The sequence below is a fragment of the Bufo gargarizans genome, chromosome 3 (assembly GCF_014858855.1).
Source record: "Bufo gargarizans isolate SCDJY-AF-19 chromosome 3, ASM1485885v1, whole genome shotgun sequence".
Taxonomy (NCBI): domain Eukaryota; kingdom Metazoa; phylum Chordata; class Amphibia; order Anura; family Bufonidae; genus Bufo; species Bufo gargarizans.
In genome coordinates, this window is record NC_058082.1 from 448,750,320 (window position 1) to 448,809,537 (window position 59,218).

At 46.8% G+C, this 59,218-nt stretch overlaps 2 protein-coding genes across 2 annotated transcripts; one reads left to right on the forward strand and one right to left on the reverse strand.

Annotated features, from left to right (window-relative positions):
* Nucleotides 1-25,013: 25,013 nt before the first annotated feature.
* Nucleotides 25,014-40,744, reverse strand: ATP5PB (ATP synthase peripheral stalk-membrane subunit b). The gene is made up of 7 exons (XM_044283528.1): nt 40,592-40,744; nt 40,131-40,167; nt 37,599-37,744; nt 36,324-36,487; nt 34,568-34,693; nt 26,393-26,572; nt 25,014-25,179 (listed from the first exon to the last, which is right to left on the reverse strand). The coding sequence occupies exons 1-7, from the start codon at nt 40,617-40,619 to the stop codon at nt 25,108-25,110; spliced, it is 753 nt and encodes a 250-aa protein (XP_044139463.1). The 5' UTR covers nt 40,620-40,744; the 3' UTR covers nt 25,014-25,107.
* A 288-nt stretch (nt 40,745-41,032) lies between these two features.
* On the forward strand, nt 41,033-58,576 carry WDR77 (WD repeat domain 77). Its single transcript, XM_044283529.1, has 10 exons — nt 41,033-41,200; nt 42,532-42,717; nt 44,249-44,390; nt 44,983-45,032; nt 46,413-46,483; nt 48,528-48,582; nt 49,694-49,765; nt 49,852-49,960; nt 54,723-54,791; nt 57,709-58,576. Exons 1-10 carry the CDS (start codon nt 41,116-41,118, stop codon nt 57,863-57,865), a joined length of 996 nt encoding a protein of 331 aa, XP_044139464.1. The 5' UTR covers nt 41,033-41,115; the 3' UTR covers nt 57,866-58,576.
* The last annotated feature ends 642 nt before the right edge of the window (nt 58,577-59,218 follow it).

Sequence of the window (59,218 nt, forward strand, 5' to 3'; positions counted from 1 at the left end):
ATATTCATGTGATCAAGACACTCATGTATTACAGATCATTCAGGTAAACAACATAAAACCCCTACCCTCCCCCCTTCCCTAACTGCCGGAGCTTGCAGTATACTCTGACATGCAAGCGCGGCAGTACCCAACATAACCCGCCCCAACTCCCCTCCTTCCCAAGAACTTCCCCAACAAACTGTCTCTCTAGACCAGGGGTGGCCAACCCGCGGCTCGCGAGCCGCATGCGGCTCCTCGGACCTTCACTTGCGGCTCTCAGAGGACCGCGGTCTCATCTACATATGCGGCTCGCAGGGGAGCGGGCCAGGGATATCGCCGGTTTTAAAAATATTAGCAGCACGGGAGAAGGAAGAAGAAAGCAGTCCCCTCCACCTCCCTGTGCTGCTGCCGCTGCCACCAATGAGAATTAAGAGGGGAAGAGGAGGGGAGGGGCTGTTTACACTGGGGAACGCAGCATAGAGGCCAGGTGTCGGCTATGAGATTCTGCCGGCACCCGCCCCCTGTATCTGTATTAAAGGTTTTCATTGGTGGCGTAGTGCCCACCCCCCTTAATACCATGCAGGCCCGCGCTCTGACCTGCATGTCAGGTCACTATGGAGAGGTCGCCACAGTCTCCAGAGCAGCGGCAGCAGAGGTAGGATAAGCCACAGTTTTATTTTATTAAAGTACTGATCTGGGGGTCTTATCTGACATGGGGGTAGTATGAGCTCAGATAAGACCACCAAATCCTCATCAGACCCACAAAATAAGCCTCTCCAGTGCTCACATAAGACACCCCATGCTCACATCTCCCCTATGTCAAATCACTCCTGAGCATCTGAGCATGGGGCGTCATCTGAGCATGGGGCGGTCATCTGAGCATGGGGTGGTCATCTGAGCATGGGGCGGTCATCTGAGCATGGGGTGTCATCTGATAATAAGGCGGTCATCTGAGCATGGGGCGGTCATCTGAGCATGGGGCGGTCATCTGAGCATGGGGCGGTCATCTGAGCATGGGGCGGTCATCTGAGCATGGGGCGGTCATCTGAGCATGGGGTGTCATCTGAGCATGGGGTGTCATCTGAGCATGGGGCGGTCATCTGAGCATGGGGTGTCATCTGAGCATGGGGTGTCATCTGAGCATGGGGTGTCATCTGAGCATGGGGTGTCATCTGATAATAAGGCGGTCATCTGAGCATGGGCGGTCATCTGAGCATGGGGCGGTCATCTGAGCATGGGGCAGTCATCTGAGCATGGGGCGGTCATCTGAGCATGGGGCTGTCATCTGAGCATGGGGCTGTCATCTGAGCATGGGGCTGTCATCTGAGCATGGGGCTGTCATCTGAGCATGGGGCTGTCATCTGAGCATGGGGCGTCATCTGAGCATGGGGCGTCATCTGAGCATGGGGCGTCATCTGAGCATGGGGCGTCATCTGAGCATAAGGCGGTCATCTGAGCATAAGGCGGTCATCTGAGCATAAGGCGGTCATCTGAGCATGGGCGGTCATCTGAGCATGAGGGTGTCATCCGAGAAATCTTGAAACACATTGTGAAAAACAAAGATTGCCAGAAGTCTCACTAAAGCTGTCTACATTACAGGTAGGAAAGGTGGTTTAAATGCACTTTTAAATGTTTGATAACTCAATTGCAGTAATACTGTCGTGTGCACGCATATTTGTGTAAACGGATAGCTCGTGGCTCCTGGCAGTCATACGATTTTTTTTTGGGCTCTTTGTGTCTGTAAGGTTGGCCACCCCTGCTCTAGACATACATATTCTAACTAGCTTAAATTCTCCATATTCCAATCCAGGAAAGATAATATGGCTTCCACTAGCCCCTCTTTCCCTTGACTGTCATAGACTTCCATTTTTTCCAACATGGTTGAAATTTTTTGTCTTACTACCCTCCAATCGACTCTGCTATGTACCACTTCTTCCACATTTAAAACCAAAGGGTTCATTTTCATAAGACAACAGAACATTAACAATTCGCCATTCGGCGCTAGGCTTAAAAATCATACGACCTGATCATATGGGTTTTATGCGGTATAAGGTTTCCCCTCACGTGTCCGCTAAATAGTCCTAATCACGCAGGTAAGTCTCTGGTAAAAAGGACACAACAGGAGCGGTATCGTGGGGGATCAAAGTCCTCTTTATCCCGCTGGAATCAGGTAAACGATCAGTCCCCTTCTTGATCCCAGGATGTCTGAGACCTCCCTGGTCTGGATGGTCCTCTTGAGGGTTGCTGCGGGACCTGCAATCCCAAGGTGTCTTTAGCGTCTTGTGCTTTTGTAAAGGTGAGTGTTTGGCCATCCTCCTGGAACACTTTCAAGACGGCTGGGTATAGTAATGCGAATCTTGTGCGATTTTCATACAACGCGGTGCATACCGCCGAGAACTCTCTCCTCTTCCTCTGCACCTCCATGGAGTAATCTCCGAATATTAGCAGTCTCTGACCATCTATTTCCAACGCTGTCTTGAGTCTCTTATAGGCTCTCAAGATCGCCATTTTATCCGTAAAGTCGAGATATTTCACAATCACTGCCCTAGGGCGGCGGTTCAGGGCACCTAACAGCTTGGCGTTATTTTCATCTTTACCAGACCTTAAGTCCGGGCCCAATCTGTGCGCTCTTTCCGCTTTACATTTTGTAGGTATTCCCAGCGCTTCTGGTATCTCTGTTTCACAGATGCGAATAAGATCCTGTGACGGGACGCTTTCTGGCAAGCCCACAATCCTTAAATTGCTTCTGCGTGAGCAATTTTCTAGATCGTCCACTTTGTCTTTTAGGAATCTATGATCCCTTAGAACTGAAACTTTCTTTGCAGCTTTGTGGCATGCGTCATCCATCTCCTGCAGCTTATTTTCAGCCACATCTAGTCTGCTGCCATGTTCTGTGGCTGTATGTTGAAGTTCTTGGAGCGTCACCCCCACCGTGCTAGATAACGACTCTTGCAGGTCTGGAAGGATCCTTTTTGCTACTTCAATAGCTAGCCTGACATAGTCTATGCTTCTGCCTTCCGCTTTTGAGTCCTCACAATCAGCGGTTGCGATCTCAGTCAGGTCTGTGCCTTCTACTTCTTCAGAGTCTTCATCCACCATTTCTGTTTCCCGCGCCGCCAGCTTTTGTGGCTTACTTTGGGTTTTGGTTTTGTTTCTGCTCCCCATGTTCCGTATATAGCACTCCATACAAAGACGCTTCATCGCTGTAAACGGTGGTCCCAAAAATAACTCCGGTATGCAGGGGATTTAAGTTGTGCAGAGCATCTCTTCAGAGATGAGCGATCAGGCGCGTCTCACCATGTTGGCGCCGGAACCGGAAGTCAGCAAAGCCACATTCTTATAATTAAGATAAGAACTGAGCTGTAATGAGTGTTCACAATGTCAGAGAGCAGAGCTAAGGAGACAGTCAGCTCCTGGGGTCTGACGGAAAAGACAGAAAATCGAAAGGGTGCTACTAGAGCATGTCAGCTCTGTACAGAAAAAAAAGGATGCCATATTTTTAATAAAGACCAATTTAAAAAACAAATTTTGGGCTCAAAATGAGTACAATGCTGTTTTATGTCACTAATATCTGCTTGCAGACTTTTAACCCTTCAGATGCTGTGGTCATCTGGGTGTGCTCTGGCTCCCTCTGGTGGGGATCGGGGGAGCCGGAGTGTGTATGCAGCAGCCCCTGTCCTCCTGTGCGATGGTACCAGAGATGGTACACAGCATTTAAGCGGGAAAACCTTCCTCAAAGCAATAAAATTGAGAGATCCACAACAGGGATGACCATAATCCCATGTGGATCCCTCCCTACTATGAATTGAATTGAATGGTATTTCGCTTTTAAAATGATTAGGGTTAAAACCAAAGGCTGAACATGGTGGATGGATCAAATATGGCTGCTGGATTAATGCAACAACACTGTCCCTAGTGCATGAGCGCTTGCCACATCTCTCCCTATGCACAGCTCATAGTAAAATGGCGGAGACTACGCAGGATGAGGGTTTTGTAGGGCTGTGACATTACAGGGGATGGCTATCTGCCGATTAGCTGGCTGCACAGCATTACCGGACTTCTTACTTTCACTTTGTAACACGTGCAGCCGCCATTTTAGGAAAACCTGATTCGTGACCACAGCTTTGTTGCGAATTGACGTTTTCCCGAACTTCGGTCTGAATTCCACTTCGAGTGCTTCGCTTAGCACAACTTAGGATGCACCACCTCCTAGCGATGCTCATTACACACTGAATTCATAACAATAATATGAAACACATTTTTGCATTCAAGCACGTTTCATGGACTTCACATGCATATTCAAGGAGCAGTTTTATGTTTGTCGTGGCCCCCGCCCCGATCAGTTTGAATGATCCAATGTATATTTTTTAACAAATGTGTAGGTGAAGCCTAGAAACCCGTTGCTTCCATGAGTACAGGCTTCTGTAGAATATGTATTACATGTGAATTTTGTGCACATAATTTATAATGCGCAAAAGACTCTGCTTATATAATAGTTTTAGGTGCTACTTAAAAAAATATGGGTGTGAGTCAATTTGTTCTTTGTTTTTTTGTGGGGGGGGGGTCTCTTGATGATTGTGTCCTCATAAGTGCATGCTGACATGCTTAAAGTTCTTGAGTTTGAGAGGCATGTCCCCCATAAATATTACAACCTGTTTTCCACAGTACCCGCTGACAATCTAATGTGAATAGGGAACTACTGACTCCCACAACAGATGATAGCAGGGAAGATAGTGTCCGAGGGCAGTGAATTCATCACTGACCTCAGTGTAATGCCTCATTCACACGTCAGTGTGCTGTACATGTTCTCCACGTCCTCATTCATTTTAATGTGGTTTCAGCACGGATGAATGCTCTATTTTGTCCGTGTTCACGGATCCATCACGCCCATTATAGTCTATGGGCCCGTGAAAACCACATGGCATCCGTGTTTTACGGCTCATTAAGAGATGCTTTGAAAAATATTTTTTAACTGTTCAGTGTCAGTGAATAACGGATGACACACGGACAGCAAAAAACGGACACACGGATCCTTCACGGATGCGTCACTGACCACCATCTCACGGATTTGAGCACGGACATGTGAATGAGGCTTTATGCCTCTTTCACAAGTCAGTGATTTCCATCAGTGATTTTTATCCAAAACCAGGTGCAGATCTTTCCCTTATACTTTATTTCTGTGGCTCCAGTCCTGGTTTTGGCTCACAATCACTGATGGAAATCACTCACGTGTGAATGAGGCTTTAGGACGCTTTCACAAAAGTCAGTGATTTTTATCAGTGAGTGTGAGCAAAAACCTTTTCTCTATGCAGCCTCCACTCCTGGTTTTGACTCCCAAGCGCTGATGGAAATCACTGGTCAAACGACGAGTGTGTGAAAGTGGCCTCATATGACACAAGACCGCTGAGGCCAGTGACTAGCTGCAGCGCTCACGTGCCGTATACCGTGCCATATGCTACAGCCTGTAAACACAGACAAAGGTGCGGACTGAAAGGGGTTCTCCGGCCTAAACCTTTTTTTGGCTCATAACTTCTAACCTGTGAAGTAAAGATTATTGGCGACATACTTACCTTCCACAGCGTAGCCATTCCTGAGATCTGCTTCCTGGTCACGTGGTCCCTCCAGATGGAGGTTTACTGAGATTTACTAAGGATTTGTGTTATCTACATGTGGAGGTGGATGGACAGATAGATAGATAGATGATATATAGATATTAGATGATAAATAGAGATGGAGGTCACTGTTACGGGGAGCACTGTGGAGGTCACTGTTACGGGGAGCACTGTTGATGTTATGGGGCACTGTGGTGCTCAGTGATAGGGCTCATGCACAGAACCGTATCTGTTTTGCGGTCTGCAAGTTGAGGATCCACTAAATATGGTTACTGTCTGTGTGTGATTTTGACATTTTTTTTGCAGTCCCATTGAGTTCTATGGGTTTTACATCTGCATTATGAGGACCAGAATAGAACATTTTCTATCTTTCCCCGAACTGACATACGGATGTGGAAAGCACATGGACGTCATCAGTGTGTTTTTTACATCTGTATGTCAGTTCCAGTAAAGACAGAAGATGTCCTATTCTGGTCTTCAAAATGAGGACCTCAAAACCATAGAACTCAATGGGACTGCAAAAAATGTGGATCGCAAAATGGATACGCTTGTGTGCATAAGGGTTTAGATCAGGCATCCTCAAACTGCGGCCCTCCAGCTGTTGCAAAACTACAACTCCCAGCATGCCTGAACAGCCTACAGGTATCAGCCTACAGCAGGGCATAGTGGGAGTTGTAGTTTTACAACTGGAGGGCCGCAGTTTGAGGGTGCCTGGTTTAGATACACAGCTCAGCAGGCTATATCTGTCACGAACCGGCAGGACAGGTAGTGGATTCTCTGGACCAGAGAGGCGATGGAGCGGGTTGTACTAAAGGACCGGTTCTAAGCAGTTACTGGTCTTGACCAGAGCCCGCCGCAAGGCGGGATGGATTTGCTGCGGCGGTAACTACCAGGTTGTGTCCCCTAGTAACAACTCGACCTCTCTGGCAGCTGATAAGGCGTAGTACACAGGGAGAAGGCAAGAGCGTAGTCGGACGTAGCAGAGGTCAGGGCAGGCGGCAAAGGTTCAAAGCAGGGGCGTACATGCAGGGGTCGCAGTTGCGACCGGGCCCGGCACTCCAGGGGGCCCGGCCGCCTGTGGACCCCTGGCCCCGCCCTGCAGTAGTGCTGTGCCTGCCTGTTTAACCCAGGCAGCCGACCCGGGGCCCGCCGCCCAGTGTTGCGTTTCTGCGCTGCATAGTCAGTGCCAGGCCAGCCCTACCCTCCTTGAGTCTCCACCCCCTGATTCTCCTCCCCGTGCGGCCGCATCGTACATGACGCCGAGACCGAGACGCAGCAGGGAGAAGGCGCTTTCTGGAGAGCGCGAAGAAGCCGATGCCGATCCGGAGGTTAAGATAAGATAAGATAAGAAAAAAGTCTTCCTAATTGCTCACCACATTTATGAGTGAGTGAGTTCAGAGTAGGCTCTGCTGGGGGCTGGCTTTATAACTAACTCTCCTACATTTCTGTAGCCTGCAACCTCTAACTACCCAGTTGGGCTGAAACTACTACACCCAACATGTTTTGGCAGTAATAGTAAATGGATATTGGTGCAATTCTGGGCTACTAGTCTATATAATACATATGTAGGCTACATATGTATTATATAGACTAATAGCTCAGAATTGCACCAATATCCATTTACTATTACTGCCAAAACATGTTGGGTGTAGTAGTTTCAGCCCAACTGGGTAGTTAGAGGTTGCAGGCTACAGAAATATAGCAGAGTTAGGCTACTTTCACACCTGCGTTAGGTGCGGATCTGTCTGGTATCTGCACAGACGGATCCGCACCTATAATGCAAAAGCTTGTATCTGTTCAGAACGGATCCGTTTGGCTGCAAGCAGCATTTTGGTGTCCGCCCTCAGAGCGGAATGGAGGCTGAACGGAGGCAAACTGATGCATTCTGAACGGATCCTTATCCATTCAGAATGCATTGGGGCTGAACTGATCCGTTTTGCACTGTTTGTGAGAGCCCTGAAACAGATCTAACAAGCGGAGAAACTGGCGTTTCTGGGTCTGCTTGTGAGATCTGTTTCAGGGCTCTCACAAACAGTGCAAAACGGATCAGTTCAGCCCCAATGCATTCTGAATGGATAAGGATCCGTTCAGAATGCATCAGTTTGCCTCCGTTCAGCCTCCATTCTGCTCTGGAGGCGGACACCAAAACGCTGCTTGCAGCCAAACGGATCCGTCCTGAACAGATACAAGCATTTGCATTATAGGTGCGGATCCGTCTGTGCAGATTCATTTTGGTGTCCGCCTGGCGATGCAGAGCCAAACGGATCCGTCCTGACTTACAATGTAAGTCAATGGGGACGGATCCGTTTTCACTGACACAATATGGTGCAATTGAAAACGGATCTGCCTCCCATTGACTTTTAGTGTAAGTCAAAACGGATCCGTTTGCATTATCTTTTTTTTTTTTTCCGTGGTAATGCAAACGGATCCGTTCAGAACGGATACAAGCGTTTGTATTATAGGTGCAGATCCGTCTGTGCAGATGCCAGATGGATCCGCACCTAACGCAGGTGTGAAAGAAGCCTAACTCTGCTGCTGGTGGAGGGAGGTTGGGGGGGCGGCGACGGGGAGGGGGGCCCCATGATTCAGTTTTGCACCGGGGCCCCATGGATTGTGTGTACGCCACTGGTTCAAAGGCGAGTAGACGGTAGCAACGGGTTCGGCAACAGGCTAGGCAAACTAACACAGTAGGGAACGCTTTCTCTGAGGCACAAGGCATAACGATCCGGCAGAAAGCTGTGGGAGGAGAAGGTATATATGGGCAGTGCACAGGTGCAGCCTAATTAAGTCAGCAATGCCTCTCACAAACCTTAACCCTTAATAACCCCTTTGGACCAGGCACCAATCACTGGTGCACTGGCCCTTTGAATCTAGGAGTCCCGGCGCGCGCGTGCCCTAGAGAGCGAGGACGCACACGCCGAGACGCTGGAGTGCTGCCTGGAGGCATACGCTGTGAGCGCTCCGAGGCCAGCAGGGGACCCGGAGCACTCAGCGTAACAGTACCCCCCCCCCCCCCTTTGGTCTCCCTCCCTTTTTGGTACCGAAGAACTTGAGGATGAGACTGCGGTTCAGGATGTTCTCCTCCGGCTCCCATGACCTCTCCTCAGGACCGCAGCCCTCCCAGTCGACCCCAAAAAATATTTTCCCCCGGAAGATCTTGGTCGCCAAGATCTCCTTGACAGAGAATATATCGGAGGTACCGGCGACAGGGGTGGGAGAAACAAGCTTGGGAGAAAAATGGTTAAAGACAGCAGGTTTAAGAAGGGAGACATGGAAGGAGTTATGGATTCGGAGGGAGGGATACGACTCTTGATTTTATAGGGTCCCAAGAAACGAGGGCCCAACTTGTAACTTGGGACCCTAAATCGGATGTACCTAGAGGAGAGCCACACCTTGTCACCCGGGCGAAATTCCGGAGGAGATCTGCGTCTCTTGTCAGCTTGAACCTTCATATGGGCGGAAGCCTTGAGGAGAGCAGCGTGGGTTTCTCGCCAGATGGAGGAAAAATCCTGTACAAGACTGTCAATGGCAGGTACAGAAGAAGGAGTAGGAGACTGCGGCAGAGGTGGAAGAGGATGACGGCCAAAAACTACAAAGAAAGGAGACTTGTTAGAGGCAGAGGATTGTTTGTAGTTGTAGGAGAACTCCGCCCAGGGAAGTAGATCAGCCCAGTCGTCATGGCGTGAGGATACAAAGTCACGCAGATAGTCACCCAAAATTTGGTTCACCCGTTCTACTTGGCCGTTAGACTGAGGATGGTACGAAGAAGAAAAGTCCAATTTGATCCCGAGCTGAGCACATAGAGCCCTCCAGAATTTGGAGACGAATTGTACCCCACGATCCGAGACAATATGTTTGGGAAGGCCATGGAGACGGAAGATGTGTTGGAAAAATTGTTTGGCCAACATGGGTGCAGAGGGTAGACCGGGCAGGGGTACAAAGTGAGCCATCTTGGAGAAGCGATCCACCACGACCCAAATAACGGACTTGCCATGGGAGGAGGGAAGATCTGTAATAAAGTCCATGGCGATGTGAGACCAGGGAACTTCAGGAACAGGTAGAGGCAAGAGGAGACCCGCTGGTCTCTGGCGAGGCGATTTATCCCGGGCGCAAATCATACAGGCCTGGACGAAGTCCGAGACATCTTTCTCCAGAGAAGACCACCAGTACCTTTGGGAGATTAGTTGGAGAGACTTTAGCACCCCTGGATGACCAGCAAAAGGGGAGGCGTGGCCCCACTTGAGAATTCGCAGCCGCTGACGTGGAGGTACGTAGGATTTGCCAGGAGGAAGAAGGCGCAGGTCCACGGGAGCGACTGTAATAAGGCGTTCTGGAGGGATAATATATCGAGGTGTTAACTCATTGCCCACCACATCAGAGGAGCGAGACAGAGCATCTGCCCTAATGTTCTTACAAGCCGGACGGAAATGGATCTCAAAATTAAAGCGGGCGAAGAACAGAGACCAACGAGCCTGACGGGGGTTTAATCTCTGAGCAGACTGGAGATAAGCCAGGTTCTTGTGATCCGTGAAGATGTACGCAGGATGTGTGGCGCCCTCGAGTAAATGTCTCCATTCCTCCAGTGCCAATTTAATAGCCAGCAGTTCCCTGTCCCCAATGGAGTAATTTCTCTCTGCGGAAGAGAATGTTTTTGAAAAGAAGCCACAAGTTGAAGTCTTGCCCCGGGAAGACTTCTGGGTGAGGACAGCTCCGGCTCCCACCGAGGAGGCATCCACTTCAAGAGAGAGAGGCTTGGTGGAATCTGGTCTAGAGAGAACAGGTGCAGAGGCAAAGGCGGATTTCAGGGACTGGAAGGCTTCCTCGGCTTGGGAAGGCCAGGATTTGGGGTTAGCTCCTTTTCTTGTGAGGGCCACGATAGGAGCTACCAGAGTGGAATAGTGAGGGATGAATTGCCTGTAGTAATTCGCAAAGCCCAGAAATCTTTGTATGGCTCGGAGACCAGAGGGGTGTGGCCAATCCAGAACCGCCGAGAGCTTGGCTGGGTCCATTTGAAGTCCTTGGGCTGAGATAATGTATCCCAGGAAAGGCAGGGAGGTCCGTTCAAAAATAAATTTTTCAAGTTTAGCGTACAGGCGATTTCTCCTAAGACGAGTAAGAACTTGTTGCACATGGACCCGGTGTTGATCCAAATTGGAGGAAAAGATGAGGATATCATCCAGGTATACAACCTCGCAGGTGTAAAGTAAGTCCCTGAAAATATCATTGACGAATTCCTGGAAGACAGCAGGTGCGTTGCAGAGGCCGAAGGGCATCACCAAATACTCAAAATGGCCGTCCCTTGTGTTAAAGGCGGTCTTCCATTCGTCTCCCTCACGGATACGAATCAGATTATAGGCCCCTCGAAGGTCCAATTTAGTGAAGATCTTAGCCCCTCGGAGACGATCAAATAGCTCAGAGATTAGAGGCAGAGGGTAACGGTTCTTGATGGTAATTTTATTAAGACCTCTGTAGTCAATGCAGGGGCGGAGGGAGCCGTCTTTTTTTGTCACGAAGAAAAAAACGGCCCCAGCAGGAGAAGAAGATTTTCTTATGAATCCTCTCTGTAGGTTCTCACGTATATAGTCTGACATGGCAAGAGTCTCAGGAGGTGAGAGAGGATAAATTCTGCCCCAAGGTGGAGTAGAACCGGGTATCAGGTCGATCGGGCAATCATAGGATCGGTGAGGAGGAAGGACCTCAGCTTGTTTCTTGCAGAAGACATCCGCAAAGGAATGGTATGGCTTGGGCAGCCCAGAAGGCGGAGAAACTTGCGGGTTCTGTTTGACCAGAGCAGGCTTGAGACAGCGGTCCGAACAGGAGGAACCCCAACGCAGGATCTCACCGGTGGACCAATTCAGGACAGGACTATGACGTTGAAGCCACGGCAGACCCAGGAGGAGTTCGGAGGAACAGAAGGGAAGGACAAAGAACTCTAAAGTCTCGGTATGAAATAATCCGATGTCCATCTGCAGAGGCTGGGTATGGAACTGCACGGTGACAGAGAGTCTCTCACCGTTAACAGTAGAGATGAAAAACGGCTTGGGTAGACGGATTACTGGAATACGGTACTTGTCAACCAAAGAGGCGTGAATGAAGTTGCCAGCTGAACCGGAATCCAAGAAGGCGGCTGCGGAGAAAGAGGACTTGGAAGAGATGATCAACTGCACGGGTATGATGAGACGTGGAGAGGAAGAATCCACACCTAGCAACGCCTCTCCCACGTTTACTAGGTGCAAGCGTTTCCCGAACGCGGTGGACGGAGAGGACAATCTCTAAGGAAGTGCTCGGTACTGGCACAGTACAGACACAGGTTCTCGTTTCTGCGGCGGCTTCGTTCTTGCGGAGTCAGGCGTGACCGATCCACCTGGATGGCTTCCACGGCGGAAAACCCAGTAGCGGGTTGAGGCGGACGCAGAAAAACGGGAGCCAGACGAGGAAAGCGTCTAGGACGAGCTTTTTCCTTTTCAAGGAGGAGTTCCTCTTGTCTTTCGGCGAAACATTTGTCTATCCTAGTGGCCAGCAAGATGAGGTCACTAAGAGTGGATGGAAGCTCACGTGCAGCCAGAACGTCCTTTACTTCACTGTTAAGTCCCTTCTTGAAGGTGGCGCAAAGGGCTTCATTGTTCCAGTTCAGCTCAGAGGCCAGGGTGCGGAACTGAATGGCATAGTCACCCCTTGAAGAACCTCCTTGGGTCAAATTTAGTAAGGCAATCTCTGCGGAGGTAACCCGGGCAGGCTCCTCAAAAACATTCCGGAACTCTAGGCAGAAGCTCTGGACGGAAGCGGTGGCAGGATCTGCGCGGTCCCATAGTGGTGTAGCCCAGGCCAGGGCCTTCCCGGACAGTAAACTGAGAATAAAGGCTACCTTGGCTCGCTCAGAAGGAAACTGGTCGGACAGTAGCTCGAGGTAAGGAGAGAACTGCGACAAGAACCCACGGCACTGCTTAGGATCTCCGTCATATTTGTCTGGTAGGGACAAACTGATTCTGGAACCGGTGGCAACTGCAGGCGGAGGTGATGCAGCAGGAGCAGACGGAGGAGCTGGTTGTTGCTAAGAAGGCAGGAGCTGCTGCAACATAGCGGTCAACTGGGCCAGCTGTTGACCCTGCTGGGCCACAATGGTGGTGAGGTCCGCTAGGCTTGGCAGGGGAACATCAGCGGGATCCATGGCCGGATCTTACTGTCACGAACCGGCAGGACAGGTAGTGGATCCTCTGGACCAGAGAGGCGATGGCGCGGGTTGTACTAAAGGACCGGTTCTAAGCAGTTACTGGTCTTCACCAGAGCCCGCCGCAGGGCGGGATGGATTTGCTGCGGCGGTAACTACCAGGTCGTGTCCCCTAGTAACAACTCAACCTCTCTGGCAGCTGATAAGGCGTGGTACACAGGGAGAAGGCAAGAGCGTAGTCGGACGTAGCAGAGGTCAGGGCAGGCGGCAAAGGTTCAAAGGCGAGTAGACGGTAGCAACGGGTTCGGCAACAGGCTAGGCAAACTAACACAGTAGGGAACGCTTTCTCTGAGGCACAAGGCACAAAGATCCGGCAGAAAGCTGTGGGAGGAGAAGGTATATATGGGCAGTGCACAGGTGCAGCCTAATTAAGTCAGCACTGCCTCTCACAAACCTTAACCCTTAATAACCCCTTTGGACCAGGCACCAATCACTGGTGCACTGGCCCTTTGAATCTAGGAGTCCCGCGCGCACGCGCGCGCCCTACAGAGCGAGGACGCACACGCCGAGACGCTGGAGTGCTGCCTGGGGGCATACGCTGTGAGCGCTCCGAGGCCAGCAGGGGACCCGGAGCGCTCAGCGTAACAATATCATACAAAATTGGTTGGATACACAGCTCAGCAGGCAGTATCCTAGAAGATAGGATTAGCGTCATGCCTTCAGCAAGTTTATTGTTAATTTATGCATAACTTTCATACATAAAGGGATTTTGTCACCACATTTTACCCCCTACAGTAAAACATAGCTACTTGTAGGTCTCCCTGAGCTGTATTAAATAATGCCCTTATTAACTAATAATCTTGATTTATTTATGAGCCTGTGACTCATCACTGTGCAGTGCAGCCAGAATTGTGTAGCAATAAAAATTAGGCTACTTTCACACTAGCGTTCGATCGGATCCGTTCTGAACGGATCCGATCATAATAATGCAGACGGAGGCTCCGTTCAGAACGGATCCGTCTGCATTATTTTAGCATATAACAGCTAAGTGTGAAAATAGCCTCGTACGGATCCGTCCAGACTTTCAATAAACAGAATTTAGATTTTGGGACCAGACAACCTTTTGGACAGCATTCAAAACTACGTGGAATTAACCCCTTAAGGACCCATGACGTACATGTACGTCATTTCTTTGCGGGACTTAAAGACCCATGACGTACATGTACTTAATGGGGATCGGACGGGTGCAGGAGCTGTGCCCGCCCGATCAGCGGCAGGGGTCTGGCTGTCACTGATAGCCGGACCCCAGCTGCATGCGCCAGCATCGGTGAAATCACAGATGTCAGCGCATTAACCCTTCATGTGCCACGGTCAGCGCTGACCGCGGCACGTGCGATGTCTGGCGATGCCTTCCGGTGACGAGCCTGTGAGATCCAGCCCCCTGGATCTCACAGGCAGGAAGCTGTATGAGTAATACACATACAGCCAATGCATTCCAATACAAAAGTATTGGAATGCATTACAAAGGGGATCAGATCCCCAAAAGTTTAACCCCTTAAGGACACAGGACGTACCGGTACGCCCTATTTCCCGAATCCTTAAGGACACAGGACGTACCGGTACGTCCTAACTTAAAATCGGGATTCCGGCGCCGCGGGGGTTAATAGGAACGGGATGCCGGCTGAAATCATTCAGCCTGCATCCCGTAACAACGCAGGGGGGGATCATTTGACCCCCCCCCCCCCCCGTATCGGCGATCGCAGAAAACCGCAGGTCAATTCAGACCTGCGGTTTTCTGCGTTTCCGGTCCATTCGGGTGTCCTGTGACCCGATGAACCGGAAAAAGACTGCGATCGGTGCCGTAATTATACACCACCAGTCACAGTCCGAAGATTTGGAGAGGCGGTGCTGGCCCTGGTGCTTAACGCCGCTGTCCAGGGTGCTGATTGGTGCAGGGGAGAGAGGCGCGAGATTCAAACTTCCTGCGCTCCTCTCTCCCCTCCTCTTCCTGTTCTGCTCGAGCACCCGGCAGAATCGTCCAGCACCAGCTCCTGTGTCCCCCTAATCGCCATCAATCACCCTCCTGCACCCATCGCCACCCAGGTAGGTTAGGGTCAGTGAGGGAGAGGCACCGTTAGGCAGGGAAAGAAGGGAAAAGTAAGTTAGGAAAAAAAAAAGAAAAAGTACTTTTATTCCAAACTTCCATCTATCCATATATCAGACCACAGACCCCCCGCTGCCACTTGCCGACCCCCCCCCCCTGCCACTTGCCACCCCCCACCAGCCCCTTCCCCCCCACCCCACCGTACCGGTTTCCCGGCCCACCAAATAAGTCCACCGGAGCCCCCTGCCAATGAACTTAGTTGGTGTCCCCCAGTGGACTTTGAGCCTGAGATTCCGGATTTTGCTGGCAATCCTGGAATCCAGATTCCCACAGTGGGGTTTACTGAAATAGACTATTTTAGTTTTTTTTTTCAGTAACCCACTGGTGAATTTGATGGTGGAGCAGACGAATCTGTACGCCCAACAGTTCGTCGCTCAAAACCCAGGCTCATTTTTGGCTAGACCCGGTGGCTGGACGCCGGTCAGTGCAGCCGAAATGAGGACATTTTGGGGCCTCGTGCTGAATATGGGTCTAGTTCAAAAACCCAGTGTCAGGCAATACTGGAGTGGGGACGTCCTGTACCAGACCCCACTGTACAGTATGGTCATGACACGCTCCCGGTTTGAGGCCATCTGGAAATGTCTGCATTATTCCGATAATGCAGCATGTCCACCCCGAGGTGATCCTGCCTATGACCAGCTGTATAAGATACGGCCGGTCATCGATCACTTTGGGGCCAAATTCATGGAGGCCTACGTACCTGGAAGGGAGGTCGTGGTTGATGAGTCTCTTGTTGCATTCAAGGGGAGACTCAGTTTCCGCCAATATATTCCCACAAAGCGGGCGAGGTATGGCGTGAAGCTATACAAAATTTGTGAGAGTACCTCAGGGTACACTTACAAATTTCGTGTGTATGAGGGGTGAGATTCCCGTATTCAACCCCCAGAATGTCCCCCCACTCTGGGTGTTAGCGAAACTGGGAAACTTGTGTGGGACCTTATGTACCCACTGCTGGATAATGGTTACCACTTGTACGTGGATAACTTTTATACCAGCATTCCCTTGTTCAGGTCCCTTGCCGCCAGATCCACGTTCGCTTGTGGGACCGTGCGGAAAAATCAACGCGGCCTCCCTGCCTACCCCCTCCAGGTACCTATCCCCAGGGGTGAGACCCGTGCACTTACTAGTGGAAACCTGTTGCTGGTCAGGTATAAGGACAAGAGGGATGTCCTTATGCTGTCCACAATCCACGGTAACCGCACCACCCCAGTCTCTGTGCGAGGCACCGGGGCAACGGTCCTCAAGCCCGATTGTATCGTCGACTACAATCGGTATATGGGAGGAGTTGATCTCTCTGATCAAGGCCTCAAGCCATATAACGCCATGCGCAAAACCCGGGCATGGTACAAAAAAGTTGCGGTCTACTTGGTGCAGGTTGCCATGTACAACTCTTTTGTACTATCCCGAAGCGCTGGCAGCACAGGGACATTCCTCCAGTTCTATGAGGCAGTCCTCAAGGACCTGATCTTTTCGGACCGGGAAAGAGCAGGGCGGAGTACCTCGGGAACTGGAGGCGCCCGGATCGTCCCTGGCCAACACTTTCCAGGTGTGGTCCCCCATACTGGAAAGAAGGGACGAACCCAAAAAAAGTGCAGAGTGTGTCACCAGAGGGGGATACGGAAGGACGCCACTACTCAATGTGATTCGGGCCTCTGCATTATCGATTGCTTCAGGGAGTATCACACTTCCACGGGGTACTAAATTTTTAAATTCCCCAACAGTCCACTAAAGAACATAAAACACTATGGCTCTCAGACTTTGGAGACACGGAAACAATTTTTCTTTCCCCAAAAAATATTAGTTTTAGTGCAGGCATCCTCAAACTGCGGCCCTCCAGATGTTGTAAAACTATAACTCCCAGCATGCCCAGACAACCTACAGCCATCAGCAGGGCATGGTGGGAATTGTAGTTTTACAACATCTGGAGGGCCGCAGTTTTAGGATGCCTGCTTAGTGTCTCCAAAGTCTGAGAGAAATACATATTGGGCATCGTCGCGTGCGTAAAAGCCGTCGCTATAAAAATAACTTTTGACCAAACGCCTCGGATGAACGGTGTTAAAAATATAAAATAAAAACTGTGCCAAAAAAATTTCAATTTGAATCCATTTTGCCGGTAATAAAGCAAGGGTTAACAGCCAAACAAAACTAAATATTTATTGCCCCGATTCTGTAATTTGCAGAAACACCCCATATGTGGTCATAAATTGCTATATAGCCGCACGGCAGGGCATAGAACGAAGGGAACTCCATACGGTTTCTGGAAGGCAGATTTTGATGGACAGTTGTTTTTTTTTGACACCATGTCCCATTAGAAGCCCCCCCTGATGTAGCCTAGACTAGAAACTCCAAAAAAGTGACCCCATCTAAGAAACTACACCCCTCAAGGTATTCAAAAGTTACTTTACAAACTATGTTAACCCTTTAGGTGTTCCACAAAACTAAATAGCGAATGTAGAAACAATTTTAGAATTTAATTTTTTTGTTACATTGCCTCAAAAGAGTAATATAGAGCAACCAAAAATCAAAAAATCTAATTTACCCCAAAAATAGTCCCAAAACAACAACCACCTTATCCCGTAGTTTCCTAGATGGGGTCACTTTTATGGAGTTTCTACTCTAGGGGTGCATCAGGGGGCTTGAAAGGGTAAATGGTGTAAATAAACCAGTCCAGCAAAATCTGCCTTCCAAAAACCATATGACGTTCCCCTTCTTCTATGTCCTGCCGTTTAGCCAAATAGTAGTTTACGACCACATATGGGGTGTTTCTGCAAACTACAGAATCAGGGCAACCCATTTTGAGTTTTGTTTGGCTGTTAACCCATTTTTTCCAGTAATAAAGTACGGGTTAAAATGGAAAATTTTCAAAAAAATATAAATTTCTAAATTGTTTCTCCATCTGCCATTAACTCTTGTGGAACACCTAAAGGGTTAACAAAGTTTGTAAACCCAGTTTTGAATACCTTGAGGGGTGTACTTTCTTAGATGGAGTCACTTTTTTGAAATTTCTATTCTAGGGGTGCAACAGGGGGCTTCAAATGGGACATGGTATAAACAAAACCAGTCCTGCAAAATCTGCCTTCCAAAACCCATATGGTGTTCCCCTCCTATGTGCTCCTGTTTGGCCAAACAGTAGTTTACGACCACATATGGGGTGTTTCTGCAAACTACAGAATCAGGGCAACCCATTTTGAGTGTTGTTTGGCAGTTAACCCTTGTTTTACTCCTGGAAAAAATTGATTATATTGGAAAATGTAAAAAAAAATTGAAATTTCAAAATTGTTTCTCCATCTGCCATTAACTCTTGTGGAAGACCTAAAGGGTTAATAAAGTTTGAAAAAACAGTTTTGAATACCTTGAGGGGTGTAGTTTCTAGAATGTTTTTTTTTTTTTTGGGAGGTTTCTATTATCTAAGCCTCACAATATGAATTCAAACCTGAACTGGTCCATGAAAAGTGGGATTTTGAAGATTTCTGAAAAATTTAAAAATTTGCTTCTAAACTTCTAAGCCTTGTAACATCCCCAAAAAATAAAATATCATTCCCAAAATGCTACAAACATGAAGTAGACATATGGGGAATGTAAAGTCATCACAATTGTTGGGAGTATTACTATGTATTACAGAAGTAGAGAAACTGAAACTTTGAAATTTGCTAATTTTTCAAAAAAAATTGTAAAAATTGTATTTTTTTATGCCAAAAAATTAAATTTTTGACCCAATTTTAGCAGTGTCATGAAGTACAATATGTGACGAAAAAACAATCTCAGAACGGCCTGGGTAAGTCAAAGCGTTTTAAAGTTATGAGCACTTAAAGTGACACTGGTCAGATTTGCAAAAAATGGCCAGGTCCTTAAGGTGAAATAGGGCCGTGTCCTTAAGGGTTAAGTCCCAAAGTGGGACAAAATATAAAGTGCAAAAAAATTGAAAATTTTTTGTTTCCCCCCCCAAAAAAATTCAGTTTCAAGTAAAAAAAAAAAATAAATAAATAAATTTTAATAAAAAGAAAACGTCATTTTCCCAAAATAAGGTAAAAAAATAAATAAATTTGTAAATAGGAAAAAAATAAAAGTAAACATATTAGGTATCACCGCTTACGTATCGACCGGCCCTTTAAATATATCACATGACCTAACCCCTCAGATGAAGACCTTAAAAATAAAAAAAATAAAAACTGTGCTAAATAAACCATTTTTTTGTCACCTGACATCACTAAAAGTACAACACCAAGCGATCAAAAAGGCGTATGCCCGTCAAAATAGTACCTAACAGTCACCTCATTCCGCAAAAAATTAACTCCTACCTAAGACAATCGCCCAAAAAAAAAAATGGCTCAGAATATGGAGACACTAAAACATCATTTTTTTTTGTTTTAAAAATGCTGTTATTGTGTAAAACTTATTTTTTTCCCTATTATTTTTCCCTATTAAAAAAAAAGTAGACATATTAGGTATTGCCACGTCCGTATCGACCGGCTCTATAAAAATACCACATGACCTAACGCCTCAGGTAAACACCGTAAAAAAATTAAATAAAAACTGTGTAAAAAAAAAAAAAGCCTTTTTTTCACCTTGCATCACAAAAAGTGTAATAGCAAGCGATCAAAAAGTCATACGCACCCAAAAATAGTTCCAATCAGTCATCTCATCCCGCAAAAATCATACCCTACCTAAGATAATCGCCCAAAAACTGAAAAAACTATGTCTCTCAGACGATGGAAACACTAGAGCATGATTTTTTTTGTTTTAAAAATGAAAACCATTGTGTAAAACTTACATAAATAAATAAAAAAGTAGACATATTAGGTATCGTCACGTCCGTAATAACCTGCTCTATAAAAATATCACATTACCTAACCCCTCAGGTGAATACCGTAAAAAATAAAAATGGTGTAAAAAGCCATTTTTTGGTACCCTAGATCACAAAAAGTGTAATAGCAAGTGATTAAAGTCATATGCACCCTATAATAGTACCAATCAAACCATCATCTCATCCCCCAAAAAATTTGCCCATACACAAGACAGTCGCCAAAAATAAAAATAAAACTACTGCTTTCAGAATGTGTAGACACTAAAAAAATCATATTTTTTTCAAAAATGCTTTGTAAAACTGAAACTAACAACCCCAAAAAGTTGTCATATTTGGTATTGTCACGACCGTGACAACCTGCTCTATAAAATTACCACATGATCTAACCTGTCAGATGAATGTTGTAAATAACAAAAAAAAAAAAAAAACTGTGCTAAAACAGCTATTTCTTGTTACCTTGCCTCACAAAAAGTTTAATATAGAGCAACCAAAAATCATATGTACCCTAAAATAGTACCAACAAAACTGCCACCCTATCCCGTAGTTTCTAAAATGGGGTCACTTTTCTGGAGTTTCTACTCTAGGGGTGCATCAGGGGGGCTTCAAATAGGACATGGTGTCAAAAAACCAGTCCAGCAAAATCTCCCTTCTAAAAAACGTATGGCATTCCATTCCTTCTGCACCCTGCCGTGTGCCCGTACAGCAGTTTACGACCACATATGGGGTGTTTCTGTAAACTACAGAATCAGGGACATAAATATTGAGTTTTGTTTGGCTGTTAACCCTTGCTTTGTAACTGGAAAAAATGTATTTAAATGGAAAATCTGCCCAAAAAGTGAAATTTTCTCAATCTTCCATTAATTCTTGTGGAACACCTAGAGGGTTAACAAAGTTTGTAAAATCAGTTTTGAATACCTTGAGGGGTGTAGTTTGTAAAATGGGGTCATTTCTGGGTGGTTTCTATTATGTAAGCCTCACAAAGTGACTTCAGACCTGAACTGATCCTTAAAAAGTGGGTTTTAGAAATTTTCAGAAAATTTTTAAGATTTGCTTCTAAACTTCTAAGCCTTCTAACGTCCCCAAAAAATAAAATGGCATTCACAAAATGATCCAAACATGAAGTAGACATATGGGGAATGTAAAGTATTAATTATTTTTGGAGGTATTACTATCTATTATAAAAGTAGAGAAATTGAAATTTGCTAATTTTTCAAATTTTTTGTAAATTTTGAATTTTTTTTATAACATTTTTATTTATTTTTTTACTCAATTTTACCACTGTCATGAAGTACAATATGTGACGAGAAAACAGTCTCAGAATGGCCTGGATAAGTAAAAGCGTTTTAAAGTTATCACCACATAAAGTGACACGTCAGATTTGCTAAAAATGGCCTGGTCCTTAAAGGGAACCTGTCACCGGGATTTTGTGTATAGAGCTGAGGACATGGGTTGCTAGATGACCGCTAGCACATCCGCAATACCCAGTCCCCATAGCGCTGTGTGCTTTTATTGTGAAAAAAACACGATTTGATACATATGCAAATTAACCTGAGATGAGTCCTGTATGTGAGATGAGTCAGGGACAGGACTCATCTCAGGTTAATTTGCATATGTATCAAATCTTTTTTTTACACAATAAAAGCACACAGAGCTATGGGGGCTGGGTATTGCGTATGTGCTAGCGGCCATCTAGTAACCCATGTCGTCAGCTCTATACACAAAATCCCGGTGGCAGGTTCCCTTTAAGGGGTTAAGTGGTATCCAGGCTTAACACTTTCAAAGACAATGTGAAAGTTTTCATATAAACTGGACAAACACTCTGGCAGTGACAGCCTTTTAGTCACAAATGTTTTTTTTTTATTATTTTTTTTTATTATTTTTTTTTATTTCATTACAAATCCTTAAACTTAGGCCTCATGCCACGACCGTTGTTCTGGTCCGCATCCGAGCTGCAGTTTTTGTGGCTCGGGTGCGGGACAATTGTGCTTTCCGCATCCATTGCTCCATTCCGTTGGCTGCAAAAAAAAAATATATATAACAGTCCTATTCTTGTCCGTTTTGTGGACAAGAATAGGCCGTTATATCAATGGCAGACCGCAAAACACACAACGTGCATGAGGCCTTAAAGCTAAATTGCATGAAGTCATCCATGTGGGTAAAGTGCTTTCTCCAAGTTCAGAATTTATTAAAGGGGATGGCAACTCTGCTTTCCACTACTGAGTGGCAGGTACAGAAAAAAATAAAGTCCCTAATATACTTTGTGAAACACATCTGCCTGCTTATCTTTCTATTTTAGGCCACCGTACGCCCCTAAGCCTTGCTCTGTCATGCAACAGAGTTCGTCCATGGCTGCGTGCGACATGGAGGAGCCTCAGAGCAAGCTCGTCCATGCCAGCAGTGTAGCTGCACCTGCGCTGTTCTTCGTACTCTGTAAGAGCAGCACACGCGCAGTCTGCGCCCGTCAGTGGCCCGCTCCCTGATCTGACAGGAGTCAGCTGCTTGTTCCCTCTGTACAAACAGCCGATTCCTGTCAGCAGCTGGCTGTAGTGAAAACCTTCAGGGTCCCTGTACTGCGGTGGCCACTCAGTTCACCCCGAAAAGCTGGGCACTACAACCACGCCCGACTGCTAGGCAATGCCCTGGACTCTGTTAGGCGACACCTCCTGTAGACAACCCAGAAGGCCACTCTACCCTGTACAGTATGTTTTTTTTTTTTTATATAGTTACATGGAACTGTGGCAGAGAGAGTACGGACCGGCTGTGGCCTCAAGCACTGATGAAATGAAACCTGAGGTGGTGTTGTTACCATGGTATCCCAGTTGGCCAGGGATGTCATGTGACCGCTCCTCTGAAGATGCATGCTGGGATTTTTACTTTCACTTTGCAGCTGCTCCGCCCACACAGCCTCTCATCTATGGGAGCATACTATGCTGAACACATTAGAAAAATTATACTTACACAGGCTCTCTCTCATGATACAAATACCTATTGGCTTTAGTTATTGTCTGGGGCACTTTATTATTATTTTTTTTCTACTTATGGTGGCCATCCCCTTTAAAGGGGTTGTCCAGGTTCAGAGCTGAACCTGGACATACCTCCATTTTCACCCCGGCAGCCCCCCTGACATGAGCATCGGAGCAGTTCATGCTCCGATGCTCTCCTTTGCCCTGCGCTAAATCGCGCAGGGCAAAGGCATTTTTCTGAGTTCCGGTGACGTACCGGGGCTCTCTATGGGGCTGACAGGCAGCCCGGTGACGTCACCGGCACTGATGGGCGGGATTTGGCTCTGCCCTAGCCAGTAAAACGGCTAGGGCAGAGCTAAAGCCCGCCCCTCAGAGCCGGTGACGTCACCGAACACACTGCTGGGCGGAAGTTACCGCCCGGCAGTGTGTTATTGAAAACACAAGAGCCTGTGCCCTGCGCGATCTAGCGCAGGGCACGGGAGCGCATCGGAGCATGAGATGCTCCGATGCCAGGCTCAGGAGGGCTGCCGGGGTGAAAATAAGGGTATGTCCGGGTTCAGCTCTGAACCCGGACAACCCCTTTAAGTTCTATCTGTATATGACAGAAGTGTGAAAATTCAGATACACGTACAGCTGGCATGGACATGGTTAAAGGGGTTTTCTGGGAGTACAATAGTGATAACCTGTCCTCAGCTTCCTTACAGCATGCCAAGCACAAAGCTGTACACTGTATAGCGGTTTTACTTTGATAGGACCGAGCTGCAGACAGGCCAATGATTGTGACGTTACTGGCCTAGGAGCGCCGAACATTGGGGATCCTGGGAGCTGGACCCTCATTAATCCGATATTGATGTCTTAGGCCTCATGCACACGACCGTTGTTTTGGTCCGCATCTAAGCGGCTTTGATGCGGGCCCATTAACTTCATTGGGGCTGCAAAAGATGCAGACAGCACTCTGTGTGCTTTCCACATCCATTGCTCCATTCCGTGGTCCGCCAAAAATAAAATATAACCTGTCCTATTCTTGTCCGTTTTGCGGACAAGAATAGGCAGTTATATTAATGGCTGACTGTGCCGTTGCGCAAATTGCGGAACGCACACCAACACCACCCGTGTTTTGCGGTCGTGTGCATGTAGCCTTATCCTAATGATAGGTCATCGATATTTTACTCTTGGAAAACCCCTTTAACCCCAGAGATTTTTTTGGGGGGGACTTTGAGTTTTCATTTTTTGCTCCCCGCCTTCCCAGAGCCATAACTTTATTACATTCAGTTTTTTTTTTACTTCATTCTCAGCCGTATGAGGGTTTATTTTTTTTTTTACGGCGTTCATTATGCGGTAAAACTGACTTGTGATCTTGATTCTCGAGGTCAGTACAAATCCGGCGATACCACATATGTATAACTTTTTCTTGCTGTCATTTTCTGAAGCCCCATTCACTTCTATGGAGCCAGTATGCTGCAATTCTCACACAACTAATGCGTGAAGAAAAAAAGATTGGGATTCAGTGTGGGTGCTATGCATTAGGGTCCATTCACATGTCCGTACGTTTCGGAACGAATCCAGACCCATTCATTCTCCATGTGGTAAAAAATATTCCCAAAAGGGAACGGAGCTGGATGCTGTCACTAATCGACTTCACTAATCGATTCCAGCGCTTTACTGCAGCAAACTAGAAAAAACATTGCTGATATCTCCCGAGTCGATTTGATTTTTCCTCAAGCCGCTTGTATGCCTTCTAATAAAATTCAGTGTGCAGGACTGAAGAAAAAATAAATAAAAAAAAAATCTATCCCGGTTTTTGTCACCAACTATAGTCTCAAATTTTCTCGCATTAGCCACATAGTGACTAAACATCTGTCAATCCTGCACACCGAAAGTGAATGGTCAAATATCATTGGAGGGGGCACTAAATGCATTGCACAAAGAGCGACTACTCTGGGGAACAGGGCGAGTCCTTCTAGGTTTACAGAGGCTCGTGCCACACAACCCACCTGGTTGCGATTTTTGGGCAGTTTCAAGTGTGGTCACAAGATATGTACCTGCTGCACTTTCATGCAGGTTGGTGACCATGTCTGTTCAACTGCTTCTAATAAGATTTTTCACATCAAACAATACATAAACTGTAACACTACGTTTGTGTTGTACTGCATAACCTGCACCCTGTGTTGTCTCCAATATGTGCCTTACAGCACGGTGCTTTCAGATTGCACTACATTTTTGGGTGATATTGCTTAAAGAGGACCTAAGATCGGACACAAGTGATTTGAGTTACCTGATAAACAAATTGTATACAGGAAAAAAAATGACAGTAAAATCAGAGCAGTGTCTAGAAATATGTATTTGCGTTCTCCACGGTACAGCTGACGAACAGTTAGGACCCTTATCTGTACAATTCAACAGTCAAAATAAAAAATTCAAGCGGTTGCTTGTGCAGTCTTGGATAGAAGCTTCAGGTCAGCGATACATTTGGCGATGCTTTCTTTTTGCTGCAAACAGACAGACAATTTTCAGTTTTTTTAAACAAAAATGTCTACTTTCACACTGGCGTTCTGGCTTTCCGTTTGCGAGATCCGTTCAGGGCTCTCACAAGCGGTCCAAAACGGATCAGTTTTGCCCTAATGCATTCTGAATGGAAAAGGATCCGCTCAGAATACATCAGTTTGCCTCCGATCAGTCACCAAAACGCTGCCTTCAGCGTTTTGCTGTCCGCCAGACGAAACTGAGCCAAACTGATCCGTCCTGGCACACAATGTAAGTTAATGGGGGTGGATCAGTTTTCTATGATACAATCTGACAATAGAAAACGTATCTGTCCCCCATTGACTTTCAAAGAAGTTCATGACGTCTTGGCTATGTTTAAGATAATACAAACGGATCCGTTCATGACGGCTGCATGCGGTTGTATTATTGTAACAGATCAGTTTATTTTGCAGATCCATGACGGATCCGCCCAAAACATGAGTGTGAGAGTAGCCTTATAAAACAACTATATAAAGCCATATAAAAGAGGAAAATTGAGAGACAGTCTCAAGCTTTTTACACCAACTGAACAACTACTAGGATGAAAATATATTGATTACATAAAATATTAATAAATCTTGATTATTAAAGAGTAAGTAAACTTTTAAACAGAATCTTTACTAAAAGAAAATCGGCAACCAAAGTGCTTGGTGGCCACCACACTTTAGATGCTGAATATTCGGGAACCAGTGTACTAGAGCAATGGCGGTCTCCTGCCAGCTTGGCAGAGCAGCACAGACAGAAGCCCACTCCACTCAGGTAAAACCTGGCATAGCACAGAGGTAAGTGATGTGCCAGGATTCAACCAATAGGAGGGGCACATTCAGGAGTAGCGAAGTGCTCCTGGCTGTACAGCGTTCACTGCAGACCCCATTGCTCCAGTACGGTGGAATCTGTACACAGCAATAGCCACCCACAACTCTACATGCCTACTTCTTTAGTAAAACATTAAAATACAAGTAAAACCCTTCAGCGAGTATTGAATATAGTCTGTAGCTGACTATATCATTAAAGGTGACATGTATGGGGTCGGGTGACACCTCATGGCTGAATAGCACTCAGCATATCCAGTAGTACCCCTGGATGCTTTCTATTTTCCCCCCATACTACTGATAGGACTAGCTAAAGAATCCCTTATAGCCCGCAGCCCATAGCCACATTAGAGAAGTACTACTGTACCTGCTGAGGAGTTATGCTCTGGACCACAGTCTTTTCTACCCAGTTGATCATATGGTCTTGTTCCTTGCGGCGCAGGAGATTCTGCAGCGCCAATTGGTAGTCTAGACGCTTTTTCACTTCACTATAGACTGTAAGTAGCCTTTCACGGTAGTTGATTTCCAGAAGCATGGTCACATTGTTCTGGGGATTTCAAGACATACAAATAAGAATGAGTTTCAGATCTAATGTAATCTACATAAAAAGCTTAGAAACTTTGCTATTCAGAGATTTTCAACTCTTCCATGTTCTTTGTGTAGCTTTCATTCATATGCACTAGACATCCTCAAACTGCGGCCCTCCAGCTGTTGCAAAACTACAACTCCCAGCATGCCTGAACAGCCTACAGGTATCAGTCTACAGCAGGGCATTGTGGGTAGTTTTACAACAGCTGGAGGGCCGCAGTTTGAATATGTCTAATATACACAGTTGGACTTAGAAGTATCAGGGCTTAACTCTTACAGGGTAGAGTTATTTTACTGTGTGTAAAAACAGGTTAAAAAAATAAAAAATAAAATAAAGAGTTGTTGGAATTAAATGGATCTTTGTGTGAATGTAGTCTTGATATATGTCAGTGATTACAACATTAGAGCGAAAGGTTAAGGTTAGTGGGGAAAACCGTACAATTGAAAGGTGGTTGTAGCGCTCTGTTGTGCTGCATCTAGCATGGAGGCATAAAAGGTTCCAGCACATTTGCCCTCAGACGCTTCATCTGGGCCTGTAGTTGCTACACACTCATAGGTTGCTGAAGCTGGCCCCACAGATCCTCCACTAGTGATAAATCTGGAGACTGGGCAGGGCAAGGAAAGGCTGCAATCTGGCGGAGACATTCCTGGGAAACGCTTGCTGTGTGTGGGCAAGCCCTGCCATGAGAGGCAACACGTGGCCACAGGATGTCCTACACATTGCTGAGCTATTAGGGTCGCTCGTATGACTATTAGGGGTAACCCACTATTGTATTCTATGGCTCCCCAGATTATCAAACCGTACTTGAACCCGACAGTCGTCGGACCCCAAACAGAACCTGGACGATATGGTCCTAGTCTGTAGCAGTCCAGGTTTCTCGTTCATGACACCACTGCAGAAGAAGGCGATGGTGGTTGGCTGTCAAAAATAGCAGGACACGCAATGGGGGCTGCAACACCAAATTTCCTTCTGCTAAGCACCCAGAAATGGTCCGGACAAAGACAGGGATGTGTAACAAAGGTGTCACCTGTGCCTGGATGGTGGACAACAAAACTGTGGGAGCTGCTCATGGATGTTGACAGATCATACAATCCTATCGGCTAGTGGTCTATCTGGCCCGTCTGGGGACTGCTCTCTGTGTGTCCGTGCCCACACATAACCACTGCTTCCAACACCATCTAACAGCTAAGTCAGAACAGTCTAGACGGCAGGCAGTTCATCAAAACGACCGTCCCGATTCTCTCAGTCCAATGATGCGCCTCCTCTTAAAGTCTGTCAAATGGGTAAAAAGTCTTTCAGTACATTGTTAGAGGGATCTCTATCCAAGAGCTACTCTACACAAAAGTAGGCTCCGAGAGCCATTACATAGGGCAGTGGGAGAAGCACTTTTACTGCCCTCTTGTGGCAAGACCCAGCGTCTAATGAGACCACACGTTTAATCATTTACATATATGTCTGAAAATTTTATTTTAAACTCCATAGATGCCACCTACATTTACAAGCCGTTACCAGAAGCCATGCTGATGAGGGAATTTCTGGAAGTCGCTGCTCACAAGTCACATTCTGCACAATTCTCCCCTTTTTCACTTTAGGGGAAAGTGGAGGGCTTAGCCTCTCACGGCCTGACACAAGCCAGACAGTGCACAGATTTGACTTTATGGTTCATGCACTGCCAGAAGAGGCACCATATTTATTAAGAGGCCTGTGCCTACTTATTTTTTTTTTTAAACATTCTCTTTTTATTAACGTAGACATCAATAAAGCACATTATCGCATGTACTTTGACAATGTAGGAAAAAGGCATGACCAGTGCAACTGGTCTAAATAGCAAATTAGAGCATATCACAAGTATTACCTCAATCAAAAAGACAGCAAGTGGTACATAGACCTGACTTATCATGCATTGTGATATAGCAGGATCTAAACATAAAATTTCCTTCTTGGAAAGAACATAAAATAAAAACACATACCAAAAACAATGGATCATGAACATAATCCTAAGACAAAACCCAAAAAGTCGAGTTGGTTCACCTCTAAGATCTGATCAGCTGTGTTCTGGAGTCTATACACCAGCAAGTGTATGTTTTAGCCCCATTCATCCACCACATCACCATAGCACACGTTCAGACAAACCCTATCCATATACTCAGATTGGTTCCCCTCAGAATTAAAAGGTCTCTGATCTCCAAACACTCTTGACTGGGGGTAACTCAAGCTCTCTGTTCCTGCTGGGTAGACATATGTGACAACCAAGGTTGCCAAGTCTTCAAAAACCCCTGTCTGTTGTGAGACTCCCAGCTTGCCAATTCCTCCATTCTACATAAGTGAGTCATTTTCTCATACCACATGTCTAAACTGGGCGGCTCTGTAGTTCTCCACAATGCTGGGACCAATAACTTGGCGGCTGTAATCATATGTGTCTGTAGGTTATTTTTATTAGGAGTGAAAGTGCCCTCTGGTTTCCACAGTAGAACTAGAGAGGCAGTAAGTGACAAGTTTCCTGTGCAGATCCTATTCATAGAATCCTCCACTGAATCCCAAAACTGTCTAATTTTATGACAATGCCACCATATATGAGAGATGCTGCCCACACCCTCCAGACATCTCCAACACTCACTAGAGCTGATTAAGTGGATTTTTTTGAGGAATTCAGGTGTACGGTACCATCTAGTTAAGGTTTTGAGTGAGTTCTCCTGCACCCTGACACATCTGGAAAATCCATGTGAGTGCGACAAAATAAATGTTCTGCTGGGCTCATCCAGCATTATCCCTAACTCCTTCTCCCATTCCTTAAGGTAAGTGGGCTGGTCGTCCCCTCTTTTTTCTAAAATCTGTCTATATATTAAGGAAAGAGTTTTAGGTGGCAATTTTGGTAATAGAACCATGGTTTCCAACCACGATGGATCTATCTTTGGTCGGATGCTAGTTACCTTATACTTCTTACAGGTTACTTCAAAGTCCCACTTTTGAATATCTGACCCTACCGTCGGTGGCTCTCCTCTGAGAGATTCGTAGATATCAGTGACCCGAGTTAATTTCAAAAGGTCCCCTACCTTGAGCTCTGCAACAGATTCCCACACAGGGTTAGTCTCCACAACTCTATCTGAAAGAACGTAGGGTAATGTATTAAGGGGAGCAATAGGGGACAGATCTCCTTTGCTCAGATTTAACGCAGGTGACCTCTGACACTCCTTAATAGTGTTTTTAGTTATAACGCTTATAATTTCCTGAGAATTGAAAGTTAGGGGTTTATGCCACAACAAGTGAGCACTATTTTTCCCCAATACCTCTCTTTCAAAGCGTACATGCAAGGGATTGTCTCCAGATCTAGTTAAAGTCAACCATCTCTCTAGGTGGATAGCTTGAACATATGCAGAGATATCTGGCAAAGAGATTCCCCCATGCCTCTTCTTCCTTGTAAGAAGAGAGTAAGGTAACCTAGCTTTTTTGTTCCCCCATAGAAATTTCCCCATAACTGATCTCAATCTGTTCAGGAATGATCTAGGAATAGCTATTGGGAGGGAGCGACACATGTATAGTATTTGGGGTAGGATGTATGAGGTCAAGACATTTTTCCGTCCTATCCATGAAATCCTAGGTAATAAGGATTTATTCAGGAACGCTTGCACTTTTGTTAACAACGGAGTGTAATTAAGCTGGAACAGCTGGGCAGGATTGGCTGGAATCATAACACCCAAATATTTAATCGCAGAGGGGGGCCACTTAAAGGGGGACATACCTCTAATCCTACTCAATTGTGAAGGGGTTAGAGAAACTCCAATGGCTTCAGACTTTTCCAAGTTAATTTTAAAGTTGGAGATCTCCCCAAAGGCTTTAAAAGTGTCCAATATTTGCTTCATTGCTTCGATAGGGTTGGTGACTAACAATAGCAAGTCGTCAGCAAATGCTGCCATTTTCTGCGTATCTCCCTTGAATTTGACTCCCTTAATACTAGGATCTTGCCTGAACTTTAATAGGAGCGTTTCAAGAACTAATATAAACAGAGATGGGGAAAGGGGGCATCCCTGTCTGGTACCGTTCCTAATAAAGAAGGGATCAGACAGAGTACCATTAACTAAAATACGGGCCGTGGGAGCTGAATATAGGGAGAAAATCGCCCTGACAAATGCATCAGGGAAGCCAAATGCCAGTAAAGTACTACGCATGAAAGGCCACCCAACCCTATCGAATGCCTTTTCAGCGTCTGTCCCTAGTAATATTAAAGGCATATTTTTCTTTTTAGCATAACAGACTGCATTTACCACTCGGCTAACATTGTGCCTGCCTTCTCTGCCGGGCACAAACCCCACCTGCTCCTCGCCCACTAAACCGGGTAACAAACCTGCTATGCGATGACTTAGCAATTTAGCCCACCATTTTAGATCTGTGTTGAGGAGCGAGATGGGACGATAGCTACCGCACTCTTCAGGATCCTTCCCCTCCTTGGGAATGATAGTAATAGTCGCTTCCTGGGCCTGTATAGGGAGAGCGGAGCCCCCAAGAAGGGAATTGCACATCATGGTGAAATGTGGAATCAATATTTCTGCAAATTTCTTATAATACACTATAGGGAAACCGTCTGGTCCTGGGCTTTTCCCAGATGGAATGCTATTGAGAACCTTGGTAACCTCCTCCTCAGTAAACGGTTTCAGGAGATCTGTCCTGTCCCCGGCAGACAAGGCAGGCACATCAATAGATTTCAGGAAATCATCTATGTTATTTTGCAACATTGCAGTATCCCTGGCTTCTTGCCCACCCTCTCCTTCCAGATTGTACAGCGAAGTATAAAACTTGCAGAATTCTTTCGCTATGGCTGGTGTAGCCGTTAGTCTGTGGCCTTCTTTAGATTTAATGACTGGAATAAAGGACTTATTCCTCTGGGACTTTAGCAGATTCGACATTAATTTAGAGCCCTTATCCCCATGCGAATAATATTTAAAGCGCAAAGCCTGTAATATTTTAGCGGATTTAATGTTCAGGTTGTCCTTTAACTGTGATCTTAGGGATTTTAGCTGGTTTAAAACCTCAAGCGTCTGAGACTTTTTATGAAGCCTTTCCAGTGTGGAAATCTGCAAAAGCAGAGAGTTTATCATCTGTGTTCTCCGTCTTTTAACTCTTGCACCTACGCTGATAAACTCCCCCCTTATTACAGCTTTGTGGGCCTCCCACACTATCGGGCATGACATCTGAGGGGTTTCATTTAAGCTAAAATAATCCAGGAGTACCTTCCTAATCCTATCTTTATGTTCGTTCTCTTCCAGAAGGGTGGTATTGAGCCTCCATGACCAGGACCTCACAGGCATACCATCCAGCACCACCTTCAGACTCACCGGGGCATGATCAGATATTGTGATCGACCCTATAGAGGCTTCCTTAACTCTGGGAATAACAGTATTAGATAAAAACATATAATCAATGCGCTGGTAGGAGCCATGCACTTTAGAGAAAAAGGTAAAGTCCTTCTCCTCTGGGTGAAACAATCTCCAAACATCAGATAGGCCCATATCCGCCAAAGCCAACTGTAATCTACGCTTCTGTCTTCCCGAAAACTGGGACGTGGCAGATGTGGAGTCCATCTCATGATCGAGTGCCAGGTTGAAATCACCCCCTAGTACTAAAGTCCCTTCAGCGAACTGTTTCAAGGAATCTAAAGCCTGTATCAGCCATTTAATTTGGCCCTTGTTTGGTGCATATATAACCGCGAGTGTGACCATTGAGTTCAATACCTTCCCCTTAATAAATAGGTACCTGCCGTTGGGGGTCTATTAATTTCGCTGTTGATTGGAATGGGATATTCCTACTAAAACCAATAGAGACCCCCCTAGATGCCGAAGAGTGAGTGGCATGGTGCCAATCTGGAAACTGTTTACTGGACATATTGGGGACATGGTCATGTCTATAATGCGTTTCTTGTAGAAACACAATATCTGGGTTTTCCTTTCTAAGTGTGTGGTAAACTTGGCTACGCTTCTGCGGAATGTTCATTCCGTTCACATTAAGTGAATATAGTGTGATGTGCGCCATATCTAGAGTACTGGGTATCTGGACCAAACTCCTCCCTAATATCAGTGAACCAGGAAACTCGACTCGAAAAAGTCAAATAAAACGACACTAAGACATAAAAAATACATATAAACAGAATGAAAGGACTTCTCAGTCCCATAGGCGCTGTACAGCGCAATGGTGTGGTTACATTTTGCGAATAAGAGATTGGGGGAGGGGACATAGGTAAAGACTTCTAGAAAAAATTCTAGATGAACCACTCACCCGACCTCTTATATAATTCCATAAACTGACCGAATAACATTAATACTTCAAGGATTCAGAACTTGTATCCAAGGTATGGACCAAGCTAAGCTGTTCCTCCACATCCAAGGCCTAAGGAGATATTACATGAACTAAACCTCTCTCTCAGTACCGAGGCATACCAACCTGAGCTTCCGCCCAGACTGCTGTCAATAGTTGGAACTGAACATTCTTAACAGTGACAACTTTAAATCTCTACCACTAAAGAGCACATACATAGTGAGTAGTTAAACAAGGGTTCTCTCTGGGACAAGCGACTACCATGAGAGAAGCTAAATTTCAACCTCCTGTGTCAGGAGACAACAGATCAGTCTCCCATTAGCAGTTTCTTCTTTGAGTTCTTATGCTTAGGCGTGTCACGCCAGGGTAACGGGCCGGAAAGCCTGGGCAGCTTCTCCATATTAGCTGAAGGTAGCCAGGAAGGGATATCCAGGGGTGAGATCTCCAGGGCCTCCCATAGCTTGGTAAGATCATCCGGGTGCCGTACTACTATTTGTCGGCCGTTGATAGTGGTACTCAGACCAAACGGGAAAAGCCATCTCATGGGCAGCCTCCTCTCCCTCAATACTGCCGTGAGGGGTTTCAAGGCCTTTCTTTTTGCCAGCGTGCTTGCTGCTAAGTCCTGAAAGAGCAGGATTTTGTTCCCCTCAAAGGATACCTCTTCTCTCTCTCTTGCCGCTTTGAGCACTGCAGATGTATCGAGGTAGTTCAGCAAGGCACAAACGATGTCCCTGGGCGGTTCACTTGCAGCAGGCTTAGGCCTAAGCGCTCTGTGCGCCCTTTCAATGATGATACTTTCGGCCCGCTCTGCTCCCACAAGTATGACAAATATCTGTTTAACACTGTCCAGCAATGCTTCTGCCGCCACCGATTCTGGGACCCCTCTTATCCGTACATTTTTTCTTCTCCCCCTATTCTCTTGATCCTCTAAATGAAGGAATACACTGTCCACCTGGGAGCCCAGTGATCTCACATGGCCTTGTAGGCCCTTGCTATGCTGTACCACAGCCGCTTGAAATTCCTCCAGCGCTTCAACTCTCTGCCCCACGTGTGTTACCTCAGTTCTGATGACCGCCAGCTCCGTCAGCACAGGGGATAAGGCTTGAGCGAGAGACTGCTGTAGTGATTTCTGCAGAAAGGCTCTTGTAATCGGAGCAGGATCCGGTTCGTCCGGTATATCTGAGGGAGCGCAGGAGCTTGCGTCATCTGAATCCATATCCAGGGCTGCCGCATTGTCCTCGGCCGCCGCCATCTTCCCTCTGAGTGCAGGAGACGCCGTCCTCTTGTAACGGTATTTATCCAGATCTCCATGCGATTTTCTTGATTTCGTCGCCTGAGCGACCTCTCCACCTCTCTCCTTGTTAGTTTTACCCATTTTGATATCGGTCAGAGCTAAATAAAAGGCTGTAGATCGGGTGATATGGTGAGGAGCTCAGAGCTCACACGTCCTCCACCATGCTCAGTTGGCTCCGCCCCCCTATTCCTGTGCCTACTTATTAAGACTGGCATATGAACCTCTAATCTTAATGGATCTCCTAAAATGTGGGGAGCTTTCCTAGAAGTACATTATTTGTAGCATACAGCCAATAACAAGTGCTTAAAAAGAATTTCCCCAATTTAATTTCTATACAAACTTGTATATCTTACCCGCTTGGCGTCAAATAGATGTTGTCGGCCATCCACTCTCCACTGCTCCTTCTTTTCTGCATCGATAGCAATTTCAAGGTCCTTGATTGCAGATTCCTTCACAGCCTCAGCTTTACTGATCTTCTCCTAAAGAAAGAGGGGTGGACATGTAGACTTTGGGGGTCGACTCATTTACTATTCTGAAATACGCCTAAATTAGGCGTATTTTAGGCACATCTGTGACTTCGACCCACTCACGCCAGGTTTAAAAGAGTGGGCGTGGCGTGGGTGGGTAAGGGGAGGGGCCTGCAGGCCCATCTCATTCATCATTTTCTACAACTGTTTTACACGTATAAAATGGTCTAAACGTAAGCCAGCTCGGAAGAGGTCTTACATTTAAACTGGTGCTGGATGCGCAGAAGTTATTTAGAGGCCTGCACCTCTACATAACTCCGCGCAGGGCCTTAAGATTGGCGTCTAAAACGCCGGTCTTAATAAATGTGCCCCTCTGTCCTTGCCTATTTCCTTTAGAAATTAACGACAATCAAGCTTCTATAAGGCATGGGTCACTGTCACATTAAAGGGAATCTGTCACTATTTGAGGGCGGCAGAAGACGGTGACATATGCTGTTGAGGGTTCCACCCTAGGCACAGTAAAAGGATGAAAGCAATTAAACATAAGCACGTAGGGCTATGCCCGCAGCTCATGAATACAGGGCCGCCTTCCTCACAGCACGATGCCAGCCATGCAGCTAATAAACAGTATATTTCTCAGAAAATACACACAACAGACAAACAGCGTGCCTGTCCCCATCTAAAACTGCCCTGACAGATTCATTTCAATGGGGCCGCAAGAGATGCGGTCAGCACACTGTGTGCTGTCCGTATCCATGCTGTGGCCCCGCAAAAAAGATAAAACAGGCAATATTCTTGTCCGCAATTCAGAACAAGAATATGCATTTCTGTCATAGGGCTGGCCCCACAAATGGGGAAATACAAATTTGTATTGCTATTGCAGCCTTCTCCTGTCTTTGTGGCCCTGTGTAAAGCAATTTTAGAATGGATTTTTGTGTAAGGGTAGGTTCACATCTCCGGCAGAGGAACAGACTATGGGACTTGCCACATCTAACATGGCTGCACACCACCGAATCCCCATTGACTATAAGGGGATTATACCACTTTACAGCATAAATAAGGTAATTTGGCCAAACAAATAAATATCGCAGTGGGAGTAAACGGCGGCGGTGGTATCCGCCTATGCCGATTCCAGTAGTATGTTCCTTTGTCGAAACAGACCACCAGAGTTAAGTGATGGGAGAAAATCCAGAAAGGGTTAGGTGGGTCGGCAATGCACGGCCGCATGCACCCCGCATCACGGATACGGACCCATTCACTTAAATGGGTCCGCAATTCTGGAGATGCGGAACAGAACACCGGAAGCACTACGGAGTGCTTCCGTGGTGTTTTTCTGTTGTTCTACACTGCAAATAAATATGACATGTCATTTTTTTTGCGGTGCGGACAGACCACAGACCCATTCAAGTTGATTCATACATGTTGCCCGTGCATTGAGGGCTGCAATTGCGGTCCCCACTGCACGGAACGACCGCACAATGGCCGCGTGCATGCTGCCTTACTCTGCATTTTTCTCAGTAATGTACTAAATCTTATAGTTAGGCTCATCTCCCATTATATGCTGCTCTCAGACGGGGCAGCAGAGGTCACCTGAAATGTTCTCAACAATGCACCTTACACACACACCAAGCACGTCACTTACTGCATTAAGTTGGTCAGCGAATTCTCCCACTTTATGACCAAATTTCTTGATTGCATAGACGCTGACAAGTCCCATAGAAAGCATTGCGACGGTTTCATGGTTTATGACATATATTTCTTTAGACAGGAGGTAGACAAGAAGACCAGTCCCAAACATATAAGGGCCTACACACCAAAAAAAAAAAAAAATACATATTTTACATATACATAAAATCATCTCTCAGCTCTATAATTGTCAACACTACAAAATAATTATCCAAAAATCCAACAAAATCTCACGTCAGAAGTTGTGATGGTGGAGATCTGAGTTTTCATGCCCATTCACCTTGACTATGAAAGCGCTCCAGGAGAGCTCTGCAGGCACTCTAGTGATAAATAGGGGCCACAGCAACAAGGAACTCAATTGTTTTTCTACGACACTTTTTTGGGAAAAGCAACTGCAGTTTTTCCATCCATTTTTTTTTGAGCCTCATTCAGCTGTGGTTCTAGCAGAAAGATGTGCAATGTCAGGTCATTGTGCAGCACTGAAGGAAGAGCATGCGGCCTTCTCTCAGCTTTTCCTAGGCCAAGTAGTAGTAATAAAAGGACCGGCACTCCCAAGTTGCTTTTTTGTAAGTTATTCCTTTGTCACTTTATCTGTGATGTGTTTCAAAAACTGTTTGACAAAAGGCACTGGAAGTGCCAAAACGCATTACAGATGAAGTGACAATAAAGGAATAATTCACAAAAAAGCAACTTGGGAATGCCGGTCCTTCATTACTACTATTCCCTGGGACACCAACCCTAGGACTGTGCACCAACTACACAGTGCCAACTGATCTACACTATATACCTTTTCCTAGGCCAAGTGACGACACATTCATCGATCATGTGGCCTAGGAGCAGCTCAGCCCCACAGAAGAGAATGTGGCTGAGCGCAATACCAAGCACAGCCTTCATACCGTGTACGGCACTGTGCTTTGTGAGCACGGAAAAAGCCGCGGCGATCACAGCAGAGCTGGTGCCGTCTCAAAACAGCTGATTGGCAGGGCTCCAGGGAGTCAGACCCCCACTAATCAGATACTAATGACCTATCCAGAGTATAGGTCACCAGTATTATAGTCGTAAAACCCTTTTAAGGGTCTGATGTGAGGTCTGACGAGGATTAAGGGTCTGATGTGAGGACTGATGAAAATTTTTTTTCTTATCCTCCTCCAAAACCTAGGTGAGTCTTATGGTCCGGGGTGTCTAATGGTGTGGAAATACTGTAATTACTTTTTTTTTTTTTTTTAAATACCTGTGACTCCTGTTTTGGGATAAAGAAACTGGAAGAACTCTTCAGGAATCAATCCATGGCGAACTTTCCCTGGCTTCTCGGGAAGGGGAGGTACAGGAGCCAAGGAAGGTTGTCCAGTGTGGAAGGACCGGCATGTGTTCAAGACACTGATGGAGAAAGAAAGAAAAAAGGTATGACAGGCATCAGTCTTCATTATCAGAGCAAAAATGATGTATTTTACAGAACTTTTACAAACTGATGTTGCTTTTGACCTACCATATTTTTCACCCCCCAAAAGTGGTGGGAAAATGCCCCTGCGTCTTATGGGGCGAATACTAATGAGTCGCTTCTATTAGGGAAGCGCTCATTAGTACCGGAGAACCGGGAAGCTGCAAAGGCTTTGTACTCACTGCTTCCTAGTCCTCGGCCGTGCACAGCGTGAGGCGCTCTGTGACGTCACGCTGTGCGCAGCCTTCACAGCACAGCCGACAGCAGGAGGATGCAGATCGCGCTGGAGGAGAGGAGGCGTCCAGGAGCAGGTGAGGCAAGTGTTTTTATTTTATATTTATGAGGCTGATGGACACTTCTGGGGGCTGATGAGATGCCTGGGGGTCATTTAGATTGGGGCTGTTAGCTGAGGTCTGATTGCTGGTCTGACCTGAGGTATAATGAAAAATATTTTTTTCTTATTGCCCCCCTCTGAAACCTGTGCGTCTTATAGGGCGAAAAATACGGTATGCAGTGTACATCAATGGCTAAAAACATTTCTGGATAACTCTTCAAACAAATGTGACACTTGTACTCCAAACAATCAAAGGGACAGTTGTGTGGCTGCGGCGATCCCTGGGAAGGCAGTGGCTGCTATACAGGCATACAACACACTAGGGTCAATCTTGTAGGGAGACAATTTGCCTACTTGTATATACTTTGAGTGTTGGGGGAAAGACATGCAAACATGTGGAGAACATATAATCTGGGGAGTGGCCTCAGCGATGACCCGAGCAAGAACAGAACGAGACCAAGGTCACGTGTCTGGTTTTACAAGCACAAAAGAGACGTAGAAGTCGGACCACAGGAGTTTTTTTTTTTTACTTTGACATCATCCCTGACCCTGGGGAGATGAGCTCCCAGTTTCGGAGAACCTCTTTAATATTAGCAGTGATATGGCATTATGGCATGTGCAGCTCAAAGTGGAGGATCCTGAAAGGGGGAAACCGTGTCATTAAAGAGGACACGTTACTATTTCATTCACGACTTCTTCAGTAAATAATCTCCTTCTGCATGAAATACATCCAGCGCAACCTTTCTCCAAAACCTCTCTTGTGCAGTTCCTTTATTAATTACTGGCTACTACCAGTTGGGGGCGTCTCCGTACACGGTGCGACATTGAAAGACAGATGCCTTTGACAAGGGGAATTGTAATGCCCAGTTGTCACTTTACCTATAAGGGTCCATTCACACGTCCGTATATGTTTTGCGGATCCGCAAAACACGGACACTGGCAATGTGCGTTCCTCATTTTGCGGACCACACCTCGCCGGCACTCGCATAGAAAATGCCTGCAATTGCGGACAAGAATAGGACAGGTTCGATTTTTTTTGTGGAACAGAAGTGCGGATCCAGACAGCACATTCCAGACAGCACACCTGTTCTGCAAAATTGTGGAACAGATGCGGACCCATTTTGCGGACGTGTGAATGGACCCTAAATGTTCAGGAGGCGTAACAGAGGAAAGGCATAACAAAGTTATGTGAAAGGTTGATCCCGAATAATGGGAAATGCCAGTCGTTCACACTCTACAAAGTGGTAAAATTTGCAACGAATATGAATGTAACTCATGGATTTTGCCACAGAAATCGCAGCAAAATCGTTGGCGTTCCATGTGCATACACCCTAATAAGGCATTTAAAAACATATTTTAGGGCTTATTCGGCGCATGATCAAAACAGACCAAGGCAGAGCATGCTCCCACATGTCCACTGAAAAACATGGATGTCTGAATACATACAGAATTTAAATGGGTAGTACAAGTTATTTTTATTGAGACCTTTCCGAAGGATAGGTCATCAATATCAGATCAGCAGGGGTCCAACCCCCCGATCATCTGTATGAAGAGAAGATGCGCACCATGCGAAGGAAGCCTTCCCTTCGTTATTTACCTGCTCGACATCGCAGCGGTGATCAGGTGTAATTATAATTACACCGTCCCATTCACTTCTGCGGGATGGCTCGCTCCTATAGACTTGAGCGCGGCCTTCTCTTCAACCACCTGATCAGCAGGGGGCGCCGGATCCCCGCCAATCTAATATTGATGACCTATCCGGAGGTCATTGATAAAAATAAAGCAGACAACCCCTTTTAAGGGATCCCTTTGCTGTCCGTGGAGAACACACCACGTGGACGACTTTCAAAGCCTCAGCGTCCATCGCTTGCAGGGCTTTTCTGGCTGCCAAAATGATGACTATATGTCAGTAGGGTTTGTCCAATCTGTCATATGATTTACAGAACCGGTGACACATGTGCCACCTGGAAAGGATTACACATCATACTCACCCAGCAGTGACAGGGGCCGACTTTTTTAAGCTGGCAACTGCAAATAAAGAAATAGAGTTTTATTTAATAAATATCCAGAAACCTGCTCGGTGCACAGGGGGGCTTGGTACACCTAAGCCTAACAGGCCCACCAAGCGAGGGCTGCAGGTAGACCACCAGACACACAGTATACACACTCATCAGATGTACATAGGAAGCACAAGGACTGGCAGTGATCCTGGATCTGACACAAGGTCACAGGAGGTGAGTGCCCCAGGATCACCACCTACCACAGCAGCCCTGCCAGGTGGAGCGGGCACAACGCCCATACTACAGGGGGAGCACATACAAGAGCACAGAGCCCCGGTTACCTATAGTGCACGGCATGGCACACAGCTACCGCCCGTATACCGGCTGCCCAGGCCTGCAGCCTCCCTCAGACACAGCAGCCATGCTGAGCCGGGGCCTCCAGGAGGACTCACCTGTGACCAGGGAGGCTCTAGACAACATGGTGCCGGGCGCGGAACCGCAGAAGCTCAAGGGAAGGGAGACAACTGCCGCCGGTCACACTGGTGCCCTTAGTGTCCCTGACAAGAGGCTACGGAACAAGATGGCGCAGGACACGCCCTCTTCTTACGCCCTAAGACGTCACTTTACGGCCGCTCATGTTTCGTTGCAAATCCGCCATCTTAAGTCAGGGAAAAGCACTATTCATCCCGCTTAGTCCACGTTGCTTTTGGCGCCCTAACCAGTCACTATGCGTATCAATATTCATACCTAACGAGGTGAACTGTGATTATTATTATTATTTTGTAGAGCAAAGCTCTGGGGTTACCAGTTCAAAAATGTCTGCTGGTGAACTTCCTCCTCTCTAGCGCAAGGGAATACGCTCATGGGCGTGGCTTCACTGGCGGGTGGGCGGAGTCTGGAGGCGCGTTCTTGACGTGAAGGCGTAACGCGGTGGATTTAGCCTTCTCCGAAGCGAAGTACTGCACGTGCCGGGAACATGAGCAAAGAGAGTCCGTGGGGGAGCCCTATCAGGGCCCCGGCCTGTATGGAGAGCCAGCTGGGAGCGGTGCGGTACCGCAGAGGTCAGCAGCCATTGCTTGTCTGTAGAGGGGGAGATTGGCACTAGCAGCCTAGGGCGCAGAACAAGCTATAGAGGTGATCTGAGTGGCCCTTTACACACCTGACGACTGGCAGCAGGACTGTCCCCAAAGCCTGATGGCTGGAAAACCAGGACCAGGCATGTTGGATTTCATCCTGGGAGATAAGCGTTGCCAGGAGTGTCAGGTGCCTACTTCTCTTGCATGTACTGCTAATTCTAGGTTGCATATTAAAATGGTACCCCCAACCGAGGTCCAATAGGTGCCGGTCACACCTCTGCGATTCATGCCCATCTTGAAAACAGGGCCCCGTCTCTTGGCTGCTGTGAATAACTGGATAATGACTGGCCTTAGCAGTGTCCCCAAGTGGCATGTCACTATTGGGCTACATGCTTCCTGGGGACCTGTCGCCGGCCATCCAATCAACACCGTCCCCTGGCTTGAGGTCAGTAGGCCAGGACCAGAAGAACGCCAAATGGTGGAAGGCTAGTCCTAAAGGGCCATAATCCTGGAAAACCATATGCTGAATATATGACTTCACACTCTCATACACCAACCTGGCAGTCCCACAAGAAGAAACGTCATTCCCTTAGATCCACATTAAAGGGGGTGGCCACCTTTTGGGGGATTTTTTCAGCCCCACGCACACACACCCTCCCCTTCCACCTAGGCAGAAGGAGGCATACTTACCTGCTCTGTCACTACCCAGCCTTGGCTGCCTTCTTTGTGTCCGCTCCTGTCAGCATCTGCTTTGACACCACTACAGCCAAGGACTGACCTCAGCAGTGAACGCCTCCTCCACGCAGATGTTGACAATGGGGGACCCAAGCAAGGCAGGAACGAAAGAGCCAGAAACCAGTGGAGCAGGTAAGTATGCTTCCCTTTGCAGATTTGCCAAAAATAAGTCTCCATTCAGTGGCATCAGCGGCGAAGTGTCCCAAAGCGGCACGTGATCCCAGAGGCTCAGAGGTCGTGTGCAGCTTGGGCACAGATACAGCTGAGGCCAATGAGTGCCTACTACAGTGCACGTGACCACAGACAGGCGGTCACACTTCTGGTCCACAGGGGTCCAGAAGTAATGTGTTAAGGAACCTGACATCCCCTTTAATTCCTGATGAGCCTTTTTAAAGGGACTAAAACCTACTATAGATGACGTTACACATTACAGTTTTCATTGTCTTGTCATTTCACGATAAATCTGTAAATCGATTTACCAGGTCTCCGCATCAGGCTCGCTGTTTCCTTTTCTATGTAACAGAGAGAGAGAACGCCAAATCTCTCCCAATATGTCCTCAGGTTCTCTCATTACCTTGCAGATGGTGCCATGCTCCTCTCCGCCTCTAGCCTGAATTCTCGCACTTGGGAAGGTTCCATCTGGATTTTCAAAGATCCTACGAAAGCTCCAAATGAGAGCCTGTGTACAGCCGGAGTACAGACAGAGACCAGCATTGCAGATGTAGCCTGGGTACTGGAGAGAGGAATCCTCGTGGCTTCAGATTCCGGTAATGTGATTTTCATGTACTAAAGGTGGCCGTACCGATTAGATAGAAGTAGGTTGATGGGTGAATGAGTAATCTTCTCATGAACGTTCTGCCATCCACTTTTTAGTCTGTATTGGCTGTTGTCTTTCACCGGGGAACATTCTTTTATGTCAAAATTGTTGAAAACTGACCAATATCAATAGAATGTTAGAACAGGGGCGGACTGGCCATAGACTCTACAGGGAAACTTCCCAGTGGACAGATGCCCAAGGGGTCCGTCTAAGCCCTCCTCACTGCCACCAGCTAGTCCACTAAAGATCTGATGTTCCCAGAGTTATCGGTGGGAGTTCTAAATGCTTATCCACCTCTGGAATTCAACTGTATTGCGATCCTGAGGCAGCTGGAGTAGGAGCGCAAAACTTAGCAGCTGGCGCTGGCCACCGCGGAGGGGCAGCTCCTGGGAGGTATTTTGTGCAGCTGGGCGGGATTGGACTGGGTTTCTTCGGGCCCACCAGAAGAAATTTTTCTTGGGTCCAAACCCCATAGATTTTGATTCAAAGAATTGGACCCTAGTGGAAATGTATTGTCTTCAAAGCCAGTTAAATTTTTTTCCCTCCCCAGCAGCAGTCTGACGCTGCTGCTGGGGAATTATTTTGTGATGCACTTTAGTATGTCCTTCTGCTGGGGCAGTATATTGCAGTATGGTATCTCTGGCTCTGCCTACTTGTGTTGACTTTGCCTTTTGTCAGTATGGACCTACCTACAACATGGGGCCAGTTTTTTTTTTTTTTTTTTTTCCAGGGCCACTTTAAAAGGATTCTGACAGCAAGATTTTCGATATGGAGCTATTCATCTCATCCTCTGTCTTCATTATCTAATTAAAAATATACTAGTTTTACCCCTACCTGTCCTTTCATTTTTGATAAAAATCGGCGTTATTAATATGCTAATTATCTTTCTAACGTGCCCAAGGGGCTGTCCCTCCGGCCGTTTGTGCCCAACCGCGCTCCTTATCTCGTAGCCCAGCGCCGTCCCACTCCTAATTTATGCACTACTCCCATCGCCGATGGTACGACGTAATCTCGCGCATGTGCCCTAAATCCACTGGTCAGCGCCCGCGCGGTGTCCTGGCAGCAGCCTCAGAAAACAAAGCGCGAGATTACGGCGCACCATCGGCGATGAGAGTAGTGCATAATTAGCAGTGGGGCGGCGCTGGGCTACGAGATAAGGGGCGTGGTTGGGCACAAACGGCCGGAGGGACAGCCCCTTGGTAATTAGCATATTAATTAAAAAAATGAAAGGACAGGTGGGGGTAAAACTAGTATATTTTTAATTAGATAATGGAGACTGAGAGGATGATATGAACAGCTCTATATAAAAAATCTTGCTGACAGAATCCCTTTAAGTTTACGGTCCGTCCCTGGGTTTGAATATGGTTTACATGAAATGTTCAGATATTTATAGTGTATCGTATGGACATGGCGTACGCCTGATTTGTCACAATACCCCTCCTCTTTTTGACACCTTCATCATGACATTTTCATGTTTCCAGGGGCTGTGGAACTGTGGGAGCTGCTGGATAATGAATCTCTCCTTGTTAATAAATTCACCAAGTATGAGCATGATGACATGGTGACCACAGTCAGTGTATTTGCTGGAGGGACGCTGGCTGTCAGTGGAAGCAAAGATTTCAGGTTTGGTTTTATGCATTTATTTATTTTTTTATGGGATTTTTTATTTTATTTTATTGAATGCATTTTTTATTTTTAACCACTTAATAGTCCCGCAAGGGGACTATAACAGACTTCTTTTTGGTTGATTTTAAAATGCAATGCATTGCATTTTAATGTCAGTGCTATTCTGACATTGAACAGCAGGCTGCGCCAGAGAGGCGCAGCCAACTGGAAATGACGCAAGGCTGGTCAGGGGCCTACACGAGACCCCAGCAAGTTTTCACACACATCAGCACCCCGCAATCGCATTTGCGGGGTGCCGTTAGGAGACAGAGGGCGTCCGCTCCCCCTGTCAGGACTTTACATGCAGCGGGCGCCTTTAAACAGCCCGGATCGGCACTCCTGCCATTCCGGGCTGTTAGAGTAGGGCTTCGGCTCTTATGTGAGAGCCGAGCCCCTGCTCCCCGCTGCACGGGCTGCCTTAAAAAACAAAACAAGAAAAAAACAGCAGCCCAGCCTAAGGCCCCTTAGTGACTGCCATAAAAAGGCGTATGAGTAGTCACTAAGGGGTTAATGTATTATTGCAAACTTCTAAATATTTCTGTTTTTTCAGTGTGCAGGTCTGGGATCTCTCACAAAAAACCTCACTGAAGTCTTATAAAGGTGAATACAAACAACTGGTCAATTTATTTTCTGGTTTGAAAGGGTTTTCTACCTGTAATGGTGGCTATGGACATATCTTCACGTGTGGCGAGGGACCTGGCCTTGGGATCCACCATATTAGATCAGAAGTGTTGAGTGTTCATTTGTGGTCAGGGGTTGTCTCGCTTCAGCAAATGGCATTTATCATCTAGACAAGGTTAAAGGGGTTGTGCCGCCTGTACACATTGATGACCTATACTCAGGAAGTCTCGGCAGTGCAATGTAATTAGACACTCGCTACATTCACTTGAATGGAACAAGCACTTATAATTACACAGCGCCGCCGCTACAAGCGAGACAATGCGTACTGTAATCTAAAAGGGAGTGGCACGAGTGCTGCCTCCTCTTCCAACAGCTGATCGGTGGGGGTACCAGGAGTCGGACCCTCACCGATCAGATTCTGATGACCTATCCAGAGGATAGGTCATCAATATGTACTTGCTACAAAACACCTTTTAAAGGGGTTTTCTGAGATTTTTTTTTTAAATGCCTTTTCTCTGGATGGTGGGGGTCTTACTTTTGGGACCCCCACCGATCAGCTGTTTGAGAAGGCACCAGTGTTCGCAGTAGAGCCGCCACCTTGTCTCTGCTCACTGAGCACCGCGCCGTCCATTGTATAGCGGCTGTGCTTAGTATGGCTACTAATGTATTGTGATTGTCCATTATTCACTGCCTGTCTCCAGGGGTTATTACAGCCACCTCGTGCAGATACCTAGTGGCCGGTACGGGGACTGCTGCACGTGCGTGCCTATATGCACTCACACAGTCCCAGCCGCCAGAAAAAACAGCACTTTTTCCTATAGTTTGCCAGCACTGCCACAGCTGATGGATTAGAGTGGTCATAACTCCAGGAAGCAAGCAGTGCCTAATGTGATGGAAAAATGAATCCAGCCAGCAAAGGAAGCAATATGGACATTCACAATCCATTGGTAAGTGCCTCGGTAGTAAAGGGCATCTGTCAGCAGATTTGTGCCTCAGAAACTGACCTGTTACATGTGCACTTGGCAGTTAAATCATTTTGCTAAGCAACACGGGCACATATGAACATGGGACCAGCACACGTCTTCAGCTGCTGAGCGCACATGTAACACGCTTCAGATTTGTATGTAGGAAACCTACTGCACCTCTCAAAGCCTGCGTGACAGCACCGGGGCGTCTTGTGTGCTAGGGCGCTGCATGGCCTCTGTATACTTCCGTAAGGCTCAGCCATATGCATAAGCCCGAAATACAATTTCTATTGGGACCAGTACTAATTGTGAGTTGAGGCAGATGAGTGAAAAGAATAATGTGATACATTTTATTAACTATTTGTATTGTTTAAGTATGTGTTTTATATCTTAGCGCATTCCAACCAAGTGAATTGTGTTTCTGCGTGCCCTGGCAAAGAAACAATTTTTCTCTCTTGTGGCGAGGTAAGGACCCATGGTTATGGCATCTGTTCATTTGAAGTACTAATCTGGTAATGTAAAATTAATAAGAATAATAAAATCCTTTGTCTTCAGTATCCAGGGCAGTCCTGATTGTCGTACTGTGGCTACTGTGTGAGCCGTGCTTTAACACTGGCTGAGAACATTCAGAGCAGTTGTCACCTTTATTGTTATCTTGTAATGTTCATAGTTGTCACCACTTCCAGGGCTCAGATTCTGCTAGTATAGAAGAAAGCATCTTCTTCCTGAATCTTGGATCTTTTTGTTAAAGGGTTATTTCCTTCTGAGACAATGGGGGCATATTGCTAGGATATGTCCCCATTGTCTTATAGATGCGGGACCTATATAGAAATTGTAGCGGGAAAGGTCATTTCCGGCCACCACCAAGCGCACTCCCCATAGAAGTGAATGGGAGCGCACAGCACTTGCACGACCACCGCTCCCATTCATTTCTATGGGGAGGACGTCTGTGCATGTGCAATGCGCCCTCTACTGATTTCAGTGCTCTGTTCTCCGTGTAGGTGCAGGTCACCTATCGGACAATGGGGGCATATCCTAGCGATATGTCCCCATTGTCTGAGATGGGAAAACCCCTTTAATGACTGCAGACACTTATGTTTAAAAAAAAAAAAAAAAAAGTAGAATTAGAACCAATCAGATTCCACCTTTCACTTTTCACGGAAGATATGTTTACTACGGCAAAGCCGGAGGTATTCCATGGCCCCACTCGCCTTGATTCACGTCATCAGTTTCACAAGATGACGTAACGACAGTTCGGTGAAAAACGTCCTTCTTCAATTGAAAAAACAAGGATAGAGGATATAATGTACTTTGTATACAAAAAAATTACAGTACAAAGGAAGTGGATGGATATGAGGTTTTATAACAAGGCAGATGTGAGATTAGATCCATTCATGACCACCTTACCAAACGTGTAAGACACGGCAGTAGATGTCCAAAAAACGTGAGGTGGACAGATGCAGACAGTTGTCTTAAAGCATGTCATGGAGGAAATGATATACCAGTGGTATGCAATAAAGTACTCTATATGTTCAAAAAAAAGGTTACAGCCTAGATACAAGAGTCAAGGAAATGAATACATAAAGGGGAATTTTGGTTAAGTTATCCCCTATATTCCATCTGTAGGTCCCCCACCAGTCATGAGACCAGTGACCCCTTACCCCTCGGAGAGGCAGGTTGAGCATGCTCACTGCCACTATAGAGTTCCAGAGACAGAAGAGTACAGTGCTCAACTATTTCCAGAGCTCCCCTAGAGGCTAATGCCAGACCTGCAGCTCTGTTCATTTCGGGGTCCCTGTCCTCCTGACCAATGGGCGTACCCCAGTAGTTATCCCCTATCCACAAGATACATTTTAAAAACTGGAATACCCTTTAATGGGCAAGAAGACATTTAGAACATTCAGGACCAAGTCACTTGTAGACAGTACAGGAATACACACATACTGTAAGCATCTACTTGTACCCGTTGGATAGCAATCTGTGGAATGACGGGAATTAATTACTATCAGTGGCAGTGTACATAGACAAAATGACAACTGTACATATAGAGCCATACATGGCACTGGTCTGCAACATCAGAGTGACCCTATAGGTCTAGAAGCAAAGACATTTAATGTTACAAAGTAACTGGTGTCTGCTTTGGAAGCCCCTGACGTGCCCACAGGGGTTCATATGTAAGACATAAGAGTGGTTATAAAATGTCTGGTAGCAACCACTCAAATTCCACCTTTCATTTTCAAAAGGAGCTCTGAAAAATGAGAGTTCTGGAATGTATTGGATAACACTGACCACATTATGTTATCCAATACATTCCAGAACTGTAAGGGTTACGTAGCATCATAAATCAATATAATGCTATGCGACCCCGGCAGTGCTGGGAGGTCAGGAGCTGCTGCGAGTCCGGAGCGTGACACTTGCACGTGTGAAACCAGCCTTTAGATTCAAGCTGTGACTCAGATTGCAAATAATGATCCATTTTATCATTGATTATGGTTTTCGTGTATTAAAGGACAATAGGGTGCTACTGTGGGACACAAGGAATCCTAAACCTGCCAAGAGCATTAGTAAGTACCATTTATAATGTGTGTGTGTGTGTGTGTGTGTGTGTATATAAACGGTGGTCCCTCAAATTATAACCCAGGTCATGTTTTACAACAGGGGTCAGAAACCTTTGGCACTCCAGCTGTCGTGGAACTACAATTCCCAGCATGCACCATTCATTTCTATGTGAGTTCTGAGCAGAGCAATTATACTTGCTGGGAGTTGTAGTTTCACAGCAGCTGGAGTGTCGGAGGTTGCCTACCCCTGTTCTACAAACAGGATAGTGCTCCATTATTAGAGCATATGTTGTGTGAAGGTGGCTATGTCTTCAGACACTGGTCCAAGGAAGGAGTATTATCAGATAATCTGTCCTTTTACTGAATCATCCATACATAAAACAATTGAAGTTACCGTATTGTTCGCTTTATAAGATGCACCTAGGTTTTAGAGGAGGAAAATAAGAAAAAAAACTTTCATCAGACCTCAGAACAGATCCCATTCTTCATCAGACCCCCAAACTAGACCCTCAATCTTCATCAGACCTCAGATCAGACCCCCACAACTCTATAAAGAACAGGTGGGGAGTCCTTTCTGTTTACCAGTGATTACATGGGGGGTGCAGGTAATTATAGAAATAGATATAGCTCTTTTGGAACAAATTGTATGGGTAGCATCTCCTCAGAGACCTGTGTGTTAATACGGACTAGCCGTAGTGTATGGCAGTAATGTTCTGCCCACTGTATACACTGAATCCAGAGTTATTTCTTCAGCTTAGTCGTCTTGAGAACGAATGGTTGTATGATTAGAGAAAAGGCTGTTGTCCATTAGCTGTGTCTGGTATTCCAGTACAGCCCATTAAAGGGGTTCTATCCTCTGGATAGGTCATCACTATCTGATCGATGGGGATCCGACACCCGGGACCCACATCGGTCAGCTGTTTGAGAAGGCAGCGGCACTCCTGAGAGCGCCGCAGCCTTCTCTCGGCTTACCCTAGGCCGAGTGACGACACGTTCATTGGTCATATGGCCTAGGCGCAGCTCGGCCTCAGTGCCGTTAATATACATGGCCAGTGTAATAAACCATGTTATAAGCAGTGCTATGCAAATAATGATTTGCTTTGTTTCCCTTCTGCAGATGTCTGTGCCCCAAATGTTTCCCCTACTTACGTGACCTGGCACCCTGACAAAGACGACATGTTTGCTTGTGGTATGTGGCAGCAGCTTATCTTTCTTCTCAGTCGGCTGTGACAAATTCTTTTACCTGGCAAGTCTCACCTCTCCTCTCATTAACAGGTGATGAAATCGGAAATGTGTATATTGTAAATGTGACCAATCCAGAATCTGCTCAGGTAGTAGCGGCACATTCCAGGTCGATAACGGGGCTGGCCTATTCTGCCCACAGGTAAGAAGACACTACTATTTTCCCGGTGTACGGTGATGTGCAGTAAGAGCTCTTTTCACTTTTTAGATCATGACAGCCGATTTTTGGCAATACATTTACTTTCTCGCCCAGTTTCCTTGGGGGACACAGAAGACCTTGGGTATAGCTCATCTCCCTAGGAGGCGTGACACCAAGTGAAAACTGTTAAGCCCCTCCTCCACAGCTATACCCTCAGCCTGGAGAGAGAGACTGCCAGTTTTTGCTTAGTGTCCAAGGAGGCAAGACACTCCCTGCTACTGCAGGGCTGTTTTCTCCTGTTTAGTTTTTGCTTTCTGTAGGCAGATGACGCCTGCCATGTGCAGGACCCCCCTCCTCGGCGGGATACTGCACTCTCCCTGGCTGCGGGTTGGCCTTGTGCATGAACCCCTCTTCATTGGCAGACTACGGCAGTTTCTCCGGGCACGGCCCCCTTCCACAAGTGGGACGCTGCCTCTCACTGGTTTCGTTGCCGATGATGTGCATGACCCCCATCATTCTTAAGCGGAATACTGCACTCACCGGATACGGTGCTGGCCATGTGCACGACCCCCTTCCATAGGTGGAACGCTGCACTCTCACTGGATTCGCTGCTGACCATGTGCGTGACCCCCTTCCATAGGCGGAACGCTACACTTGTGCGTCGCTGACGCCCATAGGCATGGCTCCCTTCCGTGGACGGCATTCGGCACTCTCACTGGATTCACTGCCAGCCATGTGCATGACCGCTTTTCCATAGGCGGTACGATGCGCTCTCATTGGATTCGTTGCCGGCCTTGGGCATGCCTCCTTCCCTGTGGCGGCATACATACACTCCCTCGGTCGGTGGTTGTTCTCTAACCAGTACGTTGTTGGCCATGTGCATGAACCCCATACGTGGCGGGGTGCTTGCACTCTCACTGGATCCGCTGCCGGCCGTATGCATGACCACTCTTCCGTGGGCGGTGTACGCACTCTCACTGGTTTCGCTGCCGGCCATGGGCATGCCTCCTTCAGGTGACATACACACATTCTCACCGACTGCTCGCACTCTCCCTGGATGCGATGCTGGCCATGTGCATGACCCCCCCCCCCCCACTTTTTTCTGGGCGGCATACTACACTCTCACCGGATACGTTGCTGGCCTTGAGCATGGCCCTCTAACATGGGTGGAACGTTTACGCTCCCTTTGTATACGGTGCTGGCCTTGTGCGTGACCACCCCTCATTCCTGGGCGGAAATTTGCACGCTCACGAGGTTCAAGGCTGTTCTTGTATGTGCTGTGTTGGACTTGCACATGTTTCCCTTTATTAGCGGAGTTGTTACACTCTCACGAAATTTCGGTGTTGGGTGGATTGTTGCACACTCACTTAATGCTAGGATAGCCCTGTGCATGTCCCCCTTTCACTAGGTGGACTTCCTGCTGGATACTGTGTGGCTATGTGCATGGCCCCCTTCTGGGCGAAGTATGGTACGCCCTACTTCTCTGACGTAGGTACGACCTTGGGCATCACCCCCCTTTTTGGGGCGGGCCTTTGCACTCTTACAGACTACAGTTTGCCAGGTACATTTCCCCCCTTTCCGGGCGGTCAGTTTGCGTTCCATCGCATAAAATACTAGTCTTGTGCATAACTCTTTTTCAGTTTGCACTTTGCACTTCCGTAGATTCTGTGGCGCTCTGTGGCTGGCCCTCTTCGCTGAGTGATATTTTTGCAGTGAGCGGACGCTCTCGTGCGTTGTTCGGGCCGCGTATGCCTCCTCGTTCCGTAGGTGGGTTGGCCTCACTGCTTACGGGGCTACTCGTACGTATGCCTCCTTTCCTCCTGCGACATATTTATTATCTTGGGAGTCGGTGGTTGCAACAAGACTTGCATTATTCTCTACAGAGATCATTCTGTCCACCTGTGTGAGCCTCAGGTGTTGTCCAATGAACAACAAATGAATACCTTTTATATATATAAGTAAACGGGCTCTACCTGCTCGCTACTGCACCGAGCTGGGCGGTGCTCATTCATTTCGTTGGCCCTTCCGCCCGGGGAGTGTTCGTGGTTCCTAGATACGTACCCATTCGTCCTCCCGTGGCATTGTTTCCCTGCGCTGGTGGTTACATGGTCGAGAGTGCTGTCTGCAGCGCCCGTCGCATTCTATGTTGGCTCTGGCGGGTCTACAGTCCCCTCACCTACTACTATTTCCTCCTCTGCGAGTGCGGTGTGGTATGATTCTTTCCGGTTGGCGCCCTCGGCGTTCAGTCTGCTCTGCTACCAGGTTCGGCCACTCTTCTTGGGAAGGTCATCCAACTTCTCTTGGGTGCTCGCTTACCCAGGTCCGGAGGACCTCCACCTTGGGTTCTTCAGGGTATTCGCCTTCTGCGAGGCGGTGAACCGGGCGTCTCAGTGTAGCGGGGTTCTGCCTTTGAGCTGTCCTATGGCTTCTCTGTTACCCACTCCTCCTTTCGTTTGGAGGGTGTTATGCCGGCCTCTTTCTCGACTGCCTTTTCTCGCCGTCTCTGTTTGGCTCCCACTCGGTACGGATCACTCCGAATGTGGCTTCTGTTCCGGCCACGCTTCAGAGGCTGTTCCTTCACTGCCCTCCCCTCTGGGGAGAGCATGGTTGTTCATGTTGATGGTTCTGGTGTTCCTTTTGGCCTCGTACTGTCCCCCTTGTTCAAACTGGCTGTACTTGCTGTGTGCCTATTTACCGGGTCTACCGCGTTCTGTCCTCCCGCTGGGTGCAGATTGCGTTTTTTCCATTCTAGGCAACGTTTCTGCTATGGACTTACCTTCTCGGTAACTTGGGAGGACTACCATTTAGTCAAGATTGTCTTTAGATCCCCCACACCGGGACTGTAGTCCGTCTTCCTGTGGTGGCTACATCGGCTTGGGCTTTAGCCTGTCTTGTACTGGCATCTGGCGGTTGCTGGACGGACCCTTTGGTCCCTGTCTGTCTGTCCTTCTGCTCCCCCACTCCGGTGGATACGGAACACCTTTGTTCGGGGCCGACGGGACCAGTTCTACGACCGTTCTGCCCGGGTTACTGGTCTGCGCCTGTTCATTGGGTTTTCGCCCGCTTGCCCAGGCGACTATTGTGGGCTCGCTAGTGTCACTCCTGGCCGTGTTTTCGTCCAGGATCTGTGGTAGGAATTAGGGCTTTCCTTGGGGTTCTGTGGGAAGCTGGGCGTTCCCCCACTCTGCCTTTCTCTCTCCATGGTTCTGTCTTTCTCCAGTCCGGCCTGGACCTGGGACTGGGACTCTGTTGCTTGAAGTATCAGTGTCTGCGCTGTCCTTCCTCTTTCAGCGTTCCCCGCCCCTCTGGGCCTGTCAGGACCTTCTTCCGTGGAGCGGCTCTTGGTTTCCTTTTGTACTGCCCTCCGGTACCGCCCTGGGAACTACATACTGGGCTCTTGGCGCTCCAATCTTTCCCTTGGAACCGTTACAGCAGTTCTCTCTACTCCTTCTGTCCTGTACGGTTGTGTTTCTGTAGTCATCGTGTCTATGACGGGTGCCTGAGTGGCGGCCCTTCTTGTTCCGAGCCTTCTGTCTTTCCCCAGGACAGGGCTGTTCTCCATTCTGTCTCTTCCTTCCTTCTGAAGGTGGTGTTCGTCTTTCCTTTCATCAAGGCAGTCGTCCTCCCCTTCTCACCCCCGGGAACGGACACTTCACCGTTTTGGACGTTGTTTGGGCCTTGCAGTTTTTCCTTGGGGATCTCCGACTCTTGTCGACGTTTGGTCTCTTGTGTTTCCAGGAGGTCCGCGCAGAGGGTGGATGGCCTCCAGGGTGGCTTTCCTCCGCTTTCTCGGAGTGGCTATTGCTGTGGTTGCCGCACCAAGGGCAGGGTTCTGCTTTTGGTGTCGCCATTCATTTCACCAGAGCTGTCGGTTCCTCCTGGGCCGGAGACATTAGGCTTCGGCCATGCATTTGTGCAAGGCGGTCACTGGTCTTCCTTGCACACCTTACCGAGTTCTGCAGGGTGCATACTCGGGCTTCGGCGTATGCTGCCTTGGGCCGCCTGGTCGGCAGGCGGCGGTTTTTTGATGCCTTCGGGTGCTTCGCCTTGGTGCTGTGGTCCCTCCCCTCTTGGACTGCTATTGAACGTCCCAAGGTCTTCTGTGTCCCCCAAGGAAACTGGGCGAGAAAACGAGATTTTTGTATAACTTACCAGTAAAATCTCTTTCTCGCTCTTTCCTTGGGGGACACAGCACCCACCCATTCTTTGTTTTTCTTGGCACGGTTTCCGAGTTGTTTTACCCTTTGGGTAGTTGGCTTGTTGGTTCCACTTTTGGACTTTGCCTTTTTTTCACTACTTGGACACGCAACTGGCAGTCTCTCTCTCCAGGCTGAGGGTATAGCTGTGGAGGAGGGGCTTAACAGTTTTCACTTAGTGTCACGCCTCCTAGGGAGATGAGCTATACCCAAGGTCTTCTGTGTCCCCCAAGGAAAGAGCGAGAAAGAGATTTTACTGGTAAGTTATACAAAAATCTCGTTTTTTCCACCAGATGCTGCCATAGAAATCTAGAATTATGTGTGGCCATTAAAACGTGTCAGTGTCATAGACATTGAATAGAGCGGCAAGATGCATGCTTGACCACTGCCCCCACTCGTGTGCATTCTGTGAATGGGTGATGAATGATTTTGACTGCCATACTCCTTCAACGTCATTCCTGATAGTAAAGTTTCATGCTGAATATTTCCACTTATGAACTTGGAGTATATTCTGGGTGTCCTTATAGCCATAAATCTCTGAAAGAAATGTACGTTGATGTGTTTTACAGTTCTCCATTTTTGGCATCCATCAGTGAAGATTGTTCCGTTGTGGTCCTGGACTCTGACTCTTCAGAAATGTAAGAAAGATTTTAAGTTTATTTTTTCAGTGAAAGAATACCTCATTATCCAGTATTTTTATTGTCAGTGTATTAAAGGTCAGGTGATTTTGTATAAAGCACAGTCTAGTATTTTTACCAGGCCTCCGCTTATAACAGTTACTGACCACGAGCGTACTACCTACATTCTGTGTGTACAAAATGTAACCCTCCGTGTAAAAACTGCTGTTACTTAAGGGAGTTTTCAGCTAGTTTTGGGAGTCCTGAAGTGGTGAATGGTGCAGTGACTGCGCATGGACACCTTACTCTCCATTTATTTCAGGCACCATTCTTGAGGCAGGAGCATGTCCACAGGTGGGACCCACATGTATCAGACTTTAGCCCCTTATATTTTGGGATCGGTAGCAGCTAGAGATATGGCCCTGGTGCGCTTGAAAGCTGACAATCTAAGCTTTAAAACAAGACCAGAATCACAGCATTTTATACTGTACATTGGAAGACATAGCTGTTAGCAATCGGGTTGGTAGTGAAAGCTGCTGTACAGTGAAAGCAGGTTTTAGCTGCTTTCACTCTCAACCCAATTTCTAACAGATATCTCCCGAAGTAGTGGAGATAATTCTGTAATTCTGGTCTTATTTTAAAGCTTAGATTGTCAGCTTTCAAGCGAACCATGCCCATATCTAGCCACTTCAATATATAGAAAGTTAAAAAGCAACTGTTAGCGTGATCGACCTTATTAACCCGGTACACAGGGGCCAGCCAGAGTCCTTGGAGCACTGTTTTTGTAATGCCCCTCTGCTGCACATAAAGGGGAGTGTGCAGAGTACAGGGGCTTTACAAAAGCAGTGCTCCAATAGTTTTGATTGGCCCCTTGGTTCTCAAACTTGTTTGTTTGCATATCAATAAGAATGCAGATATCTCTGCAGCTGTTCAACATACAGACAAAAGAAAGATATGATTTGAATCAGCATGGTCAACCCTACAAAAACATTTAAAGGTCCTCCCCCCTTCAGCTGGCTAAAAAAAAAATGTTTTACAAAACTAAAACAAAAGGTCTCCTATAGTTGAATTGAAAAAGAAGGTAATTACCACTGGAACACAGGGAGGAAAATGTTACTGGTCCTTAAAGGGGTTATCCCACTTTGCGTTTTTAAACTTGCCTGCTGCCACCGCGCGTTCACTTCCTGGATTCTGGCTGGGGGCGGGCTTCATCTTGATCTGGACTGAACGCGCACGCCGCCGCGCATGCGCAATGGTGACTTATTCCTGCCCAGTATAGTACAGAGCCGGCGTGTGCGTTCGCAGCTCTGTACTATTCTGGCCGGGAGAAGTCACCGTTGCGCATGCGCGGCAGCGTGCGCGTTCAGAACAGCGAGCGGCCCGGCCGGGAGAAAAGGAGGAGTCTTCTGGGCAAGCGCGACCATCGGGATTTTGGAGAAGAGCGGTGGTCGTAACCAGGGGAGACCGAGTCACAACAATAAGGTAAGTGGGGATGAATTTTATCCTAATCGGTGGGAATTTTGTTAATAAAGTATATTTACAAAAAATGATCACTGTCAAATCATTAACAGATTTAACAGTGATCATTATGATGGGATAACCCCTTTAAAGGTGTTGTCCCATCTTGGACATTGAGGGTAGAATGCTAGTACTTGCACCTATCCTTGGAACGGAGGGTGCACCGCACATGCACGCCCATCCTCCATTCATTTCAATGGGACTTCCGAAAATAGCCAAGCACGTCACTTGGCTATTTTCAGCAGTACCATTGAAATGAATGGTAAATGCACCGTGAAAGCACGGCCACCGCTCCATTTACTTCTATGGGACTTACGGAAATAGCCGAGCCAGGATTTGGCCATTTTCAGCAGTCCCATAGAAATGAATGGAGGATGGCCGCGCATATGCAGTGCACCCTACTGCACTTTGCAGGCTCTGTTCTACGGATGGGTATGGGTCCCTAGTGGGACCTGCACCTATAAGACATTGAGGGCATATCCTAGTGATATGCACCTAGTTTCCAAGATAGGACAACCCCTTTCAGGCTAAAATTAGTTTTGTCACTAAGGGGTTAAAAATGCCCCTGTGTGCCAGCTATATATTTTATTCAAACATAAATTCTAAATCTACAAAAAAAAAAAAAAATGATGTTTGTCTGTTAAAGGGGTTGTCTCACTTCAGCAAATTACATTTATCAAGCAGAGAAAGTGAATACAAGGTACTTACTAATGTACTGTGAAGGTCCATATTGCCTCCTCTGCTGGCTTGATTCATTTCTCCATCACATTATACATGACTCATATCCAGGTGTTTATGGCCACCCTGCAACCCAGCAGCGGTGGCCATTCCGGCCCCGGCCTTTGAAAAAATGAGTCAAGCCGGCAAAGGAGACAATATGGACAGTCTCAATGCATCCTAGGAGATCTCAGTAGGTAGAAAACGTACGGTTCTGCCAATGTTTTATTAAAAGGATGCAATATAAGTTGTAAATGCGGTGTATTAAAGTTGTCTACATAATAAATGCTATGTGCTGACGTGAGACAACCCCTTTAAAGTGCTCAGAACAGTATATTAAAAAAAAAAAAGCTTACATGCAGGACTAGCTTAGCGAAGCGGGCACAGGCCGGAGCCGCTCCACTCGGCTAATCCTGGCATAGCACATGGTTACAGAATACCCATGTGCAATGCCAGCATTTAGTAAACCTGTGTGCTCCTTCCCGTACTCCCTTCTCGACGGCCCCATTGATGAAGTGTAGAGTCCGTGTTCCATACACCGTGGAGAATAGTCAATTTAAAGCGAACAGGAAATCTCTGCTTTGGGGGGGGGGGGATATCTGGAATATCTGTAGTAAAAATGAAAATCCACTTGTGTGTGAATGAGGCCTAGAAGTTTTTTGTTACTTTTAAACGATATCCTATGTTTGTGCTTTATTTTCAGTTTCAAGGATCAGTCGCACAAAGATTTTGTGACTGGAGTGGCATGGTCTCCATCTGATCTCTCCAGCTTCACTACTGTTGGATGGGACCACAAGGTACTTCATCACAGCCTCCCTAAGGAAGACAAACCGGATTCTCCGGCTGAGACACAAGACTAAAGGAGAACTACCACATGTAAAATAGTAAATCCCTTTTAGTGTACATGAAAAATGTGAAACCCATGTATAGGTTGTCGGTGCTGTTTCTGCACTACTCATAGGTCCTCATGCCAACACTCTTCTACCGTACTTAGTTTTTTTGGTTCATTATTGTCAAAAGGTCATGATGATGGTCCGAACATCCAAATCGCCATCTACAGGATTGTTAGTTGCTGGCTTGAATAGTGACTGGTTCGGGTGTATCAAAGTGCTATCATGAGGTCCTAAGACTAGGGCATCTGCAGACTTCTGCTCTGATTTCACTGAGAAGTATTATATGTATGTACACTAAAATGGAGTTAACATCATTGTACTGTAGACCTTCCCACGTTTGTACACCTGATGACGGGTAATGCACTGTGTCTTCTGTATCTGGGTGTACATTCAGCAGCATTCTTTTTTGCCACATTGGCAGATTGTGGTTTCCAAGCTCTTATAAATGACCAATGGTCTGGGAGCACACGTTCTTTAGTTACTTACTTACTTTTTTGAGTTCATGTCTTTAAAAATAACTTTTTTTGTATTTCTTGTGTTAGATACTCACTATGTCTGTTAGTTGCAGTATTTTCCTCCCATTTGTTCTATAGTACTGTATTACTGAATTTGCAGTAGTAATCAAAACTGCTTACAATTTATATTGCATCCTTTTAATAAAACATTGGCAGAACCTTACGTTTTCTACCTACTGAGATCTCCTAGAATCCCAAGAACTTAGTAATGGTTCCTCAAGTGCCCTTCAGCACCTCTGCTCTGTCCTATCCTCTCTTTCTCATTTTTTTTTTATATAGGGGTGACAAATACAAACTTGGTAGCATATGGTAAAGTAGTTGTCAAGGCTCTCGATATTGGTGAACTGTGAGGGGAGAGCTTTACTGTTTCTTAGGCCGCATTCACATATGCGCTGTGAACTCTGGCAGTCTGTTTCTCCACCGGATTCACTATATATGCTGGAAAGCAGCCAGGCAAAAATTACCACACACAGCATTCTTTGTCCAGCCGAAAGCCAACATATATGCTGGAAAGCGGTCAGATCCCATGACAGTGAATGGGGGTCCTACACCCCCACAATAAGCAGTTCTCAACAGGCACTGCAAATAACACAGTGGACGAAATCAGAGGCAGGTAACCTATCCACTGCGTAGTGGTCCTTCCCAGTTTGTTGCATGTTCCGTTCAAGTGAATGGTAGCTGAGCTGCAGCAACCAGGAACAGTTATCTGTCTCTGGCTCTGTCCGCTGTGTTATTTCCAGAGGCTACTGAGAACGGCTCATGCAGGGTATTGAAGTGAACCAGATGACACTTCGATATCCTGCAC

What these genes read in the sequence shown, in the direction of transcription:
- WDR77 (XM_044283529.1), top strand. Translation starts at nt 41,116, where the DNA reads ATGAGCAAAGAGAGTCCGTGGGGGAGCCCTATCAGGGCCCCGGCCTGT. An exon ending in AGCGGTGCGGTACCGCAGAG is followed by an intron (nt 41,201 to 42,531) that starts GTCAGCAGCCAT and finishes ATTACCTTGCAG; the next exon opens with ATGGTGCCATGCTCCTCTCC. An exon ending in CTCACTGAAGTCTTATAAAG is followed by an intron (nt 45,033 to 46,412) that starts GTGAATACAAAC and finishes TTTATATCTTAG; the next exon opens with CGCATTCCAACCAAGTGAAT.
- ATP5PB (XM_044283528.1), bottom strand. Translation starts at nt 40,619, where the DNA reads ATGTTGTCTAGAGCCTCCCTGGTCACAG. An exon ending in ATCTATTTGACGCCAAGCGG is followed by an intron (nt 26,573 to 34,567) that starts GTAAGATATACA and finishes TGAAATCCCCAG; the next exon opens with AACAATGTGACCATGCTTCT. An exon ending in AGAGCATAACTCCTCAGCAG is followed by an intron (nt 25,180 to 26,392) that starts GTACAGTAGTAC and finishes GTCTGTTTGCAG; the next exon opens with CAAAAAGAAAGCATCGCCAA.